Below are 72,089 nucleotides of genomic sequence, written 5' to 3' on the forward strand. Positions count from 1 at the left end.
GATTATAATATACATAATAATTTTGATAATAATTCCAGTATAATCCAACATTACCAACACACATTTATAGTAAGTATTATTATAATATTTTTTCCATATACGCTGCTGTATACTTATTATTAGTTAACGGAATCTTTTGAGATCATTTGTTTCGTCAATCTGTTAAGTCTGCCGCCAATAATATTGGCAATTTTTAAATATTGAGAAATTTTGCTTCTCACCGAGGATTTTCCAATGCGCTGTTTTCAAGTATTGATTCGAATTCCGTTTCTGCAGCATTAATTTCTCTCTTTTCCTCCCTTTCCTCTCTCTCTCTATCTCTTTTTCCCTCTCTCTTTTTCTCGAGTCTCGAGTTCTCTCCCGTTAAAAATCCATTCGGGAGATACAAGTGGCGTTCGCCGGCCAAATGAGCAGATTTGAAAAGCAACGACGTTCGTAAACAACGGAACGGAGACCCGCCGCGGAGGATTTTAGCGGCGCACTTGGGAACGCTCACCGAGACCCAATCCGGGTTTCGTGCGCTTGTTAAACGCGGATTAAATGCGATCGTCACGGTGCACGTGTAAGCCAGATTCGAAACTTGTTGCTCCAATTTTAACGTTAACGCAAAGTATACGGCTTCTGTTCTTCGGTCAGGAATACCGGTCGATGCGCCGGTTCAGAATAACTGAATTTACCGGTAACGAAGCGGTCTTTATCGTCGTGCAAAATTATACGGCTCGCAGTTTAATTTTAAACAGTGTGTGTGTGTTTCGTGTTTCGTCCGTGGCCATCTGCCCGGATTGAAGCTGGAACGAAACTCGCAACGCGGCAGGACGAATTTCATGCGCGGCTGCTATGTCGATCGTGCGTCCTTTGCCGGGAATTTTCTCCATTAACTCAGCGTGACATGTATTTCTTTTTTTTTTATCCTTTGACTGCGTACGATATATCCGTCGTAGAAAAGAACCTTTCTTTTGTGTACGCCGTTATATTTCCGTCGCTCTTCTTTTCTTTTCATTTGTGTACGACGACTACAGTGAACGCAAAGTCAACATAAATATTAAATATTATTTACTCCATTTATTTTATCACATCTTATGCACATAATATCCTATTCTGGATGAGCCGTCTTAGTGTTATACGATAGAATCTCTTGCTGCACATTGCGAGCGTTTTTCTGTTTAGCCCACCTTTGTCAAAAGGTTATCATCTATATTTAACTTTTCGAAAACGAACGACCACTACAACAGATATTCTGTTTCCTCCAACCGAAATTGGCACGTTAAATCAAGTAAGCTTTTTTATCCGTGTGACGGTCAACTCCGTCGTCGTAAAAATGTTAAGGATACCTTCGTAAATCGCGTTGGTAAATCGCGGTCACGCGCAATTTCAGGTTAAAGCGAGAAAGATGAATTTTCCGACGCCAGACGATCCGCAAAAATGCATCCGATACCGTTTATTCAGCGCGCGGCTGCTAAAAAGCGCGGCTGTAATCTCGTATGCGTTCCATTTATTACACGTAAACATACATCATCGCCACGCGCGCACCGGGCGCATCGCGGCAATTTCCTCGCGCATTCTACCGCTCTCCTTAGAAGTGAAAATGCATTTTCGTGCAGCTCGTCCCGACAGCTTTGTACGGCGCTTTCGAAGGGGTAGGCGAGGTCGTTCCCTTCCTATGCAGCCGTATCGCAGGTATCACTGAAAGAAGGAAAGAGAGAGAGAGAGAGAGAGGTATTAAGCGACGCGAGATTCTCCGTAGAAACGGCAACAGCAGCAACAGGGACATTGTTCGTGATGTTCTTTGTACGTTGCTTTAGGGAACATTAAAACCACCGGTATGGCGAAACTTCCGGTACGTGACGGAATTATTTGTTCCAACAATAAGAGCACGGGCACGCGTCTCTCTTCGAGCGAATCGTAGGCAGGCCGCTCGCCGCGCGTTATCCTCGCGTTTTCGTTGATTTATTAAAGAACTTGCACTCTCAACAGCTGCAAATGCGTGCGTTTGCAGATAAAACTTTGTGCATTAATAATCATGGATGTTCTAAGTTAAAAATGAGCTATTAATGTTATCACATCGGGCGTGATAACATTTGCGACTATAAGATACGCTTCGCATAGGTCTCGTCATATTTGATTCCGCATTGTGTTATTATTTATTATATGTTACGTTGTCTCCACTTGTCGCGCATTTTTAAAAGATGACTTAAAAAAGTCCCCTCGCTATCGTATCGGGAGTTCACCGCCGAGCGTTATCGCGTAGATGCAGTGTTAACCTGTTTTCCGCATGTGTTATTCATCACTGTGCTTCGCATATAGGGCGCATTCCGTACGAACTTCGCGCGTCTCTAATAATACGTCGCCGCTAACGCGGTAGTTTGCATCGGATCGGTTCATTTTCGTTATTGCACATCTCTCTAATGAACCTACACGCAAAGCTAAACTATTTCTATCAGATCGTGATTGTCGTTATTAATTTAACGGAATTAATTAACTTAACAGTTGTCGGCGAGAATACTTTAATAATTCGCATTTACAGCTTACAAGTGTAAATAAGTATCTCCAATTCTTAACCCGCAAATTTATATTTGTATACAGTATTAATATTCGCTCGAGTATTTCGCATGATTTGTAGACTCGCCAATTTTTATCTAAATCGAACAGAGATCGTTTGTGAGGTATTTCCTCTGAGAAAATTCACAATCAAGAAAATATTAATATTTTAATACGCACAAGGTGTCACAAAGTTGCGGACAAATGGATTGATCGCTCTAAGTTGCGGACAAATAGATTGTTCGCTCTAAGTTGGGTTTATGCTGAGAGAATGAACTGGGAACGAACTGCGAATGGAAACTTGTCGTTACAATATGTAAAATATGTACGTCATAACGAATCTGAGCAGAACGTTTCAGGCTGATCTATTCGTAAAATAGTTTAACAAATCAAGTTTGTGCACGTTTATATGATACACATTCGCTGTTCGCTCAATGTATAATCTACCTTTACATTGAGCTACGGCACTTGATTATCTCTCGACACAGTAGTAGCAAACGCTGCGTCGCACGCTGCGTATGCCCGAACGGAGCAACGACCGCGTGCTCGAACGAGCACGTGTTTGATCAGCTGACAGCGCGGAGTGAGTCCCGTTATTCGACGCGGACTTGCCCCCACTCCGCGCCTAACATCAGCTGACTTCTCTCACTCAGCGTGGCCGATCTGTTCACAGCGCCAATCTGCGTCGCGTGACTTGGCAGATGCTGCTGATCACTCCGATTATAGCTCGATGTAATCGTCGATATCTTCATTTCCAGACTTCATAGCAATTCGAAAGAAATTTTGTTGGGAGGCTCCCGCCTGTCCGTAGGTGGTCGAGCCTTTCTTCTTCGAAGTCAGGGTTAATTAACGAGAAATTAAACGATCGTGATAGAAGATATCGACTGTCTTCAAATTGAAGCGGAAACTAGTCCGGCGACGGGAAATTTCGGCTCAGTGAATTTGTGAGATATAATAATATGATATCGCGAGAGATATTGATGAAATTGAGGAAGAGTGTGAATGACATTGCAGACGCGGAAAAATTGTTATCCTTCCGTTCTTTTAATAGGTACGAATTATAATAAAAGTAGAAAAGAAAGGGAAATAACGACGAGAGTTCTTTTCCGAGTTTGATGTTCCCGGAAATTGATTTAATATTTGCTAAACAAAACAGAATGAAGAAAATGTCCGAGGATGGCGGATATGCATATATTGGACGGCGCGTAAATCGATCGCGATTCAGAGATGCCTCAAGATTTGCTTGATTTCCCCGATGTAAACTTACGCGGGTGGCTCGTAAAAGACTGCTCATCGCATGGTTCGCCAACGTTGAGCTCGCCAACGTCACACGACAAGAACCGCGTCGTGAATTAAATAGATGGAACTGTGGGACGCACGCGCTGCAACCGCCGTTACATCTGACTGCGTCTAACTGGGCGTCTCGTGATACCGCACTGTCTCTCGCAGATGCGTTTCACGTCGGCGCGGTTTGCACGAGATTTATTGCGTGTGCTCGTTGTAATGTCGCCCTCCGCGGAAAACGGTGACCTGCCGAACGTTCCTAAGTCTTTGACAGTTAAAGGAACGAAAACGTCGATTCGCGTCTTTAGGGAGATGAAACGCGACACGTCTATTAATCCTATGCTTCGTACCTTTCCATAAGAGATCATATTTTTAGAGCGATAATAATGATAATATTGATAATAATGATAATATTGCTTTATCGGGCGCTAAACAGGATGTCTGGCGATATTTAAGAATGAGAACACGGAAGGGGATCGAAATGCGAAGGATCGTTATAAACGCGACCGGCGAAAAATCACGATCCGGCTTTTCTTCATGCCGCTTCTTCTTCACGCCCGTCTCTCCGCCGATTCCACCTTCGTCTCGTCTGTTGGTACAAGCTGAATGTTAATTTCCCTCGGGGGGCGTCTAATTTATTACGCTTGTCACGAGCGAGCGCAGCCAGTTACGCCGGCGCTTGCTCACGTTCGCGTTCACGCTTAACCGAAGCACTAAGGGAAAAAATAGGAGAAGGGACGAGACAGGTGGAGGGACTCGTAGGGAGGGACGAGAGAAAGAAAATGCAGTTCCGGCGAAGTCAGTTGCCACAAGCGGCTGATTCAAAGCTCTATTATGCGCCACTTTGTAGTTCTCGTGTCTTGCACGTGCAAGAGATACGCGATATCGTTTTAATGATCTTCGGCGCAATCTTTGACGCAGCTTGTTAACGAAATTTAGCCTTCTCCTTCGAGCGTTGTCATTTTTACCGGAATAATTAGAACGTCGTTTCAAGCACGCTTTGAAGATTTCCCGTCTTGTTATGCTTACTTCGGAGAAAACGATAGACACAAAGGAATCGGCCCTTTGTGTCTGCCGCGATTGTTTCGAAAACAGGAACAAAACGACGGATTTTCAAAAGATCTCTCGCGCTGTAACTCGAAATGAGTAGGAAAACGGATTGCCGGGAACTGTGACTGTCGTGAGATCTGTAATGCGATAAAAAGCAGCGTTATAATTCAGATTTTCTTTCTCCTACTATTTCGGGCTCGCGAGAAATACACGAGACTGCACACATTGACGTCGTCATTAGTTAGAGAAGCGTTGGACAGACAGAAACAGAGCGAGTCGTCAATTATCATATAACCGAATTGAACTTTGAATTGATGGGATTTCAGTTAAACTGAATATGACTCGTGCCGATAATTCGTGGATGAATCAATTCCAACTTGAGGACAGACTGTATCTGCTCAATCAATCAGAACGGCCTTCGGGCAATAATTCAGTCTCTGCAATGCGATCGATTATGCTCGGATTAATAGTTTCAGCGACTCCGTTAGAGCTCCCGCGTTACTTTTTATCGTGAACGAAGAGAGGCGAGTACGGAATCTATAGAAATGAATTATAAAGCGTTATTAACGACCCCGCTCATAATTCCATCCTTTCATCCTTCACATTTGCTCCATCGTTGTAACGTGGCTTATCTCTTAATGACTCTCTCCTTCGCGATCTGCGCGTATAAGAGCGATAAATTTACTCGTTTTACAAGGGTGACAAATAAAAGGAAAACGCGAGTTTCTTATTACCTCTCGAAATTGATTTTCACGCGAATCGAAATTCGTCTCGAGGAGCGACATTTCTCCCGGTTGGAAACTCGTTGTGCATAATAAACAACCATATTCCGGCTGCGATAGAAACATTTCCTTTCCTCATAGACCGACCTCCCGCGCATTTGCATCGCATAGAGAAGTTTACCGGATACGGAACGGCCAGTTTATGTGCCTCCTCTCGTCTCGTGCGCTTCTGTCGTGAAGTTTTCCGTACAGGTACGCGAATCCTCGCGCTTTCGTGTGTACCCCGTCTCTTCGCGAGAATGTTCCGCTAAATTCTCCCGTGGCCATCGAAATTTTCGGCTTTGAACGCTCCTTTCCCATGTGTATCCGATAAGTTAGCGACCGTTCGCAGGAGCTCGCTTTTGAGCGTAAACTGTCCGTTGCACGGACGTCACCGTATGAAACGTTCGCTTGAGTCGAGCGGGGATCATGAATTGATTTGACGAGGTCCGAGAATCGCGATAATCACAGAGCGAAATCGCAGAGGGAGAAACTGCCGAGGATCATCCGAGAGACTTTTTATCGAAGCGCTCTTCTATCATGGAAATACACTGAACTACGTATACGGACAGATACGCGACGAGAAAGTTGAGCCAAACGAGGCGTTTACAAATGACCGACGTGACATTTAACGAGCGAACGTTCCCTCGCGCTATTAACCTCTTCGAGGACGAATTTATCAAAATCAGAAGAAACTGATTTAACTTTAAAATAACGTGTGACATCTGTCACTTGTGTGACGAGAGTTTTCGTTATAGCGGCAAATTTTCTGCTAAAACGTGATTTAAGCCTGAGAAGCCCGAGATGTTTCTTCAGCGTCAAGAAGAAAACTGGAACAGGTATCTGAACGTACATACACGTGTTGACATTCTTGAAAAGGTTGATGCCAAATTAGCGTGCTAGGTCGTACCGTCCTCGCAATGAACGGATGTCTATTTACAATGGCGTTTTACGCGAATTTGAGAATTAAAGCCGAGAGCTCACGGCGAAGACGAAGCGAAAGCGGAGCGAACAATAGTCCGCATTTTCCGGCGGCCGGGCGGAACGGCGAGTCGAGACGGCTGTCGCATGTCGTTTTAATTAAAAATTCGATTCCACTCGGAACTCCCCTCTCGTCGCGTTTATTCGTCCGTCGTCTCGTCGTCGTGGCGCGCAGCTCGCGGTTCCCTTGTACCGCACTGGAAATTTCACTGCCAGCCGCGAGCGCGGCTCTAAATTTCGTGGGCCACGCTGGCCAACACTTCACTTTCGACGCGCAATTTGCGGTGCCGTAACACACCGATCGGTGAGTCGGCCGGGCCTCCCCGTTACGAACATCGTGCATTAGCGCATTATATTTTCACGCAAACCGCTTTTGCAAACGCTGTCGTGCCGCGAGGCGAAGGGCTGGAGGAGCGTCGTGTCGCGTCGGGACGATGTTCGGGAGAACCACTGAGAGCGAAGAGAACACAGATTGTGCGTTCCAACGAAGCGTGCGAGATGTTAATTAATAAACCGCTAACGTGGTAATTGCCGAGGGCCTGTTCGTCGCTTTTGTTCCGCGCAGTCGCCGGCCAAAAGAGAAGGAGAGCCCGGGATATATTAATTTAGCCGGTTACAAGGGACGCTAATGTTGTATGTGTGTGCGACACACATAAGGAAAATGTCCAGCGGACATGCTTAGAGGAGACGACAGTCAGTTCTCATATATGTCGGAAACTAACAGCGGAACACGTGATACACGGCACAGAGAATGCGATGAGTTCTAATTGGAACACTTGCATTAGTTGTGTGTTTGCGTACCTTCTCCGTCGTATTGAAGCGTGCACGAAAAAAAGTACTACCGTTCAAATAATATTTACCTTGATTCCCAAGTAAAATGGTTACTTTAACACTCCTTGGCGAATATTTAGTAGAAGTAGAAATATAATTGACTATATCTGTATATACGCATACATATACAATAGATTTCCTTCCATTAGCGTCATTATGTAACGGCGGGCTACAAATGATTCGACAAGTAATCGCTAGAATTCGTCATCTATGTAGAACAGTGGAAATATTAAGGGGGGCCATAATATCTACCAAAGTTGTAACACCACCTTCTCCTCTACTGTCATACGCGTTACATCGCCGCACGATTCGGATTTATCGGACGAGCCGATGAAAGTAACCATTGTAACCAATTGCACGCAGACTTACCCGCGCTGCGCATTAATTAACACGCGATGGTAACGAGCAAACCTAGCGAAAATAATCCGACGGGGACGCTTAATTATATTACGCTCGATCTCGGTCGGACCTTCTGCCGCGATTGAATTAGCTAGTTATTACGGTTCCCTGCCGACTGGATGCACGACATGCCGTAATCAGAAGCTAGCAATAAGCTCGCGAATGCTCCGGGAAAAATAGAACTAATCAAATCTCGCGTGTGCACACGCGAGCGTGCGCGCGCGCATTCGAGTGAGAGACAAGTTAATTCGATGTCATTCCTGCGGGAAAAGCGTTTCCGCGGTCTTTTTGTGTACTTATTTCTCCGCAAAGTATTTTCGTGACGCAATTCGACGCAACGCACGTTGTTTCACAACTTTTTGTTCCTTTTACTCGCGGGCTCTCGGGCGTGATTCGATTGTGGAAGCGAAATGTGGAGGACCGGTGTATCAGGTGTATCGATCGAAATTCCTCGGGTGATTATTTAATACTATTTAATACCGTTTGCCGTTATCGTTTAATAACGGGCGCAAGATGTCCTCTGAAACAGCCGAGGTTATTCTGAAAAGAATTCATCGCGTTAAATGGAAATCGTTCGGCTGTTGCTGCGGTCCAGTTGTGATCATCGGCTATCATAGCGATTTATATCGAACTAGTCCACCTCGATGCGATAATTGAGCACGAATGAATATCGAATCGAATATCGATCAAAAGTTTTCACCGATTTATTGACGAAGATGCACTTCTCGCCAAATTGAAATGGAAATTACGATCTAGCCGATTACAACATTACGATAATACGATGCGCGACATTTACAAGCTTTTGGTTTTATCTTTGCCGTTCGACCGTTCAGCGACGATGAATTTTCCGGACAATACAGTATTATTAACCGTGTGTCCGGCACTGTTCGGGAACGCGCAATTAAATCGACGTGAGGTCGCGTTGAATAATTTTTTCGCTTTAATCCAACGAGAAAAGTGCTCGTCGCTCGGAGGTTACATTCAAAATTACGCCCCATGAAATTTACACAGCCGCGCCAGACTGCTGCGGACTCGCTTTATTAATGCGAACGATTACTTGATTAATAATATTGAACTCGGGACCTCTGTTTTTGCATTGGGACGTAACGCGATGGTGGACCACAATGTACCGCGTCTACGGGTTCTGTTACTTGCCGGCACTAGCTGTACGTCGTATTATAATGATGCGGCGAATAATGAAAGCAGTCAAAGTGGAACGTATATTATACGAATATTACAGCACACACCGTATACTGCATAATCAGAGACGACATTTCTCCTCTAAGAGCGGTTACGACGGGTTCCATCTCGATTCAAGTGGACTCTCTCTCTCTCTCTCTCTCTCTCTCTCTTTCTCTCTCGGGATTCCGGTTTCTCTTTTAATTATTAAAACATATTGCGGTTGAGTATGATTATATAATTAATAACTACGCTTTATTATATATACAGAGTGATGCAATATAACTATTACCATCTTAAAGTATCTTCGAGATATGAGAGAAGGGAAAAATTATCTAACAGAAATTGTATTAATACCAACGGTCAGCATTTCGAACACTTTTTGCAAATATAAACTTCTTTCATTCTTATTCTTAATGAAATCTCTTTCTTTTTCAAAGATTCAAGGTGATAATAGTTATATTGTCTCATTCTGTGTATATATATAGGATGTCACCTTAGAAAAATATACTTAAATATATAAAAAAACATCGTTTTTTGTTAGAGAAAATACTTCAAACAAAAATTATAAGGGTTGCAGAAAATACTTCAAACAAAAATTATAAGGGTTGCAGAAGGACAGAAGTTGATGACACACACTTTAACTTCGTTGTATAGTGAATAATTCAAAGTCAACCTCATTTTTTTAAATAGAATTCTATAGTTTCTTTTTAATACAAATCTATTTCTCGGTTCATTCTGTGCAAAAAGGTATTACAGTAAAATCATCGAAAAGTGAATACTTCTCGCAGTATTTTACTTTTTATTCTGATATTTTTCAGCATAAAATATATGAAGTATTTCATATAGTATTCATTTTTTATGAACGTCATCTCAACATTTTCCTACATAATAATACATGAGATTGATATTAATCATTGCACATTGGTGTATTAATGCATTAGCAAAATGTAATGCATTTTTCAATGTTTTTCTATGTTTGCTTACAGCGATCGATTTCACCTATCATGCTGCATGCAAAAGTGTTACGATACATTACAATACATTTTGTTGATCGCAAACGGTGTTACGGGCGATATATTTAGATGTAGTGTGCGGAATGTTAATTTAAAATTCTTTCTCAGACTCGACGTAAGACATTTTTATGATGGATCTGTTAGTCTTCCGAAAATATACAAAGCGACGCGGTTTAATCTCTCATCATCTCCCTTTTCTCACGAACGACGAAAACAACGAGGGAGCAAATACACATCTTAATACATCTTCCGCTTTATTTTGCCCCGCACGCCTGCACTTACTGTCAGGCGACGCGCGCCACCCAGCATACGTACGTGCCCGAGTCGGGTGCAGCATGCATACACAATTCAGGTCATAACGATGGTACTCGAAAGACAAAGCGGCTGTCTACGCGAAAAGTACATCCTGCCTTATCTCCTCGTCCTTGCGCGGGTGCAGCAAGTTTCGGCTGGAGTTCAGACATCGCGTCACCTTTTGCTCCTATCTGAGCGCGGTCGCGATTCTCTTCCCGCTAAGTAGCGATACTCAGCGATATCACCTTTTTTAGTTTCGGTCGAAATCGAAAACGAATAGTCATTCTTTTTCAATTTCGGCCGAAACCGAAACTAAACCGAAAACTTTATTTTTCGTCGAAAATATAGTCGTAACCGAAACCGAAATTTCGATCAGACAGTAACGATACCTTTAATTCACTCTCTGCTCCCCACTCTCTTTCTATCATTCTCACCTTTTCCTTCTACTCACCTCCATTTTCTTCTGTTTCCTTCCTTCGCTCTCTCCGTCCTTTTCTTTCTCAACCCCTCATTCCTCCGCTTTCCTCCTCTCGTCGTACGTTTGCACGTTCATGTACGTCTCCGTTGGGTAGCTTGGTGTACCTAAGGTATGTAAATACGTGTCTGCAGTCGGGCATGAATGTAATTTACGTTTGTCCGCGACAAAGCGGCAAAATCAATGAAGCCCCCGGTTTCTCTTTCCACCCTCGAGTATTACCCGCCGCGCCGTCCTTTCTTCTGGCTGGAATTAGTATTTCCAGGGGCGAATCGTTCCTAGAGACGATAGCGTCGCAACGCGAGGATTTGGTCGGGATGATTTAGAAAAATTCGATCCTCTATCCACCTATCGCATCATCTCTCATCCTGATTTTTGTTTCATTTTCTCTTCTTCCTCCACCGCTCTCTCTCACTTTCTCCCCCCCCCCCCCCNCTGATTTTATTTATTTCACCGTATATCCGCTTTCTGACGACCGATCGTGGGGTTGTGACCAACTTTCTCACAGCAGCTATCAGTTTACGTCCAAATTTTATTTCAATATCACTCGATGTTCAAGAGATAGCTTCTAATACGGCGTGAAAGGATGATTCGGTGATGAACGAGGTTTGTTTGTCAGAAGCCTCTGACAGATTGTGGACAAATAGACCAAGCGTTTGGACGTGCATGCGTTAGCGCGTTAGTAATCGTAATTCACTGACTAATCGATGAGCAGCGATAATCATATATCATGATGATTTAACGCATAGCAACGATGAGAGAACATATATTCTCGTCATATGCGATGAGGTAATATTCACACGGAGAATGGAAACGATGTTTGTGCGACGAGGGCGATTGCGAACAATATATTAGTTCTAATCGCTTATTCCCGTGGCGTCTTTTTCTAAAGTACCACCCCTACCTTTCTCCCTCCCTCTCTCTCTTTCTCTACCAAATATACGACGCTTTTATAAAGGTAAAGGGTGAACGTTGAAATAGTTTGCATTTCCGTTGTACATCGCGAATAAAAGTGGGGAAACATTAGAGTGCTATACCGAGTGGGACATTTAACTTTGCGACCTAGATTATCTCCGTTGTACGTGTACAGTTGTACGGAAATATTCTCAACGAAAGTTTCGTAGTTTCATCGTGGTGGAAATCTGATGCAGCAAAATAACCAATAAAGCGCCGTGATTTCCCTCATAATTGCTTTTTCGGAAGTTACCGTCGCTATATTTTTGCGTTCGACGATTGAAACGGCGAAAACGCGTAGTTTTTCCTCTCGATTCGTTTCTACTACATTTTTCATATCAGTGAGGAGATTGAATTTTGTTAAGGAGGAAATATGGAACTTGGCATCGATATGTTTCGCAGAAAGCACGCATTATTTTCACATCCGAGACCGCGAAAGCTTCGCACACGTCTTTTTCTTTTCCATCGGTCTTTCCTTTTGTCTCACTTTCGCGCACAAAAGTGTATCAGCGAGGTGCCGCGTGTTCTGAATTATTCGCTATTCCTTCCCGGGCGGTGCAGAAATAAAACTTACAATTATTGACATCTTCGTGCCTGTGGTCTTCGGTCACTTTTTCGTCGCGCTTTATTGCACCGTGAACATCACCGGGATGACGGCATCTCCTTTCATTCGTGGGACAACGAAGACGTCGACGATGACGAGCGGTACGAACAAAAACGCGACGGATGTGATGGAAAAGCGTTCCCCGAAGGGTCGGCCGACTTGTTTCCTCCTATCTCTCTTTCTTTCTCTTTCCCTCCCTTCCTCTTGCGAACGCCCAACCTGCTTTGTACGATCTCGACAATCCGCGAGGCGACAAGTACTTTCCGGTAAGATACGAGGACACCGAGCCAGGTGACAAACGGACGAACCAGCCTCGCCCATCTGGGCCACCTCCAGGGATCGGTGCGAAATTGAAACGAGACGCCACGACTGCGACGTCGTGGTTTGCGATACGGAGAGAATTTTCCCCAGATATCGTCTTTCGTAAAAGCGTTTCAGCGGATGACTCTCCGTTTCGGCTTTGGCATCGCGACATTTATCGAACTTCACCGAGCGAATATAACTGTGACGCTTGCTTATAATAATGCTTATAATAATAATGATTTGAAAGGTATTTCTTGTACGTATAGAGACGATTTGCTTTTTTTAATAAATTTCTAATAAATTCGTGCGGAGAAATTGCGTCACCACGAAAATCCAAGCGAATTTAATTCACAGATATCTCCGATATATAAAATAATGTTTAAGTTTGAGAACATATTTAAAGATGCAGTGAGTGTAATAAATAATACGATGATTAAAACATCTGAGACACGTTCAATGTGAAACCCGATGTGAACGTATTATTGAATAATTCATGGTTCTTTTATTCGACCCTTCAGAGACGACGGAGGAGAAAAACTCGATTGTGTCTCATGTAAGACGCACGTCATTAATTCGAAGGAAATTGTTCTGTCAGATCCTCGTGCTTCGATCTCACTTGAAATCCGGACACGGGTAAATGAGGCTTGTTTTAAGCCATCTCAGGAATATTTCTGCGGAATTCACTACGCGATAATCCAGCCAGACATCATATCGAAATCAAGCCTACCGAAGTGGCACTTTTACTTTCTCCAGCTGTTGTAGCTTTGAAGCGCGCATCAACGTATCATAACCGATAAGAACGGATCTTACAAGGAATTATGGCTCTTAGTCCTTTACTGTTCTTATTTGATGATGTCAGAAGCGAGAAAACGCATGCCAAAAATTCTTGCGTTCTACTTTCAAATAAACAGATATATCTACAAAATGACATTTGTAATCGATTCAGCACACTTGTAAAATTTCCCAAACACTTTCCTTTTATTCGAATCAATAAATCAATAAATAGTAGTAAAATTAATATTGACAAAATCATGAGAAAAGATGTTAAGAAGGAAGATTCCGTGTCAAGTTAATTATATAGCTATTTATTGATCGTTCGAGTAAAAGAAAAGTGTTCGGACAATTTTAAAAGTGTGTTGAAGTGATCACAAATGTCATTTTGCGGATATATTTTTTTAATTGAACGAATAATGCAAGAATTCTTTACATGCATTTTCTCGCTACTTTTGACGTCACCAAATAAAGAGGCAAAGAAATTGCAGCAATTTTGCTACGGGATTTGAAGCAGAACGGGAACGACTTGGTTAATTAGATCGCGGATGCGGAGATTTGACGAACAAACGCACGTATAGGTGGATCTTTGCGGTAGTAACATGAACCATTCTGACAGCTATGCTCAACTTTCGACAGCAAAGGATTAAAGGGAGAGATAGAGAGAGAGAGAGAGAGAGAGAGTTTAAACTAGCCTCTGATCTGGTCCTTCACGGCAACCCGCATCCTAAAACTGCGTTCGCTTTCGCAGCGCAAACTGCAGCAAATTCTGACGGATTTAGGATCAGGAATAATTTTTTTAGTTAGCTATAACGATAGCATGATAATGATTTCTAAGACCTAAGCGAGACAGAAATATAGAGGTTGCGATTGCGTTCCTTTTTAAAAATTAGAAAAAGTAACAGTATGTTGATTACCTCGCAATATTCAAATTTTTACTGAAAATTTGATTAAATCGAAAAATTAAACAATTCGCGCGTAATTTATTATCGATATCCAACTTGTCGATATCAGTTAGTCGCGATGGTACGTAATAATTATACCCAAAGAAACGAAATACTAAATGCTGGATTGTAAAAATCAATATCGGTTGAACTGCGAAAATCATTGTTGGACTGATTATAATAGTCAAAAAATGTCAACTTTTTATTTGTATCCGGAGTGAAAATAGATATTTCCGAGTGGTTTTCGCCTGCTGTACACACGAATTCGTTGTCCAAATTTGATTATTGGGTCACTATTCTGAGAAAAATGGTGTCAAATTGGCTAAAAACATCAATTTCGAAGGTTTCATGACGCTGTAGCACTGTCAATAATTTGTTTCCTACATTTCGATTATTATTAATGTCAAAACTATTAACTTTCAGCTTTAAAATACATTTCATATTATTTCAGTATTTCATTTTCAAGATACAGCTAAAATTAAAAACATTGGTCGCGCGCATTCAATAGCATTTTTACCAGTGTTTTGAATTTTAGCTGTACCTGGAAAATGAAAAATCGTACAGAAATGATGCGAAATATATTTTAAAGCTATTTAAAAGTTAATATTTATGTGCGGTATTAATGAGATGTAGGAAAAAAATTTGCTACCGGTGCTGCATCATGAAAATCCTCAAAATTGGCGTTTTTGGCCTTTACGGCATCGTTTTTCTCAAGATTCCCTAATAGCCAAATTTGGATAACAGATTCGTGTTCAGTAGACGAAAACACCATTCGAGAACACTTACTCTCATTCCGGATACAGAAACCTTGTTGGCCAATTTATTGTTAAAATCATAAGTAATTATAAAGTTACTAATAGATCGTTACATGCAAACCTTGTGGAAAAATCCACGCGATATCAGTGTGGACTCCGATGAACTCCGATCGCCTCACAATTAGACCTTTGCGATCTCAATTTCATTTTCGTACCAAAAATTTCGGTTCCAATTAAGCGCTTCAGGATGCTCCGTTAAATTATTACACGACAGTTTTGCGACGGCCACCATATAACGGTTAAATTGGAACGTTAGGAAGGATAATTGGAACGGCCGTCGAACGATCTCTCTCGTCCTTTCTCTCTCTCTCTTTCTCTTTCTTTCTTTTTCGTTCGAAGCTTACGAATAAAGCCTACCAATCTATATATCGTACGTCGATACCGTTACTGATCGCATTGAAGAACCGATTACTCAGCGCGGGAAGAATCGCCAGGAAAGGATACTACTTCCGCCGCAGACGGCGATTCAATAGGAGGTCCGTAATAACTTGGAGAATCCTACGGAAGGCTTAAAAGGTTCAGCAGAACAATGCGATCGCATTTACTGGACGCAGCGTTCGTTCGCGATCGGAAGCACCTTTCGCCGAGTCCGAGTTGCGCGTTCCAAATTAAAGGATGCGAGGACTATTGGATGTAGAAGGACGTAAAACGTCCTGCGGCGCGTGCGGAATCCGAGCAAAAAGAGACAAGCACGTTTGAATTTATTTTATAAATATCGCCGTAAAATAGCGCCATAAAAGCCTTCCATCAATACATTAGCCGTGTTTTGCAAAGGAACACCTCGGTGAATATAAAATATTGCTGGGCGTTGCAAAATAATACAAGCACGGTAAAAAGTGTTGTGTGCTAAAAACGCAGAAATTTTGTGTTACTTTATCACGTTGAATGTATTGAAAGGTACACAAATATAATGTCGATAAAGTGAGTGTGCATGGAAAATAATACTGTCGGTCGAATTTTCAACGGCACGTGTAATCTGGGCAAATCTTCTTAATTTAATAATTATATTATTGATATTGATGCTATGTAATATGTAACATATTAGTTTTAATGATATTTGCCATCGAATCAAGGATATTTATTCTAATTACGCTACTGTTGGAAATTTTACTGATTCAACAGCATTTTTTTTTCCTATGTCAATTTAACGTTATATTTGTTTTTTTTTTTAACAGCACTCCCCGTGTTGAAGTAACACAAAATTTCAGTGGGCCGTTTTTAATACAAATTGTTTTTACTGCGAGCGATTGAATGGTAATAATTTACGCAAAATTATCTGAACTCGTCGCCCTCGTTGAAATTACCGTGGCGATTATACGTTATGGTAAACGTTATGGTGTCGCTTATAATGGTTGGTCTCGACTGTTTCAAATGTATATTTAACTACCTATTCTACTCGGTTATTTAGATGCTAACGACACTTATCGCGAGACACCCTGTGTGTACTTGGGTTCCACGGTAAACGGAGTAACGTTTGAGTCTCGTCACTCTTGCTCGTGTTGTATATACCGTGCTATATTATATACCACGTGTTTATTTTGTTTATTAAAGGTATTTACATAACGCGACGATACGTAAACTGCTTTCGTATGTAAATTATGTCCCCGGTATGGTATTCCTATCCTTCTCATGCGAGAGTTGCGTTCCGCGAATATGACATGTTGCATTTTGATGCGGTAGAAATGCGAGCCGGTTGACCCGCGCTCGGCCGGGGAATGTGAGCGATTTAATTTTACTTGGAGAAGTCCGTCGCTAACTTAGCCGTGCTTTATCGAGAGGTTCGCTGGAATTCTTTCGACGAAATTCAAATCGCCCAGATTTCCCACGAGTCGTGCTCGGAGACAAAGTTTCACTTTGTCCCGACGTTGCGCAATTTTCATATTTCGCGTCGCTTGTTGACCTACATTTCACGCGTGTACATCTTTGATTTCATTAATAAAAAGCGAACGGAGATACATTACTCTCCACGTAGTCGCGTCGAATATACACTGAAAATTATAATAAACCGAGTATTAACAGTGCGTATCTCACTGAAATATTCCGATTTCCGTCATTCAAATCTGATAATCGAACGTGTATCAGCACAGATAACGCGGAAAAGGCCGCGGGTTATTGCCAGCATTAATCGAGGGACGGTTATCTACCGCCGTGGATCTGTACTTTGTCTGGTCGAGCGGATTGAGAACTAACATAAAGAGATAGCGTAAAGTTGGGCATCGGTAGCAGGAGGGATCGCGGCGGAGATGGAGGAAGATATAAGGATATAGTAGATTCTCTCTCTCTCTCTCTCTCTCTCTCTCTCAAAGAAGAGAAACGAGGTTGCTGGTAGCGACGGAGAGTGAGCAATACGTTGCGGAGATTACACGAAGGAAGGGCCGAACCGGCAACGCGCATGAGTCGCGCAAGGAAAGGACAGGTGAAGAAAGATGGATGAAATTGGCAAACAGCGATAGAAAGAAAGAGAGAGAGAGAGAGAGAGAAATAGAGGGAGAAGAAACGGGGGAGAGGGAGCAGAGGTTGTGATTCTTTGAAAAGAGAAAAATCTAAGACCAGAGGGTTTCGGGATGAGGTCGAAGACGGAGACGGCGCGCGAGAGGGAGAAAACTGGAGAAAGGCAGAGAGAGAGAGAGAGAGAAAGAGAGGGAGAGAGAGAGATGGACAGGCGGAGAGATGAAAACAGAGAGAAAAAGACAGAAGAGAGGGGATGGTAGAGGAAACGAAATGAATGCCGCGAACGGAACGAGCGAGAAGGATATGCCAATGGGGAGGCTACTAGATAGGCAGAGGCTGAAGGTGAGTGGGTGGGTGAAGGGGTGCTCCATCGATTCAGCCGGGGGACGTGCGTCCAGCATCCGTGTAGCTGCAACTACGAGCCGACCCGGCGTGCGCTCGAAATGTATATGCGTGTGTAAATGCATACGTACGCACGCGGGATTTCAACGCGCGTCACATGCATTATTCATCGTACGCGGCCGGTGTGTGCGTCTTAACGTACTTTGGATAAGTAACAGCTGCCGTGAGGCTGTAAACGGCGCGATAACGGACCGTCCGGGGATTCACACCGTTCCGCCGGCTTGCGCTCCCCTGCGAATTCGCGCCGGCCGACTCGGCGCGTTTGTTCCCGTGTTTCTCGTTCCGTTAACGGCAGATCGCTGCATTACTGTGCGGGAGTCAGTCTTAACATAGCTCGATCGGGAGAGTTTTAATTAAAAATTGCTGGTATTTTAAAATGTTCGCGACAGAGCGGAATATTGATCGATATCTACGATAATATTCCCAGTAAGCAAGGAACATTCAATCGATCTCTTGAAACAACGATTTTATGTGGATTTTGTGAACGTTTTGACATAATATTTTATAAATATTTTGGAACTGTTACTTAATAATATAACGTTTCTAAACGTTAAAATGACCGAAGTATTATTTTTGATATTTAAGTCGAATATTGTTGACAATAATGTTATATAACCTTAAGAGTTTATTGCGTATTTAAAAACGTTACGTGTTTAAAATTTTCATTGTGAATTACGTTGGGTAAGTGATTACTTGCTTACTGGGATGCTTCCCCACACTTTTTTATATGCTTCGCTTATATCTGTGCTATATTGCTATCATTTCCTTATATCATGAGTTTCCGATTCGCCTTTCAACGGAATCGTCGATTCGAGCGGACCTCCGAAAACGAACGGGATTAAAAATGATCGTGAAGTTAATACAGCGCGCATACCGTAACACGAGCAAAATATTAATTCGCGGAACGAGAGCCGCGAACGCGGCCTAAATAAATTTGCGGCCGTTTTGCGTGTATACGATATAAACGCTGCATCGTGTTTATCCTCGCACACACATATATGTGAAACGTTTTGGACTGCAACATGTTGTGTGTCACTATAAATATATAATATTAATGCCGACTTGTATAACAGAGCGAGATTCTAGCTATATAATTATCGCGGCGAGACACAAGCGATTATACGCAATGATCAAGTTGCTCTATAATATTAAATTAAGTTAATTATATTGCCCGGATTTTCAGCGACGATAATAAAGGATGAAATAGATTACGAATAAACACAATATATAAGTCCCTGTATAAATTTACTATTTACTGAAAAAAATACTTTCCTGTAACTTGATTCAACCACCTTAGTTATAAATGTTAATTTTTAAATTAAATTAAACAAGTCACACATTTACAAATAAAGCAAACTAATGAACCAAATAATTCGATTTGTTTAATACGTCATTCAAAACCATGCTCGACGTTTATCTCATGCAAAAAATTATTACCGCCAATAGCCCGTCTATTGCATTTGTCGTTTCCAGGAGAGCTATTTGCCGTTATTATGCGCGTGAAAATAAAAATGAAATGGAGAGATGTAGTGTATTTTCAAGGCGATATCTGAAACAAGTGGCGCCATATTATCACGAATGGACGCCAAATGGCGGAACAGTATCGGGAAACAATTGCGCTTTTGTACATTTTGTCAAGGAAACGGTCGACGCGATACACTTCATATTGGTGCGAGCCACTTGTTTGATCGTTCGCAAAAGTTACCTGTCGTTGCACACGAGTGTGCCCCGGCGTTGCAGCCTCGTTGGAAGTTTCCCGAGAAGATGAAGTGTACGTGAGAGCTAGACGTTCAAAGCCACACTATTAAATCGGTCATTTGCGAGACAGTTTATTTCATATCTTACTTCTTCATCGAGAATCATTTAGCGTATTCAATGCTTGGTCCGTCTATTGTGTCGCTCGGAGCATTTCTTGTGCACTGCGCGGGTGTATCGAATCTTACGACAAAATATCGATAACGTCGCCGCGCGACGTTGGTATATTTCTCCATATTTCCGATCTAAATGAGTAAATTAAATAACGAATATTTTAAAATAATCTTGTGCATTAATACACCTAATTATATTCTCTTCGATTCGATTACTCATACGTACTCGTGTACACACACTTTTCTCGTTACATCTGTTAAAGAGAAAAAAATCTCGACATCTATCCGAGATGATCCGAACGCGCTCGTCTTTTTCCCGATTTCCCGTAGGATCTTTACAAGTCTAAAAAAGGCAATTGTAACCAAATTACGTAATATATTGCGCCTGTTTTTGCATAACTGCATCATACAGTTTGACAGTCTGCAAAGCTCGATAACACGGTAAAAAAGAATTAATTCCCATAGCTAAAAACTAAGTCCCGCAGGTAAAAATTAACTAAAAACCCGTATGATACAACTCAAATTTAGCTAATTTATCTATTGTTTTCATCCATATATCTAAGCTTTAGCTGTGGCAGCTAAATTCTGGTAAAATCTGGTAACTAAATTTCAGTTGCATTATATGGATAGCTAACTCCTTTTTTCGTGAAAACGAAAACATCGTCCGTGAAACGATCTATTCCCTATGCATATATGCGGGATTGAATAAATCATTGAATCATATACTTGCAACCAATTTACTTCCCGAATATCAATCACGCAGCTTCATATACGCAGCTTCATATATGTTCGCGATGTCTTTCTTCCTTTCTCTCATCTTGAGTTGCGATTATATATGATTGTCGCACGAAATCATTAGAAAGGCTTGTTTCGAGCAATAAACCGGATTTCTCCATATTGAGAACAAACAGGTACTGCATTTGTTGCTGTTGACACTTCTTCAGAAAATCGATTCTGAGAAATGTCTTTTCGTTTTTCCTAGGTACGTGAAAATTGCAATCGCAGGAAGAAAGAGAAAGAAAGAAAGAGAATCGAGGAGGAAAGAGAGAGAGAGAGAGAGAGAAAGGTCTCTTTTAAATCCGGCGGTGATAAATTTTTATTATAGCAGGATTTTAACGGGGGGAGGTGCGCGGGAGTGCTATAGTGAATAATGTAGTAACTAATCCGTAATTTATACGTCGCGACGCGAACATATCTCAACGGGTTCGTTTTCACCTTGAATTCCGTCGGGACGAAGTAAACTGTAACGTCTCTTAAAATACGGTCTCAGGCGGCGGAGATTTCGGAAAGAGCGAGCGATACCTTTGACTCGAACTCGATGAATTCGAAATGCTAAAGACGTCGATTTAAAGTTTAAGATGACACGAAGAGACGAGTTTACAAGATTCTCGTCTATCTCATCGAGAAAGAACATTTGAACCGTTTACGGCCGAAAATAATGACTCAAGCGCGATATTTTCTGGGCGATGGAAACACATATATGTATATATATATACTGTTAAAAAAACAATATTAAATTTAAAATCTGATTATGTGAAGTTTTTCTATATAACTAAGTTATGAAAATTAATAATCAATTTGATATTACGTTTAATAACGTATAGTTATGAAAAGGCATATCCTGAATTCATTTTTCATAATGGTATTGTAATAACTTATAATCTAGATTAATATTTCTCACAGTGTTACTGAAATTTTATAATACCATTAATAATTTTATATTATATCGTTTTACTTTATATCGTTACAACACCATTATGGTAATATTATACTATGGTAGTATTATAGTATTATGGTAGTATTATAAAGTTTTATTACCAGAATAGTGGATTCAGAATATGTCATTTCATAACTATACGTTATTAAATGTAATATCATTGATTATGTAAAAATTATTATTAATTATTTCGAATATTATTTAATTAGTAAACTTATTATTGACTATTGATAATAGCGTTTAATTTATTTAATATGGCACTATAATAACTGTGCTTAGCTCTTCACAGCTTTATATATCGATTTAAAAATTATTAGTTTTCATAACTTAATTAGGTAAAAAAAAATTCACAACTAGATTATTAAATTTAATGTGGATTTTTTTAACGGTATCTTTTCTTAGTCGGAACATATAACGAGCGAAGATGTCCGACGTCTCCGAGGCGTCCGCAGAAGATCGCTGTCAAATTCCGTATTATTAAATATTAGAACAATTCTAATATATCATAACGTGTTGTGTCATAATTGAATATGAAAGCTAAGCAAAACAAATTATGTAATATAAAACGGAAAAATATTAAATTTTATATTTGTTCTTTGATTTTATAACGAATATGAAATATTACGACTATTTTATGACTATAAACACTACTGTTATGGAAATCTTCAAAGTTATAAAACTTAATATAAGGTTCTTAAATTTACTAGCAAAAACGCTATTACTTTTAAGGACATTTTTAATAGTGTTATCGGATCACATTTCGAGCCGCGGAAAGATCCAATCGTCTCTGTACAGCTGCAACTTCGAGGAAAACAGTTCAACGGCTTTCTGTAGCTGACAAAATTGTGACAAAATTATCAGAAAGCAAATACATTTATAATATGTGTCACGTTCGAAGTTCATTCGATAAAATATCGAAATAGCGACTATTCGCGAAAGGTTTATTCAGCTGTTTCTACACGTCAATTAATTGTCCGACTTTTGCATGTCTGAGAGATACGAGGTGACGTTTCACACCGAGTACATCTGCGCGGAGAAGAATCGAAATATTAATCAATATGATCATTCATCACACACCCGCGAGACAGACGGTAAATATTCTATTTTTACGATATATCTACATGATAAGACGACAATATCGAGTGTTGCATAACGCATTCTAATACGTATTATTAACTAAACTGTGTTCATAAGGATAAATTAATTAAATTTAATTAAATTAAACTAATTTGACGACATAAGAAGTACAGAGAGGATAAATTATTTTAACAAGATAAGAAGATTATTGTAATATACATGATGTTATTGATGCACAAATTAGCGAAGAGAAGAATATTTGCGTGTAAGGCCACACTTTTCGGCCGAGTTAAAGCTGAATTTTTCTTCCTCAAGGAAGTGTTATCACGTATATTATAGTTTTCATTATGATATTTTATTTCTAAAGAGATCATGATAATTAACATGTTCAATATGCTGATCACTGATGATCGATATTGTAATAATATTACGCGTTTTATTAAGTTACGTATAAAATATGATTAACAGCATAAAAAAGTTACGCTCAACACGACCGGTTGTAGACCAAAGTGTTTGCGAATCTTGCAGCGCCGATTCGATAGCATCTCGAGCAAGAATTGCGTTTTCGTTCGGATCTCGTTTTCGGTTTCGCCGACAACGGCGAGGCCTCGTAAAAGCACCTCCGCATACCTGAGGTATTCGCGACGGGAGCGTCTCGTGAGATTCGCACTTATGCTATTCCGAAGACAGTAAATTCGCTCGCGAGCTGTAACAGCGAGATAAGGCAGTTCAGGTATTATCAGTTTCCGCTTCGCCTTATCTTCGCGTCAGGATAAAAGCAGCCGCTTCTTCCACGCGTGGTTGTTTGCCGGGGCGACATAAGTCAACTTATTAAGGCGTTCGGTCCGTAGTCATTTCGCTGGGAATCATTCGACGGGTGTACAATGAGAGCAGGTATTATATTGCGAATGCTTTTCACACCGATAGCGGAAAATACGCATGGTGTTCGATATTACACGAGAGCAACCATACGTGCAAATGATCGCGACGGTACATCGACGATCGATCGATCGGTATCTCCTTTGTAACTTTCGGCAAGTGGCGCACGGTTTCGAACACATTCCACGTAGGAATTTCGCAAACTTTCCGACACGATTTAAATGAATGGTTGAATTACTAAATTATTACGAAACGACACGAAGGTAGTAATTAAACTTCTGTTGAACGTCTCTTTCTCTCGACAAATTTGAAAGATTCAATTTAAAAGTAATCGTCTGCGCTTTGCCGTCTAAGGTTTCATTTCGATGCGCCTGTATATTCATTTTTCCGCGATCTTGAACGCAACTATAACCGAACTGAGCAAAGTTCGCCAAGTAGATCTTCCGTATTGATCTCGACAAACTTCGCGCAAAGCTTTGATAACCAGGCACTTGTTATAACGGTAAAGTTAAATTGCTGTTCCAGTAAAAATAGTTTAGCTTAAATTCTAAGAGGATCTATGTACGTGCACGACGGTGTAATGGTGAAAATATTATTTCCTCCTAGTTAAAGTGGTAACATTCGGTCTACTGCTGTCTCTTTTGTCGTTGAGCGAAAGTCAGTCACAATGTAACTATTTGCAACACTTGGAACCTGGGAAAACGTACTATGTGTATAATCAGGAGTATCCTAATCGATACGTGGGCGAGAGGTATTGTGCATGGCAAGCAACGAGTTTTTCCGCCATAAAGGTGAACTGTACTATTGAAATACCTCCGGTAAGTTGCATTAAACGTGTTGTATAAATATTTTGCTTGTGAAAGTTACGCACCACAGAGAAATGGAGATAATTGGGTGCATTTGAATATAATTTAACCGTCTTAGATTCAGTGTTTACATGGACAAACATAGTCATTAGATTAGAGTTACAAATTTTTTGTTAAAAACCAGCCCACTGAAATTTTTATGTTATTTTTCATGTTTATTTGGGGAACACGTTAAGAAGTACATAAATATATGTTAATTTAACACGCTCACGTTATTAACATATTACTTTTTCACATATTTACCTTGTTAAAGTAACACAAAAATTTCAGTGAACCGTTATTAACACACAATTTTTTATTGCGAAGTAGAACAAGAAAGGAATAAGTGACTTATCGCGTTATTTTATAGAGCACAAACTGTGCTCGAGAGAGCCTTTCGATTCAATCTTCTGGACGAAATATAAATACATATTGCGGTTACAACAATTTTAATTACGAGGGAGTAAACGTGACTATACTTTTCCATTCGACGTATTATTCACGAGGGGGTCGATTTTTGTGCCAAATGCGAACAGAGCAACAGTCTGACAACAATTGCAAGTGCGGCTGGAAGAATGCGGTAAGTATGAATGTATTTCCACAATAAGGACATGGACCCTTGCTCGTCCCTTTTTTTCAAGACATTAACGTGGCTAAGAGTCGGACGTTCAAAGTTCACTCGAAGAGTCCGCTTTTACTTTTCGTTATGTGTTTAGCCCAAGTATAAACCTGCCATAGTTGGTGGCGAAGAAACCGGTGTAAACGAATATCCCATGATGGCTGGACTCGTCGATAGTGAGAAGAAAGAATTGTATTGCGGCGCGACTATAATAAATAAGCAGTTTGTAGTGACAGCGGCTCATTGTATAAAAGGGAGAAATCTTAGTAAATTCGGCGTTCTTATTGGCGACCATGATCTTAAAACAGGTAAAATAAAATTTTAATTTTAATATAAAATATAATTTAATATAATTTACATCGAGCTAATCATTTCTCAAGAACCAAAGCGAGTGTTTACGATTTCGGTATTCTGGAGTCAAGTCATGCAATTGTATCTTACGTCTGACGTGTTCAAAGTGATAATAGTTTTCACCCTGTATATTCTTAATTTTCCTCTAGAATACATAACGCATCGCAAAATATTTTTTATAAAAATAAAATATAAAAAGAGAAATACGCAATTACTCAATATAATGGGATTTTGCATAATTTTCTTAATAGGCCGCGACACTTCGGCAGCCAAGCTGTACCTTATACAAGGTTGTGTAATGCATCCTAACTACACATATGTTATAAACGACATAGCTGTGTGTAAAATTAAAGGCACGATACAATATAGTACCAAAGTCGGTCCAGTTTGCCTACCATTTCAGCATAAATATGACTCGTTTAACGGTGCTATCTTGACAGCGTTGGGTTAGTATTTACCGGTCATTTTCATCGTCATCGCACACGACTGTCCGCTTTAATCCTTTTTAACGATTAGGCTGGGGTCTGCTGGAAGATGGCGGTTTTAAGGCGTCAGTGCTGCATGGAGTGGACTTGAACGCAATTAGCCTTCAGGAGTGCAAAAGAACTTATCCTTATATAACAAACAATCATCTTTGTACTTATACTCCAAACAAGGATGCTTGTCAGGTAAAGAAACACAATTTTTTGCATCGAGGGATTGTCTGTGAGTTAACTTCGTGATGGTCACTGATGTATCCCATCAAGTATTAAGTATTGAGTTGTTCGATAAACTTTTAGAAATATATGCGAAGGCCGATACTTTTTCATACTTTGGCATAACTTTATTCAATAATATATTGACTGTTTTTTCAAGGGTAACAATTTATCGGAAGAAACGTAAAAAATAAAACTGTGACTATGATGGTGTCGAACTTGAGTTTTTCGTAAAAATCCCTCTACGAATTTATCAAACAACTCAATACAATTGATTGCATTGTTTAAAGAGAATTGTTTACATGGCCAATAGAGAAGCAATGAAACGAGTTGAAAGACACATGCGTCTCGAAATAATTACATTTATTTTATCGTATTTTTAACGCATCCAAACTCTCGTACAATCAGTACAAATCGACGCGATGGTCAATGTGTTGAATATAGCGCACGAGGCTCGTGTAATCACGGCATTTTCTAATTTCCGAATCTTTTGTAGATGGACAGCGGCGGACCACTCTTATGGCGAAATCCTAGAACGGGTAATCTCGTACTAACAGGCATTATATCTGCCGGTACGGGTTGCGCTTCGAATATACCCTCTGTCAATATACGTGTTGGGGCGTATGTAGATTGGATAGAGAAAGTAACTGGTAAGAATCAGCGAGAAAAAGAAGTCAATAAGAGCCAACGCAAAATCTCACTTGCGTGAAATCCACTCAATCGTGAGAATGAAATAAAATAAAGAGTAGACTACATTAAAGAGTGGAACTCACGGATAAGCAACGTTTGTAAGAGTCTATTGTTATTACATATTTTTATTTTATTTTCACGATTGTGAGTGGTCTTCGCAAGTGAAATTTTGTGTTGCTATTATTGACCTTTTTCTTGTTGACTGTGCAACAGAGAACCTGGCCGTTTAGTTGATTTAAGAATTTGATTCCTGGTAAGAAGTTCGGCAGGCGCGAGTTGGTTAGAAACGCGACGATTGATCACCGCAGCAAGATCGCCGGCGTATAGATGTATCTCTCACTTTATTTCTTACGTTTTCTTTTTCGGTAGGCGAGAAATTTTGCAAAGTGGAATGATCATCGCACATTTGTGGACGAATGAAACAGTGAGGAATCGTTATATGAAACCGCAGGAGATGGATCTGCTACGGACTGATGCCACCGTTCATACGCTCTCCACACTTTCGTATGCGAATTTTAAAGAACATGCGCGAAAAATATGTATAAAGTAATTATATATAAAAAAATTATGTGTGTGTATTCTAATTAAGAATAGAAATATTATGTTGTACAGAAAAATTTATTTCTTCATAAATAATTAAATTTTGGTGCATTTTGACAAATTTGAAGGAAATAAAATTAAATTTCACATAGAAAGGACTTAGCGTGTTTTTGTGACAACGAAATAGTTACCTACGGACTTGGGGAGAAAACTGTGTGTATCGCAGCTCGAATTAATTTTCATGACATATCCGCAAGATAAGACGACAACGTCGTTCGACAATGTCGGATCTTGCGTAACGACTAGTAATAACAACTTTACTAGTAATATTAATACTACTATACTATTAGTAATAATAACGTTAATTGTTAACTAAACAGTGCTCACAAGGATAAACTAATTTAGCAAGATAAGAAAATTATTGTAATCCATGTGGTATTATTGTTGTATAAATTAATAATAAAATTTAAATCTGAAATTAAATTTGTAATTCGAGAATTATAAATCTATTTCGAGATTAATTTTGCATGAGAATAATTATAAATCGAATTCGACCCAGATTTGTAATTTTTCGTATCATTAGTAATTCAATCGGTTCTATACGAAAGCTTTTGTACGATTAATATTAATCAATGATAAAATATAGTTTTGAAGTGAAGTAAAGCAAAGTTTGTCGAAGATCGGATGAAAAATGTAGTTTCGCATTTAGGAGTGTAATTTGCGTATTTCGAGTTGTTTTCGCTTACAAACCGATCGGAGAATTATGGCTTCTCAGTATTCTGATTAAGATGACACCTAAGCTCACACAAGATCGGAATAAGTGTCTGCGAATCTCGCGGCGCTGATCCGACGATATCTCGAGCAAGAATTGCGTCTTTGGTTTGGATCTCGTTCTCGGTTTCGCCGACGACGGTGTGGCTTCATAAAAGCACCTCTGCACACCTGAGATATTCACGATGTACGTGTCTCGTGAGACTCGCATTTATGCTATTTCGAAGACAGTAAATCCACTCGCAAGCTATAACCGCGAGATAAGGCAGTTCGCGAGGTATTATCAGTTTCGGCTCCGTTTTATCGTCGCGTTAGAATAAAAGCAGGCGCTTCTCCTACAGCGCGGTTGTTTGACGGAACAAGTTACCTTCTTAAGGCGTCCGGTTCGGAATAAGTCAGGAATCATTTCTTCGGGAATCATTCGACGGATGTACGATGCGAGCAGGTATTATGTTGCAAATGCTTCTCACACCGACAGCGAAAAATATAAGCGCGAGGTGCTTCGATATCGTGTAAGAGTGACGATACGGACAGATGATCGCGACGGCGTAACGACGATCGGTATTCCTCTTGCAACTTTCGGCAAGTGACACGATTTCGAACACATTCCACGAAGAAATTCTGCAAACTTCTTGACATTACTTGAATGAATCGTTGAAATGCTAAATTACTATGAAACGACATGAAAGTAACGATTAAACGTCTGTTGAACGTCTCTCGACAGATTTGAAAGTTCAATTTAAAAATAATCGTCGGTGTTTTACCATCTAAAGTTCCACTTCAGCAGGTCTGTATATTTATTTTGCCGCAATCTTGAATGTAAGTATAACCGAGTTGAGCAAAATTCGCCAAGTAGATCTTGGTTCCATATTAATCTCAACAAACTTCGTGCAAAGCTTTGATAACCAGACTCTCTTTACAACGGTAAAGTTAGATTGCTGTTTCAATAAAAATAGTTTAGTTCAAATTTTAAAATGATCTATACGTATATGTCGGTAATGATGAGAACATTATTTCGTCGTAGTTAAAGTGGTAACGTTCGGTGTACTTCTACCTCTTCTGACGCTGAGTGTAGCCCAATCACCATGCAAATATTTGCAACATTTGGAATCTGGGAAATCGTACTATGTGTATAATCAGGAGTATCCTAATCAATACATGCACGAAAATCATTGTACATGGCAAACAATAAGTCTTTCTGTCATAAAAATCAAATGTAATATTGAAATACCTGCGGTAAGTTGTGTTAAATATTTTGTAAAAATATTCCGCTTGTGTGAATTACGTAGACAGATTGTTTGAAGCCTGGATGTATCCCAGCGTAACTTATTCATCTAATTTAAGGGATTGCAAGATTGTTACGCGTCGGTTTTTAAACATTTCATCCCGAGAAATTGTACTTAAGAGTAATTTTCTAAACTAGTTCATGAAAACTTTCCTTTCAAGATCTTGTAACATTTTAAGACAAGTGTTTACGTCGATCATCAAGTCATCATTAGAAATAGATCACAAAGTGATTAAATGGTTCATAGCGTTATTTTATAGAGCCAAAATTGTGCTCAAGATAGCCTTTCGATCCGTTCTCCTGGACGAAACATAGATAAGTATTGCGGTTACAATAATTTCACGTACGAGGGAGAAAACGTGACTATATATTTCGATTCGTCGTATTATACGCAAGGAGGGCGATTTTTGTGTCAAATGCAAACGGAGAAACCGTTTGACGAGAACAATTGCCAATGCGGCTGGAAGAATCCGGTAAGTATAAATGTATTACGATAATAAAAACATCAGTCCATGTTCGTCGCTTTTTTTCCATTAATTATCTGAAACTTTTACTTTGTGATCTTTTGTACTCCACAAAATCATCTAAAGACATTAACGCGAATAGGAGTCGGACGTACGACATTCACTTGCCTGTTGTTACTTTTCGTTGTCGGTTTAGACCAGAATAGTTGGCGGCGAAGAAACCGGTATAAATGAATATCCCATGATGGCTGGTCTCGTCGATAGCGGGAAGAGAGAATTGTATTGCGGCGCGACTATAATAAGTGAAAATTATGTAGTGACAGCGGCTCATTGCGTAGAAGAGAAAAATCTTAGTAAAATTGGCGTTCTTGTCGGTGATCATGATGTTACTACAGGTAAAACAAAGTTTTAATTTACATCGAGATAATAATTCAAGGTAGTAATAGTTCCTGCCCCATTCTAGATATTTTTAATTTTTCTTTAAAATACATATTACATCCTAAAATATTTTATGTAAAAGTAAACTATAAAAGAAGAAATATGGAATGACTATAACGAGATTTCGCATTAATTTGCAAACAGGTGACGACACTTCGGCGGCCAAGCTGTATCTTATGCAAGGTTGTACAATACACCCCTATTATAAAGATATTTTGAACGACATAGCTGTTTGTCAGATTGTCGGCAAAATACAATATAGTGCTAGAGTCGGCCCAGTTTGCTTGCCATTTCAGCATCGATGTGACTCGTTTGGTGGTTCTATCGTGAAGGCGTTAGGTTAGTATTTGCCGAATATTTTTACTGTCATTGCACGTGACTCTGTACTTTAATCTTTCTTAATGATCAGGCTGGGGTCTATTAGAATTTGGCGGTACTAAGGCAACAACGTTGCAGGGAGTGAATTTGAACGTAATCAGCCTTCAGAAATGCAAGAATTATTATAACGTAACAAACTATCACATTTGTACTTTCACTCCGGAAAAGGACGCTTGTCAGGTAAAGGGATAAGATTTCGTTTGCATCGATTTTTCTGTAGGTTGAATTTCATGATGGTCGTCGACGTGCGGTAATCGACGCGGTGGACATAACGCACGAGGTATCACGCGATCATTCTAATTTTCGAATCTTTCGTAGATGGACAGCGGCGGGCCACTCTTGTGGAAAAATCCTACTACACATAATATCGTACTGACCGGCATTATATCGGCCGGTATGGGTTGCGGGTCGGGCATACCTTCTGTCAATACGCGTGCTGGGGCGTATGTAGATTGGATAGAGTCGGTAACTGGTAAGAATCAACAAGGAAAAGTCAATAAGAGCCAAATCTCATTTGCACGAAACCTACTGAATTGTGAAAATAAAATATAATAAAGAGTGGTACGGATGAGCAACGTTCTGCAGGGATCCGCGCGCGTTTCGTGTTACGTATTTTCTTTTATTTTCACGATTATATGGGTTTCGCAACTGAAATTTTGCGTTGGCTCTTATTGAGTTTTTTCCCTTGTTGATTGTATATTAAAGAGTCCTCGTTTAATTGATTTAAGAATTTGATTGCCGATAAGTAGTTCGGCAGGCAAGAATTGATTAGAAACGCGAGAATTTTATCACCGCGACAAGATCGCTCACGTATGTCTCACTTCCTTTCTTCTTCTTTTCTGGTAGGCGCGCAATTTTGCAAAGTGGAGTGATCGTCGCACGATTATGGAAAAGTGAGATGGTGAGGAATCGTTACACGGATCTACGGGAGATGGGCCTATTACAGGCTCGTGCCACGTTCGCACATGCACCACACTTTCGCGTGCGAATTTTAAGGAATACGCACAGAAAATATGTATGAATTTTCACTGTACACTGACGCTGAAAAGTAAATTCTAAAGAAGGAAAGGCCATGTACATACGCCTCTGACTCCCCGAAAAGAAATTTATTATTCTTAAGCAAAAACTCGAAAAAATCGTAAGGAAGAAATAAAGATAATAGTCTTATCAGATGTCTAATTTAACTTTTCAAAAAAATGTTACACAGAAGAAATGTTGAGCAAAAGTCGTTGCTTCAAGTGTTGTAAAAAATTGTTACCGACAGTCTGTTTCTTCTACAGTAGTAGTAAAATCAACAAATTGCGCCGAGTAGAAATGAGATAATATATTGTACATAAGTGTTATGTTGGACGCTTAAGGTTATGCGAAAAAAGGAAAATCAAGCTAGGGTACCAACTGCATTGTAAAATATTGTTCACTGTTAGAATTAAGCTTAGAAGCCTAGTTTAAAAAACTAATGTGCCTGAAAGTCAGGTGTCAATGTGTGCGAAATTACCGGTATTGCAGGCTGAAAAAAAGCATTATATAGTTTCGGTGGCTACCATCAACGGCGTTGCTGCGTGTGTTTGACTTCATGTTAATATATGTGTACACACATGAATGCATTGCTCATATGAACGTAATAACAAAAGGCCTAGTTAGATAAAGACCGACTATCAATTATTTTCGTTCTCTGTTTCTCCTGCAGAAGCATATATGTCATATGTCTAATAACATTGATAACGTCATAACATAATGTTACCAATGATTTTATTACCGACACTCCTATCGGAGTTCGTCAGCCACTTCGATGTTACGTATATTATGGATTTCCAGTATTTTTAATGAATATCAGAACACAAATTGTATTAATTTGAAACGCGCTTCGGGTTCATTCGCGGCGGTTGTTCGGGCGTTCTCTTCGTGTATGTTCGACGCGATAACGAGTATCGGTTTACTTGTCGTGTTCATCCGTATCTGTTCGGCGGGTTCCGCTTTACGCGAATTATCGGCACGAATTGCGATTATTCGGCGGTATTGCGCTGCCGCGGTAACTACGCGGCGAGCGCGCCGGCGGAACTTCGCGGTATAGGTTGTTAGATTTGCGCGGCCCGGAATGGTGCATAAAATATGCACCGTTACAAAGTTATGTATTATTTGGGAAAATTCGCTATAGTGATAAGCCGGACTCTGTATAAAGAGAAATTATTTCTGAAGATTTCTTAGCAACGATGAATACCAATCTAGGACACTTTGTATATTTACAGTTCCATATTTTAATGTTACGTTGATTACTTATTTGATACATTACATTATGTTTTTCTTATCAGATCCATTGAATTTGTAAACGTTCAATAATATATTATTACAACACATTATGGAAGTAAATTTCACCTACATCTTTACAGTTGTACTCTTAAAACGTATCGGAAAAGAAAAAATACTCCGTCGCAATAATGTTGATATTCCTTACTATACCACAACCATTACGATACACAATTACAGTTTCTTATCAACATACTACTCAATAATTATTTAGTATTTATGTATTTTATCTTGTCCAATTACATTATTTTTTCTTATCGGCAAGGTAGAGTACTTACAAGCTTATTTACTTCGCAGTAATTCCTTAAATTTTATTACGGCATGATAAATGAGACGTCGATTTGATCACTTCAATGTAATTTCAATTGTCCCGACGTCGATTTTAGATCGATTCGATGCTTCATTTTACAATCAAAGTTACTGGCGTTGGCAGCCTATCGATTTATTGCTTCTAGGAACGCTATTTGTCGTAACGTTAGTAACGTAGGAACGTTACGCAACGTAGGAACGTTATTGTGCACGTAAAGAAAAGAGCTATTCAAATAATTCCAAACAAAAAAGAAGCAGTGAGTGAAGTTTCTAGTGAGTTGGGAGGAAGCTGAATATGGCCTGCTGGACCATTCAGACCGACTTGGAAGATTGTTTTTTGCACGTTTACTTGCTGCTTTGCAATGCGTTCATCAATTAAAAGCTTCCCACAAGTTACCTGCACGTTATCATGACATGTAATGTTTACCTCGTGAACGCTTTCCCGAATCAAAATTTTAGTTCTAGCACCATAAGGACATATTTTATAGCATAAATCATTATAGCAGTTGAACTCACTGCTTGTCATTCGATGGTTTGGCAGCGGCGAGCGCCGTTCAAAAGTGGAGAGTGATCGTCAATCATGATCGTAATTACGGAAGGATCATTTTTTTTCTCTGTACATGCATAGTGATCGCTCACAGAGAATTGTGTCGGCCTTTTCCGAACGTTTCAAGCTAACTTCCAGCGAATTACGCGGCCGCTCATATCAGACTTAGAATATTCTTCTATACAGTTTATCGTACGATTGAACGCATGCTTGCCGAATGCTCGCCGAAAACCTTATTTTCGACTAGGATATGTATGAAGTTAGGTAATAAATGGGTATCTGAATACTCTGAAATAGAGATAATCCGGTATGTACTAAACAGCATTGATAAGAAGCCATTACCGGTATCGATAACTGTCCATCGATTTACCGTTTCTACGAACACTATTTATTATGCAATAGGAACGAAATTGAACTGCAGATATTTTTAAGATATCAGAAACAAGTGGCACGTTATCACGAAAACACACGAAATAGCGAAACAGTCGAGAAACAATTGCGCTTTTGTGCGGTTCGTCAAGGAAACGTTCAACACAATATATTTCATATTGCGAATCATTTGGTTGATCATTCGCAAAAGTTACTTGCTGTTGCAGGCGGGTGTGTCTCAACGTTGTACCAACGTTGGAAGTTTCCGAAAAGTCCCAAAAAGATGAAGTGCACGTGTAAGCCTCGACGTTCAAAGCCACATTATTAAATTGATCATTCGCGAAATAGTTTATTTCGTATCTTACGTTTTTATCGAAAATCATTTAATGTTTTCAATGTTTGATCCGTTTATCGTGCCAATCGGAGCACTCTTGTGCACTTTATGTGCGCATCGAATCTTGCGAAATATCGGATAACGAGCTGCGCGACATTAAAATATTATTCCATATTTCCAATTTAAATGCTTGAGTTAACGAATAATTTAAAATAATTTTGTGCATTAATACCATCTCATGTATATTCTGTCCGATCTCTTACTGGTGTACACGCACTTTTTCATAAAAATATTTCATATAAATATTTTTTAAAAATATTTAATATACTTCATTATAGGTTTGTGTATATATCGATAGAAAAACATTGAGATGCAATCGTAAATTATAAAATGAACACTTATTATAATACTTATTATGCCTTATCCAGATATATTTATATTGGATAATTAAAAATAATTATATAATGTTATTCTCAAACGTCTGTTGAACATCTCTCGACAGATTTGAAAGTTCAATTTAAAAATAATCGTCGATGTTTTATCATCTAAAGATTCGCTTCAGCAGGTCTATATATTTATTTTTCCGCAATCTTGAATATAAGTATAACCGAGCTGAGCAAAATTCGCCAAGTAGATCTTGGTTCCATATTAATCTCAACAAACTTCGTGCAAAGCTTTGATAACCAGACTCTCTTTACAACGGTAAAGTTAGATTGCTGTTTCAATAAAAATAGTTTAGTTCAAATTTTAAAATGATCTATACGTATATGTCGGTAATGATGAGAACATTATTTCGTCGTAGTTAAAGTGGTAACGTTCGGTGTACTTCTACCTCTTCTGACGCTGAGTGTAGCCCAATCACCATGCAAATATTTGCAATATTTGGAAGCTGGAAAATCGTACTATGTGTATAATCAAGAGTATCCTAATCAATACATGCATGAAAATCATTGTAAATGGCAAACAATAAGTGTTTCTATCACAAAAATCAAATGTAAGATTGAAATACCTGCGGTGAGTTGTGTTAGATATGTTGTAAACATATTCCGCTTGTGTGAATGACATACAGACTGATTGTCTGGAGTCTGCTAACTGGATGCATCTCAACGTAATTTAATCATCTAATTTAAGGGATTACAGGATCTTTACGCGTCGTTTTTTAAACATTTCATCCCGAGAAGTTGTACTTAAGAGCAATTTTTTTAACTAGTTAATGAAAACTTGCGTTTCAAGATCTTGTAACCTTTTAAGTCCAGTGTTTACGTCGATCATCAAATCATTAGAAATAGATCACAAAGGGAATAAATGGTTCATAGCATTATTTTATAGAGCCAAAATTGTGCTCAAGACAGCCTTTCGATCCGTTCTTCCGGAGAAGACATAAATAAGTATTGCGGTTACAATAATTTCACGTACGAGGGAGTAAATGTGACTATATATTTCGATTCGTCGTATTATACGCAAGGAGGACGATTTTTGTGTCAAATGCAAACGGAAAAACCTTTTGACGAGAACAATTGTCAATGCGGCTGGGAGAATCCGGCAAAAATAAAGGTATTACGATAATAAAAATCAGTCCATGTTCGTCGCTTTTTTTCCATTAATTATCTGAAACTTTTACTTTGTGATCTTTTGTACTCCACAAAATCATCTAAAGACATTAACGCGAATAGGAGCCGGACGTATGACATTCACTTGTCTGTTGTTACTTTTCGTTGTCGGTTTAGACCAGAATAGTTGGCGGCGAAGAAACCGGTGTAAACGAATATCCCATGATTGCTGGTCTCGTCGATAGCGGGAAGAGAGAATTGTTTTGCGGCGCGACTATAATAAGTGAAAATTATGTAGTGACAGCGGCTCATTGCGTAGAAGAGAAAAATCTTAGTAAAATTGGCGTTATTATCGGTGATCATGATATTACTACAGGTAAAACAAAGTTTTAATTTACATCGAGATAATAATTCAAGGTAGTAATAGTTCTTACCACATCCTATATATTCTTAAATTTTCTTTAAAATATGTATTACATCTTAAAATATTTTATATAAAAGTAAATTATAAAAGAAGATATACGGAATGACTATAACGAGATTGCGAATTAATTCGCAAATAGGTAACGATACTTCGGCGGCCAAGCTGTACCGTATACAAGATTGTACAATACATCCTAATTACAGCAATATTATGAACGACATAGCTGTGTGTAAAATTGAAGGCACGATAGAATATAGTATCAAAGTCGGTCCAGTTTGCCTGCCATTTCAACATCGATGTGACTCGTTTGGTGGTTCTATCGTGACGGTGTTGGGTTAGTATTTACCGATTATTTTTATTGTCATTGCACGTGAGCGTGTACTTTAATCTTTCTTAACAATCAGGCTGGGGTCTATTAGAATTTGGCGGTACTAAGGCAACAACGCTGCAGGAAGTGGATTTGAATGTAATCAACCTTCAGAAATGCAAGAATTATTATAATACAAATAACAAACTATATGTAACAAACTATCACATTTGTACTTTCACCCCAGGAAAAGACGCTTGTCAGGTAAAGGGATAAGATTCATTTTGCATTTGGGAAGGTTCTGTTGGTTACCACGTTGTGTTTTATGATGGTCATCGACGTATCCCATCAAGTATAAAATATTACGTTGTTCGATAAGTTTGTAGGGATTTTTGCGAAGGGTTCAAAGCCGATACTTGTTTATGGTTGGTTATAACTTTATTCAACGATGTATTGACTGTTTTCTGAGGGCATTCAAAAGAAACACAAAAATAAAACTGTGCCTCACTATGATGATATCGAATTTGAGTTTTCCGCAAAATCTCAACGAATTTATTAAAGAATTCAATATAATTGATAGCGTTTAAAAAGAATTGTTTGTACGACCAACGGTGAAGCAGTAAAACGATCTGAAGAAGACGTGTGTCTCGAAATAATTACATATATTTTGCCATATTCTTAACGATTCAAGCTCTCATACAATCAATGTAAATCAGCGCGGTAGTCGACGCGGAGGATATAGTGCACGAGGTATCACGCAATCATGGCATATTCTAATTTTTGAATCTTTTGTAGATGGACAGCGGCGGGCCACTTTTGTGGCGAAATCCTACTACGCATGATGTGATACTGATCGGCATTATATCGGCCGGTACGGGTTGCGCTTCGGACGCACCTTCTATCAATACGCGTGTTGGAGCATATCTAGATTGGATAGAGTCGGTAACTGGTAAGAATCAACGAGGAAAAAAGATAAGCTAATAAGAGTCAAATCTCATTTGCACGAAACCTACTGAATAGTGAAAATGAAATATGATAAAGAGTAGAACGGATGGGCAATGTTTGTAGGAATCTGCATGCGTTTGGTGTTACGTATTTTTACGATTAAGTGGGTTTTTCAATTGAAATTTTGCGTTAGCTGTTATTGAGTTTTTTCCTTATTGATTGTATATTAAAGAGCCCTCGTTTAATTGATTTAAGAATTTTATTGCCGATGAGAAGTTCGGCAAGCGCGAATTGATTAGAAATGCGAAAATTTTATCACCGCGACAAGATCGTTTGCGTATGTCTCACTTTCTTTCTTCTTCTTTTCCGGTAGGCGCGCAGTTTTGCAAAGTGGAGTGATCGTCGCACGATTATGGAGAAGTGAGATGGTGAGGAATCATTACACGGATTTATGGGAGATGGGCCTATTACAGGCTCGTGCCGTGTTCGTACGCCCGCCACACTTCTGCGTGCGAATTTTAAGAGACATGTGTGAAAAACATGTGTCATTTTTTTACTGTACACGGAGGATGGAGAAAATTATAAAGAAATAAAGACTCCAAGTACGCGCGTCCCCGTATCTCTAAAAAAGCTTATTCTTAAGTAACTAACTAGTTCTTAAGTAACTAACTAAGTTAACTAACAAATTATTACAAGGAAGTGAAGATAATTAGCTTAACAGATATATAATTTAATTTTCAAAAAATTTTATTTTATACAGAGAAATGGTCAACAGAAGTCGTTACTTCATATATTGTAGAAAAATGTTATTTAGGATGTTTCTGTTACAAAAGTAATGAAATTAACAAATTTCGTCAGTTGGTAGCGAGAAAAAATTTTGTATGTAAAATGACAAAAATGGTAAAACAAAGAAAAATAATTCGAAGTAAAAAGACAAAAATTATTCATGTTTTTCTCCAATAAAAGTGATACATAAAAGTTATGTTCTAATTAAAAATGAAAAAATTGTACAGAAAAATTTAGTTCTTCATAAAAATAATTGAATTTTTTATTACACATCAAAAAAATTGAAGAACATAAAATTAAGTCTTACACAAAAAGTGTGTTTTGCGCACACTTGTACAATACCATTATGAAAAGTTGGTTTAGAATATGATATCAAAATTTTACAATTCATCGTTTATCGTGTATCGTTTTACAATTCATTAAATTTCATTTATTTCATTCATTTTGTAGTTGGAATTTCTATGCCAGATTGTCGACCTGACTCGACTTTTTTTTCTATTTGACTCGATCGCAGTTTATGCAACAAAATTTGCGTATCCCTGAGATCTGGTTCCTTTTATCCGATTTTTTCAATGTATTTTAACAATTGAACTTTTCGTATTCCACGCGATCTGTCTGACATATTTTAGCGAATTCGCCGATTGCACCATAATTTCGAATTTCCATTCGCATTTTTAACATCGAGACGTAGCGCGAAGACGTATTGACAGTGATGATGTTACTTCGAATTCCATCGTCGGTCGCAAAGTCGCATCCGTAGAATGTCGAGGAATTCAATTCAAAGCCCTCCTTGCCTGCGCGTTTGCACAAAGTACACCGGTGTCGTATCGTTTAGTATTATGATGCGGCAATATTGAAGGATCTGAGCTGAAAATAAAACTTCGCTGGCTTCTATTCGGCGTTTTATTCGCAGCGGAGAAGCCGAAGTCAGACAAATGCCGTAAGACCGCCGTTTCTTTTGTGCGACCGGAATTCAATATGACCCGAGACGCTTTCAACGTGGTTCTCTGGGGTTGCGCGCGATATTAATTGTTCGCACATGTCTGGGATACTTCGTGCAAAGTCATTGTTCTTCAACGTGATTAACAATTGTTGCTTATAAAAACAAAAATTCCTCACGACGTATTATCTTCATCATTCTTCAACGTGACTAACAATTGTTGTGTTTGTGAAAACGAAATTTTTTCTCACGACGTATTACTGTCAGCGCCTGTGAACTTTATGAAAACATTCCTCCGTGCGGTACGAAGTACGAGCGAGCTCTCGAAAAAACTGGCGGAGGTTGCGGTTACGCCCCACTTGGTCGCACGAAGGTTAATAAAATCGTTACACTCGATATTTGACTTTCAAAGCGGTAACTTGCATTGCCCGTCGAAGATATATTAAATCCTCTGCGTCGCACAGGGAGCGCTTATTAAAATTGAACGTTCGTTTTTCGCGGGTCGTGAGGAGTGAATTATAAAATGTTGAATTTTATTTTCGGGGGTACGCGATCGCCCGGAATTAATACACGAAATGGATTTATTTTGCGTGATCTGACCGTGTTTATTACACGACGGAGCTTCGGTACGAATCGAACGAGCCAACTTCGAAGTCTTCGAACGTGACTGTAAAACGAGAGGTTTGCGAAGAGATAAGTTCGCGAATTATAATTGAATGATAATAATAGCGAGATTATGATACAGTTGCTCATATATAGGCCCTTGGCTAATTTTGTCGCGCGGCTTCTCGCCGGCGCCGAAACTATACCTGAGACGAGTTGCGGAAGGTAACAAAGATGGTAATGGGAAGTTTGATGGGTTGGTTAATGAACGAGAGAAGTTGTTTGACGGTGTTTTGGATACTCCACCGTTACCTAATTTAGCCGGGGACGATTATGACTCGTTAAAAATAGTCACGCGCGTATAACGCGTATAACGTGAGATCCTTAGGAAAACCTGCGGTAAACGAGGCTCGCGTTATACTTATGTCTCATTATTACAACGACTTTCATTATTATCGCCTTTAATATGATTCATAGACGGATCTTTTCTTCACAGTGCACATAACGTTTCAGTCGTCGGCGTTTATGCTCTGAAGGAAGACGATATATCAGCATTTTGGAAGCAACATAAGCATGACGAATGACAACGTTATAAATACTTTTTCCTGCCTCACCCTCCTACGACATCGCCCTTCGCTTTTGCGTTCGGTATAATTCATCCGGATGAGCGTACTTTTTTTCACAGTCTCTCTTTGGAAAGTTCTCTCTCTCTCTCTCTCTCTCTCTCTCTTGGACTACCACGGCGGGAGAGGGGNGGGCGATATCATAATAGCAAGCGCAAAACAAGGAGAATCCCTGCCGATTTCAGAGCTCTAACTAAATCTTCACTATATCGAGGAGTGGAAGAAACGTGATAACAATAAGATATTATCGTGGCCGCGGCAAAAACGAGGTCGCGATAAGGGGACAGCAATGCTCCCGACGAATTTAGGAGACGGCACGAGCGCCGGAGGATACCACGGATCTGTTACGTGACGCGCCGAATACGATTCGCGTGATCTTCGAGGGACGCGCTCGGCGTATCGACATATCGATCTGGATCGGACGATTCTTTCCTGCGGGAGAATTTTCGAGGGAGGGGGGGGGGAGCAGGGGCGAGGAACATTTCGGGCAACGTGAATGTAAACGCCGGATGCAAAACGGCCGTGACTTTGAGAGAAAGCTCATACTCGTATATTTTTATTCATACGAGCTTTCGTGAGCTTAGCCGGCTGCCATTTCCCTCCGCAGCTGCACTATTCACGTGGCGCAGGTGCCGCGATATCCGAGGACACTTGTCGTGAGTAAGTGTTTCGTCAACTTGACCCACCTGCGCACCCCAGCCTATAATTGAAACACGAGTCGCTGACGCCCACGGAAAATAATTAGATCGGCTTTGGCGGGCGCAAGAATCGTTCGCGCAGAAGTTCGCTTCCTTATTCGCGTGAGAGAGGCTCCCCAGAGCTCGAACCGCAGAGTCGAAATTTTAGTCCTATATTAAGTCCATTTAGTCCTACATTAAGTCCTCAAGTGGAGAAAACGGATGTAACTTCCCATTTATAGCATGAAAGAAGCATAATAGAAAGCTTAATGGAAATTTAACGTAGAACCAAGTGGACTTAAACATAGAACTAAAATTTTGACTCGGGGAAGACACTCTTATTATCGACATCGAACGAACGCATTTCATGTTTTTCCACTCATAGACTCGTCCCGCGAGTCGCGCCTCACGTTTTTCGCGAGGGAGTCCCGGCGAGTTATATTTCGTTTGTTGGCGTTCGCGGAATTGCGAATACCAATTTAACTCTTGGATTCCACGGTTTCGTCGGTCGAGAAAATCGCGGCGCAGTTGTCCGCGTTTGCAAGTCTTTCTGATAGCAGGAGCGATGTTTGCCCGACGGGACGCTTCACGGCCCCTTTTTGCGCGCTCGCGGGAAAATTGCTTCTCTATGAAACCATTAATAATCGCGAGTGCATCGAGCGTCGATGAAATGGGATTGCTAATAATGTTGCCGTTCACGTGCATCCGTATGCCCGGCAAATTCGTGAAAGGGCACCGTCGAAATGATGAGAAAAAAAGGACAACCGCTCTGAACATGCGCAACATAATAAATGAAGCGTTGCGTTTAAATGCTATTCGAATCCGCTTTCGATCATTCCCTTTCTGGCCGTTCGCGCGTAATTCCGATCGGACTCGCTCGCGTAATAATTTGCAAATTAGAGACGGTTGCGCTGCGCACCGCCCTGACGCCGTTTGGCAAACAAATCCAATTAATATAACGATGAGTGCAGGAGAAGAAGGGAAATAGATAGATAGAGAGAGAGAGAGAGAGAGCTTCTTGACTCTTCCACAATTACGATAAAATGCCAAATAATATTCGATCTCGCCGCTTTGCTCGTACTTCTCTCTAATCGATCGATCGGATTTCCGCCAATTTGTTCGACGGCTGTTCTAAAGCCCGCAGATTGGACGACAATCATATGAATTAACAATTAACGCGGCACAGAAGTAAATATATACAGCGTACATATTCTGTGCCAATTAACACCGATGTGACGTTCAACTTCTCTCTCTTTCTTTCCAAAAAAAAAAAATTATTTCAATACGTGCTCAAATATGCAACGTTATACATCGATACGTGCATGGATATTACGAAAACCGGGACGATTGTTTGTGCGTCAACAATCGTACATGCAGAGCTATTTTTAGAATCATAAGCAAAACATAGCAACATTATGTAAAGTTAAAAAAATTCACGCAATATTCAAGCTGCATATTTCGAACGCGAGGAACCCGGGAAAACGTTTGCAGCAACGAGAGAGAGAGAGAGAGGGCAGAGGAAGGAAGGAAAGAAAATAAGATAGCCTCGACAGCTTTATCGGCGTACTATGTATGAAATATTAAATAACCAACGGAATGTCGTTTTCGCCGCTCACTCGTTTCAATTTTACCGGTTTTCCAAAGTTTCTCAACGTCAAATAATTGCATTGCACGATCGAGCGAGCGAAATGCGTACAATTGCGAGCGGATCGTATTACCGCCTCGGGAAACAAGATGTAAACCAACGCGGTCGCCTACTCCGTCGGAAATTGCACCGCTGAACTTAACTCATCGCGGCTAATCTATACATCGGCGAACCAGCGGAACACGTCACACAAGTGCGTTCATGTCGGAATTCACGGATTTGGACCGATTAACTGTGAACATCGTTGCGAGATTTCGCAGAACGAGCAGGCGAGCGGCGGAAAACCGGAAACGCGGTCCTCGCGGGATCCTCGGGATCGAGATCGAGCTTCGTGGCGAGGCACGAACGATACGTTTCGGGGAACTTTCCAACTTATAGCCCGCGCTGATCGGATTAATTTCCGGAGCAAATTTAATCTGCGTTTGGCAACTAATTACGAGCCGCGCCCCCGAAGATAGCACGTAGGCAACTGGTCGTCTGGCAATTTAACTTCATTCGTGTTCGCGACTGCGACGGGTATTTCGTGAGAAATTATATAATTCGAACAGTTTTCATCCCCTCGGACTCTTCATCCATGTATCTCTTGCTGAGAATGAGCGTGGTAGATTTCTTTCTCGTCAAGTTGCCGAAAAATATATCGGGCGAAGTAATAATTATTTCTCGAATATCTTCGAAAATTAAATCGATGCTCAGCATGAGCGGGAAAATATGCTTAATTTCGATCCCGCATATTCATCCTTACGAGTTTGTAACACTGATTGTTGCGAGGAATACTGTCGAGGCCGCGGTGGCCGAATTGGTACGACGTCTCGCCCGATTATATTCGATTCTACCATATTGATTTAAATCTAATTAAACCAATCGCATCGAACGGTTCAGCTAATAGGCTAATGCGATTCCGTTTATCAATTTAGTTAATTGTCGATTAGATTTAAACTATGATGGGTGATTAAACTGTGATGGAAGCGGGCATCAGTGAAAGAGGTCCATGTTCAACTTATGGTTGAGGCAGTAATTTTTACAACATGATATTAGAATTAAAAAAAAATTGCCTACAACTGCAATCGGGTAAGGGTTTCCAAGAAATTGTAATTTATAACGATGTTACTTAAGCCTTGATTCAAAAGTCGGTTCATTCGTGGGAGGCTGTCGGCGCGTTCGTTCGTCCGGAAATTCGTGCTTTGGCTCCTCGTGTTGCCCACATATTCCTTCGTTAATAAAATATTTTTAAATCAAGCAAGAATATATAAAAAGTAAATTATTTTTACTTTTCGAAAATATTCAAGACGGCGATAGTTATTGCTTCATCTCGTATATACACACCGTAAAATTTATATCGCTTGAAAATTTATTACGCGATGAGATTTATTACGCGAGGAGATAACATTTTAAAAGTTCGAATCCGATACGTAATCGCCGTAAGTAACGCGAGTTTCGTGCCGGTCCGCAATTCACCGAAGATCGCGAAGGCATTTGAATTCTTCGCGCGGAAGTTCTTGAATCGCACCGGTGTCTATCGTCGATACGAGTGGTTCCCCGGGGCGCACTTGCGGAAATTTCCCGGCCGCTATTACTGTCCGGTATTTTAGGAAATACGGGAGCTAGATGGTCGATAAGGAAAGAAGCGATAATATTCAGCGTATGATACGCGTAACGTACGACCTCGTAAAGTTAACTTCGTCGTTCACCGCGAACCGGAGGATTCTTATTGCATTTATTTACGCGAGGATATCCCCGAGTCGAAATTACAGTTCCGCATTAAGTCTATTTACCCACGATCATTCTGTTACATGCCTTTATATTATGTTAGTATTGTGTCTTTATTTCAGTTTTTCATTGTTCATATTAACGAAACCCTCGTGAATTGAGTGGAGAAAAACGGAAATAACTTCCTACTTGTAGCATCAAAGAAGCATAATAAAAGACCTTTGAAGACTTGATTAACTGAAGTAGACTTAAAATAGGACTAAAATTTCGAGGATCTCGGCGATCTCGCAATATTGCGATAGCTACTGCTGCCGGTGCTGCTACACTGATGCGGAGAGAGGATTTAGAGTTGAAATTTTAATCGGACGTTCTTGATTCGCCACTTCGCGCGGAGATTACGATATCGACTTACGCTAAATTACACCACCGCGTGCGCAACACGATCTAAGTTTCCTCGAGGATCCTCCGGCAACTTTGATAGTAAAATTAATGACACACGAGAGCGGGTGTACGGGCGCGCGCTCTTTAATGCTCGACGGATGTTGCGGCAAGTTTTGAAAATGATGCTCCCCGTGAAATTCCCAGCGCGCGGAATAAATATGTGGGGTAACGTCTATAATTTGCATTTTTCGTCGGCCGCGTGAAAATGAAAAAGAAGAAAAACGAGAGAGGGACGAGCGAACGACAAATATGTGCTCGTTTCTTTCATCGGCCGTCGGTTTTAACTCTGGCTTTTAACTTTCGGGTTTTTAACTTTGAGTTTATAATGTTTGCCGAGGGGAATTATGAAACGAGCGAAAGCGTCGGACACGGTAATGCGCCGACGTCACTTTGGAATTCCAGAGATCGCAGCTGGGAGAGCGTGCTCGAAATAAATGTACTCGTGGTTGCAAATGTAAGTTTCACGGTAGTCCCCGGAAGAAATACGGCGAGGAAGATTAATGGGTGAGAGGGAGAGAGTGGGGGAGGGAGTTACATTTACGGAGGATCGTTTCGACACAACGCGGATGGTTTGAGAGACGCATTATAAAATTCGTTTGCCGTCTCGCCTCGCTGAGCTCTCTCGCTACCCGGCTTACGAACGCGTCTTTATCCCTATTTGTATTTTTCTTCCTCCTCTCTGCGCGGCTTCTCGTTTGTATTCTCAGACTCTCGTCGCGCGCGATAGGCGTCCTTATAAATCTTATGCACAGCTAGTGGAAGCTCCGGCACCGCAAGACGCATCGTAGTGATTTCTCTCGTCGCCCGAGCGTTTCTTTTTATTTTTATAACAGTTTCGCGAGACGTACATTGTTCGTGCTTGAGATAATAAATGACCGTGTAACCAGCGCGTATTTTTAACATCCTTACCTTTAACATCTCGCGATGTTTCCGCCGGGGAGAAGGAGTAAGTTCTCAACTCGAACTTCGCATTTCTTCTCCTTCGTAATATCGCAATACCGTTGTTCTACCGCGAGGTTCCCTTCCCCTTCGTTTCTTGATTATCTTTCAGAGATATGTAGATTCGCGTAGCTAAGGAGATTACGCGGAAACTTACATCGTCCGGCGTGACGTACACTGAAAAAAGATTTAGTAATAATTACCAAGTCTGGGTGATAGTTGCCAAATGATTCAGTGAAATGGTTTCAACTGAATGTATAGTAAGCATGACCGAATAATTTGGCGGACAAATAATTTTAGCAAGGCTTGTTATTTAATCATAGTTATTTAATAATAGTTACCAAATACTTGAGTAAAAACGTCGAACTATTTGATAATTACTATTAATTATGCGGTATTATTTACCCGATAATTTGATTAGTTCAACTTAATGAAAAATTGCGTGCTGTTATTTACTTTGTAATTATTACCAAATAGTCGGTAAATATTATGATTACTTGGTACTAATTACCAGATATTATACTGAAACGTTCAACCAAAATGCATTTGTCAACTATTACCAGAATTTCTTCGATGGAAGAAAGCCGGCACTACAGATGACCAATTTCTAAAACGCTTTAAATTCTTATATTTATAATAAGCTATATTTCTATATGTATCTACATGTATTTTTTAAACATATTTTATCGAAAAATGTATCACACTGGCCAGGCCGGTCACCGAGATTTGACTTTTTAATAATGCCATGGGGAACGCCGGTGACTCTCTCGGTGAAACAAATTCCCCACGCATGATGCGCAGCGGTGATATAATTTAATTTAATTTAGACGCATCGCACGAAATAACGACATTTTATCGTTATACGCTTGCGTTGGTGAAAATTTCAACAAATTAAAAATATTTCAACATACTTAAAAAATGTGGCGTAAAAAGTGGAACGTGCAAAACTCGGCCAACGTATTGATTGATGAATTCGAAATTCGGTATCGGTATAACGCGCCGACTTGATTTTTTCAATTAAACGCACGCGATTCGTGCGCGCCACGCTCCAATTAAACGTTGTAGCGACTTCACCGTCATATCGGAACGCGAAGTATGTTTCTAATATTCTGCTGTTCCGATGCTACGCTGAAATATTGGTGACCGCGAGATCAAAGCAATACAGTTCCGGTCCATCGAATTTCAACGCGCACCGATGAATACCGCCGGTTCGTACGACGAAAGGAAGAGCCTCTCACGCGAAAATTATGCGTCGAGTAATTTTTAAGTCTGTCATAAAGGGAAGCCGACGTATCCTTTGACCTCTCAAAAATGCGCTTTTGATCTGCGCGCCGGATAAGTACACCTGTATACATTGCTGCGAATGGAACGCCCTCGGGGCGAAAATATACACGAAAGAAAATCTAAGCAGGACTTTCTGTGCCGAGAGCGAACGCGGTCTCTTCCTCTCTTTGACTACCGCGCGCAACTTCGTATTACGGCCGATATCGCAGCATCGTTCAGAATAAATTGGCCATTCCCATCCTGAAACACCAACCCGATATTTTCCTTAACTGCCTCGTTTACAATGCGCGTGTCATCGTGCCATGTCGTACATACAAAGTAGCGCGTACATCAAGGTAACGCAATAGAAGACTTTTGAAGACTTAACTTTGGAACTAATTAAACTTAACGCAGAACGAAATTTTCCCGATACTCCGGGTATCTGTTGCTCGAGTCGAAATTTTACTTTTACATTAAGTCTACTTAGTCCTACGTTAAATCTTCAAGGTGGAGGAAACGGCAAGAAGTTCCCATTTGTGGCATCAAGGGAACACTTATTGTGCTCCTTTAATGCTGCGAACAGGAATTCAGCTCTTCGGAGTCGAAATTTCGTTACGTTAAGTACTCTTCAAGTGGAGAAAACCGGCACTGACTTTCCACTTCTTACATCGAAGGAGCACAATGGAAGACCTTTAAAGACGTAATGTTGAACCAACCGGACCTAATGTAGGACTGAAACTACGACTTAGGCCGAATCGCACGTGCCTCCGTTCGACTCGCAACGCTCCGGTCGCGTTCGACATCACGGCGGGCTCTTTAAATTACCCTTCGATCTCGGCCGCGACAGCCATCGCGGCCGTCCTGTTATTTTTGTCAACGGGCCGAATGGGCGAGATCTCGTCGCGCTGGTACATCTGTTAGCGATATTTCAGGCCGCAACAAAATACGACGGACGGATCTCCGCTTGCTGGCGCGGCGCCAACTGACGCCGCCGCGTCCGATATCGCGGATTGCGGAATGAGGTGATACGTTTTCCTCGCTGGATCGTCGTATTTTCGTTCGGCGACTTACAGCGAGATCGACGCATTTATCGAACGCGCTCGACAACGTGTCAACGTTCGCGACGTCGTCCCGCCGCTGCGAGGCCGGCCGTCCGATTAGTCGAATTCGAGCGACGGAGACACGGTGTTTCACGGTTGATTACTCTCTCGCTACTCACCGGCACGTGCTGCGAATCCGGTGCGTTGTTGCGCCGTCGCTCGCGTGGGACACGGCGTGCATTTATTTGCATGATTTACGAGGTCGTAATTTTCAGCTCGCGCAACGGCCCTTCCGACAGCTCTAGCGCGCTGCAGATTACGTCAAAACGCGAGATAAAACGGCCGAGTTGCCGGGGCAGGACGCGGAGAATGATCTAGAGGCTAGTAAATCATCGGCACCGGCCGGCCGTATCGGGCCGTCTTGTCCGAAGACATTCGTCTTGCGGCCGAGCGCTCGTTTCTCAATATCGACGAGGGCGGAGAGGCGGCTGTCGCCGCGTGATAGTCGTCTTCGCGTCCGCCCGGAGCTGTCTCTTTCCACTCATCGGCGTTCCTCGATGCCGAAGCTCCCTTGTATCTCGGCCAGACTGCGGCCGCGGGTGTCCTTCACGAGGAGGACGCAGAGGGCGCCGGCCAGCCAGCAGAAGCCGGCGAAGAGCCACATGGTCCTCGGCACGCCGAGGGCGTCCAGCATCTCGCCGAAGCTCATCGTCGCGATCAGAGACAGCAGCCAGTTGAAGGCGGCCGCGCAGGCCGCGCCGGTCGCCCTCACTTCCATCGGGAAGCTGTCGCCCAGCAACGACCACGAGATCGGCCCGACGCCGATGTTGTAAGCGGCGAAGAACAACGTCGTCCACGCCGGAGGCATCCAGTAGTAGATGTCGTCGTATTCCGGATCTTGCTCCCGCAAATCGTAGAACCAACCTGCGGGCACACGCTTCTGCGTGAGAGAGAGAGAGAGAGATGCGTGCGTCGTTATTGACTTTGCAATATTCGCGAGCGAGGGGAGGAAAGGACTCGGAGACTCGCGGAATTGGGGATGTTCTGCAGAGACAGTTCCGCGGGAGAGTCGAGACGCGGGTGAGAGAAAGAATATCTAAAAAGATGAAAGATGTTTACTCGGTGGGTGCAGTCGGGCGTCAGTCGAAATTTCAAAATCTACATTAAATCTTCAAGTGGAGAAAACGGAAATAAGTTCCCACTTGTAACATCAAAGGGGCACAATAAGCGGCCCATTAGTGCTACAAAAGGAATTTAGTCCTCCGGAGTTTCAATTTTAGTTCCGTGTTGAATCTTCAGGTGGAGAAAACGGCAATAACTTTCCCGTTTGTAGCACTGAAGGAGCACAGTCGAAGACTTTTGGACACTTAATGTAAAACTAAGTTAGACTCAAGGAGTAAGATTCAAGTTTCTGTTCAGGACATATGCATTGAGGAAACTGTACAATCATATCTGATCGGATAATCCAATTGAAAAGTAACAAACGGATATTATCCAGTCGAGTGCAGTGTCCGACCAGTTTGTCATTTCGCCCGGTCGATCAATGCCCTTATTCTTTGGGAAATTACAACGGATAAAGAAACAAGATACATCTTGTGTGTGTGCATAAATGTGAACGCGCGTTATATTAAGTACTAAGAACATAGCGCGGGCTGTAGCGAACGACTATCAATATAAACGCAGCAGCGAAAGTGTTATTCAAGGACCCTCACGGTCTATGATGTGTGCGCGAAAATCAATAAACCATCGAACACGAAACTCTGGCCGCTATAGAGACCAAGACCCGCTTGTGTTGTTCGCGTACGGGTCCCTCGGGTCTGGCCGGGTTCTATCTTGTTCTACTGGCTAGCTACATTTTCGCTCGCACCTGCTGCCTTCTTTCGATTCACCGAGTCACTCTGACAACGAGTGGCGGAACAATACGAATCGCGCGCGATTGTCCCCGTCCCGATTCGCTTGTTAACTCCTAGCCACGCGCATTTATTTTTGAGTCCTTAATTCACCACATTCCCGCCCGTGAAACTTGTCATTTTCGTTCTAATTGATATTTTTCAGCTTGCAACGTGGGAATCGGATGTACAGAGTCTAAATAAGATGTTTATTATAATATTAGATCGAGAAGGTGATTTGGGTTTAAATTGAATTTATTATAAAAAGGGTGTTTTCGGAAAAAATTCTCGAGCGGTTTTGCAAATGCGATTTGAAGGAAAGTAACGTTCGTTCGTTGTAGCGGACATCAGATATGTATTTTGAGATAAAAGTAGTATGACATGCGTAAAGTAAAAACGGAGAAACGTTCCACCAGATTGGAGTGTGCGGTGCCGGAAGAAAAGTTAAATGTATCTCGACAATAAACAAACCAAACGCGTTATAGTCGAGAGAAACAGAATTTCCGGTTACAAGAACCGGTCTTGATTCATAAGAACCAGAAATTCTGTTTCCTTCGGTCGAAACGCTTTTGGCTTGCTGGTTCGCTGCCTGGTAAATTCAACCAATTTTTTCCCCCGCGATATTTGCACACGTAACAGCGGCGAAACAAAGCGTGGCGAACTCAGCTTTGATTTATCCCGCGTATGAATTCGCGAAAGGAAAGGGAAGCTCCCTTTGCACTTACATAAGAAGGAACGCGAAGTAATGCGCGTTGTGCGGATTGTTTCTTAGTTGATAAATGACGCCTTCCGCAAAGTCACAACACGCCGTGAATTCTCGCAGATCAAGATGAATGTAACTTCCCGAGTGGGAGAGAGAAAGAGAGAGGTAGAGGATTTCTCTATTTTTTACGAGCCGCGAACGTGTGAATGGCCCCGACATGCATGTCTGTGTGTATGTGTGTATGTGTATGTGTGTGTCAGCGCAATGTGTGCGCAGTGTCGAAGCGGCGTGGAGTACTATTAAGCGGAAGTAGCGTGTTCCGTGTTGGAGCGTGGCCAAAGCTGTAGAAGCACGTTACAGATGTGACGGCGACTGGTTCTTTGAAAAATTGCACGTGTTCGAAACGCCGGCTGTGCGGTATGTATCGACACGATACGCGTACCGCTCTTCCTCTTACGAGCAAAATAATCGCGGGCGATTTTCGCGTCGTTGCGAGCGATCTGTAAATAGCAATGCGATTAAAACGGTCTTTACGAGTCTCTCTGTATCGCGCTCGCACCGCTCCTTTCTCGTTTCGTAAGATGCACCGAAAACAAATAGGAAAAAAGAAGAAAAACGAAACGGAACGAACGAAAAGCAAAAAACCAAAGCACGTTGGGGGAGTTAAGCTGCTTCCGCGGTACGTAAGGAAATTGCGAATTTTCCCAACACTTGTAAACACTTCCGGCTGTTTCGTCTCTCTCGGGATAAGTTACGGACTTCGAGGCGCGCTTTTTGGAGGAACGAGTAACCGATGGAGTCGAGAAAGCTGCATGTTTCATTCTCGGATCTTGTGAGAAAAAAACAGCGAGGAGATCGTCGAATTATAATTATATATAGTAGAGGGAAAAAGATAACCGATATGCCATTTTGTTTCTGCGCTGTAAAGCCCTGCGCTCGAAAGTATAGAATTTAAATTTATGTGCATGGATGCAAGCGACAATATTTCTCTACCAAAATACATTATAGTTTTTTGAAAATTATTACATATTATCTTGCAAGTAACTGCTTTTCAAGAAGTTGAAAGAAATTACGTTTAATAAACAACGAATTAATATAAAAAAATATTCAGTAATTACGGCTCCGTTTTAGTTTCACCAAAAGAGATGAAGTTATTTGTGGATCGGTAAGAACCTGAGCACGAATGTCCCAGTGCCATTTTGAATATTAATATTATTTGTGGGAAGATACGTATTTAATCGTGTATTAAACGTGTGTTCATTTCTTTCAATCGGTAATCGTACGCCTCAGGGGAGACAATTAGCCTTACATGCCTCAAATGCTGGCCATTTTAATTCCCAGAATAATCCCAGATTAATTAATATTCAATATCGCATCAGGACATACGGTGTTTAGGCACTTATTGGCCCATAAATAATTTCTTCTTCTTTAATAAAATCAATGCAATTTTACAAGTAATATTTCGTCATCAAGGCCGATTTTATCGAGGGGCAAGACGAGCGGAACATTCGCCTGTCCGAAACTCCGCTTCCGGGAGTGTTTCGTGGATATGCGTCCGCGCAATGGACGCGCCCACAAGCAAGTCCCGGTTGCGTTTGCCCGGCAGAGCGTGCGCATCACCCGGTGAGGTACGATCACCGGACGTCGCGGCAGGAAGTCGTTTACCTAACAGTATCAGGAACAATCCCATAAACGTCGAGGATGCGGCCAACAGTATCCTACGTCCGAGCACGTCTATCAGAGCGGTCGCTAGGAGACAGGACAATATTTGCACGGCGCCGAGGACGACGGTGAGCTCGCTCGCGGTCAAGTAACCCGAACCGCCGACGTTGAAGAGCGTCAACGAGTAGAAGAGCATGGTGGTGACGCCGCTGAATTGTTGGGTGAGGAACACGAACAAGCATGCGAGGAAGGACCGAACGACGCGCCAGTTCCGCAGGATGCTCGTGATCTGCGAAGGAAACGAGTCTCGTGGTCTCTCGGGGCTGTCACGAGCCGTTCGCGGGGGGAACGACTCCGATCCTCGGATATCTGATGATCCTTGGATGATCCCCCCGCGCGACGGAGCGTGTCTCGTCGTTTTTCTTATTCTTTGCGATTTTATAGACGCGCGGTAACATTTTTATGGATTCACCGGCGAACGTGTCGTGCTCAAACGTGCAGGGAGGATCTCCCGCCGGGGAGTCCTATTTGAAGGGGGAGCCGCGTAAAAGCGCACGTATAATCTCCGAGATAAGTCTTTCCCTCTTAACTCGCGTTACTTCATAGCGCTTACAATCCCGAAATGAGGTTTCTCCGGCTCGCGTTACTTTACAACGCTCGCAATCCGTATTTGTGAGCTCTTTATGGGCTCGTACGACGCGCTACGAGTAGTAAAGCCGAACGCGCGATGGAGCATTAATTCCGTATCCGTCGGAGACGTAAAGGTTTAATGGTTCGAGCCGCGGCACGTGTGCAGTTTCCGCGAATTTCGACAGTTCGCGTGTGTTACGCGAATGTCTCTCGAGGATCGCTAATTTCGCCGTGCTCACGCGTCCCCAGGAATTCCCGCCGATTAGCCGGCCGCCTTCGCAGGTTCCTCTGCGTTCTTTGCCGGCGAAGCGGGACTGTGTTCTGAACCCATGGTGAATACCGAGCAAGCCTCTCTGATTTTCAAGCCGAGCAATGTTACATCCGACTCTCATGTGAGATAACCGAAACTTGGAATTAGAAAGACATGTTCCGCGTGCAAAATGATACTCGATATTAGATTATATTGTTTACATAAAAAAAAAAAAAACCCCCAAGTCAAATAAACACGTATATCGAATTCCAAAAAAACCTTTTTTCTTATGCATATTCGTCTTAACCATCGTCACCAACTAACACGAGAAACCGAAAGATGCATTGAGAGAAAAGATAGTTACCAAATAAAAAAATATGTATTCAGGATACTAGTAACACATTTACTTAACCAATGTATATGTTTTATGCATATTTTTACAACGAGAAAAATTTTTTTCAATCGTTAAAATATACATTTTTTAAAAATTTGTACTGTTTTGCGCGAAAGCGGTTGTTTATTCTATTCAAGTGGAAGCATCTCGAGAGAGAAAGAAGAAGAGGAAGATTTAAGTAAATATGTTATCAGTACCCACTGAATATTTTAGATATTTTTTTTCACAGCGTAAATTTTACCTTTCCCGAGCGAACCGCAGAAGAGAGACGCTTTAGCCCCTCCATTTCGACGTCGTCCTTGTAAGCGTGGCCGCGAAACCATTTTAGAGAAATCTTCGCGTTAGCCTCGTCGTTCTTCCTGAGATAACTGAGCGGGCTCTCGGGCAGTAGATTTATCAGTGGGATCATGAGACACGTTATGGCGCACATAAGGCTGTACCTAATCATTCGATACATTATTAATAGCGCCATAAACTTCGGCGAGATTTACTTTCCGATTCGATTAACTCTCGCGATCGCGTACGATTTGTTAGCGCGCTCGAGTACACAGAGCACGATAACTCCGTTTTAATCAGCGTACAGCTCGAATTCCCGACCGGGAAAATTATTCGCCACGAACCACGTTCCCCACGAGTACCATTAATTACGCGCAAAAAACTTCTGCCGACTTGTCACTACTGATGTTCTACGTTCTTTGTTAACGAAGTAAAGGCCGTTCTACAATATCGTGAAGTACGCAGTAAGACGTAAGCGGTAAACTAATTGGCCAATTTTATTTTTACAGTTCGAGAATAATCGACCACGGTTGGTCAGTATTCGAGATAATAGCTTACTTCTTATGTCTTACTGCATATTTTATGCTATTGTGGAACAGGCTTAATGTTTTAGTGCTTTAGAAATAACTTGGACGTAACCGTGTTGCGTGATATTATTGCAAAGTTCAAAATATAGAAATCCCTTTTTAAATTATACACGATAATCGAGACGTCCTTTAGACGTCCTTATCGTCCAAAAGACGTCTTCGCGACATCTTAGTTTTAAGACGTTTTAATGTTATCTGAGTTGTAAAATTCGAATTTTTCCTATTACGGGGAGGTTCTTAAACGCGAATCACTTTAGTACTACCTCCATACGGAGTCCCGTTCATCCAACGCATGAGCGATCACGAAGGCGTACATGATGCCGCAGTCGATCAGCAGATGGAAATACATAAGAAGACGATCCCGCGAATTCCTGTCCGCGACTTCCGCGATATAAAACGGCGTCAAGATGCAGAACGTGCCACCGCTCGCGCCGCATACGAAGCGACCGATTATGAGCAGCGAAACCTACGAAAATATTCGGCAGAGAATTAAGTCGCGCTCGAAAATTTATCGCGCGGTTAATTGTCGTTCGCAATTCGTTACCACCGACTCTCTTCGAATCCTGTTCCTGCTCAAATATAATTTTTCTCAACGAGATCTTCACCGAGAGAAATTATAGTTCTTTTCGGACTTAACTATACACAATAATAATAACAATTGATATATTATTATTTCTATTTATTTACGAGGGAAATCCCTTAGGGACAGCAGATATAATCAATACTTCAATATAAGTGAACGTTCGGACGAGAAGCGCAACGAAATTCACGGACTCTTACGTACGAGATCCCGTCCGGCTATACAGGATGAGACAATAACTATTGCTATCTTGAATATTTTCGAAACTATGAGATCCTCGAAGCTACTCCACCTAGAAAAAAAAAAGCGTCACCACTATAAGAAGATCGCTTCTGTACCGTGTAATTTCTGTTACATAAATTTTCCTCCCATTCTCATAATTTCAAGGATACCCAAGGTGGTAACAGTTATTATCCCTCGTCTTGTATAAAGAACAAATTTACTCCGGTTCTAATCTCGCGCGGGCTATCGCATGTGAACGACATTTCGGCGTGACTCGGGGCTCAACGGTGCGGCACGTGAAAGCATACTTTCTGGTCGGCGAAGCAGATAAACGACCACCCGACGGTAAATCCTAGTGTGGTCAAGAGCAGGGCTGCGATGCGGCTGAGATACTTGGTAAGGAAAGGGGCGAGTATCACGCCGACGCAGGCGCCGGCGTTCAGGATGCCGCCGACCAGGCCGATTTCGGTGCCGCTCGCGTTCAGGACGTCTCGCAGGACCTCGCCGGCGCTGGAGTTCCAACCGAGCGTGACGCCGAGAGCGAATCCGCCGAGGGAGGCTGAATTTACGGAACAAAAGGCTCGTCAATTTAACATTCGTTCCGCGTAATTTATTACACACGTGCACCGCGGCCGATCGGACGCGTCTCTCGCTGGAATTGTTCGGGAATATTATGTATTAGCGCGCAATTTATTATTGTGCGCGCGATGTGTATCCATCTTTCAGTTATTCGACTTTGACAATGACAGTTGCACGCGGCACGAAGCAAGGCGCAGCGCACAGCCAATCTGCATCGCGGAAAAAAGATTTGATCCTATGTTTGGGATAAGAATGGAGTCCCCTATTGGTATTGCAGGGATAACCTATTTTGGGTTAACCAACTTCGAATTCTTATCTAATCGGAATCTACGCTGTGCATACGAGTATTTTGTATTCAACGCTAAAGTTGCGCTTTATCTTATGTATGTACGGTGCCTTTTATATTTGCAGGAAAATAATTGGCCTTTTTACGAAAGGAAAGAGCAAAAGAGAGAGTGAAAGAGAAAGGGAGGAGAATCATGACTGTGCATATATTTCGGGTTAAGGATGTTTTTAATATTTTGTAGCGTAATAGAAAAATATAGATCGATACTTCTTGCATATTCAAGACTGTGTTTGCATGCTCCACTTCATAAGTAACGAATATCAAGAGAAGTAGTGCATACCCTTTGAATATATAATAACCCGTAAGAATATTACTTTTTCTGAAGATCGTACGTTGAAATTCACGATAATATATCGCAAGTACTTAGTCGTGTCGATCAATATTCAAGTATTACTACACTGCAAAAAGGATTTGGTAATAAGTATTAAAATTTGGTGAATATTTAGCGACCAAATATTTGATTACTGCAATCAAATCATTTAATTCTGTATATTAAATATGCAATACACACACACCCATACACACACACACACACACACACACACACACAGTATGTACAGTATACGGAACTAAATTATTTGGTTGCATTAATCAAATATTTGGTCGGCAAATATTCATTAAATTTTAATATTTGTTACTATATCCTTCTTTCAATGCAGAATATCTATCAATACAGAATGGCTTCCTTTCGACTAGGAGAGCGTACATATAAAAAACCTGCACGGAGGAAATATTATAGTAAAAATTACCACAAAATTTTTTAATTGCTGGATCATACCAAAATTATAATTGGATCTGATGTTTGTTGTCATTTTTAGTGATGCGTTTCATTGCACACAGCACAAGATTACAACACACATAATAATTTCGATCATAATTCCGTATAGTTCAATATTACCAAATTTTATAGTAATTTTTACTAAGATATTTTCTTTCTTTGTACAGTAATATTGTGTGAAAATATATATTCGATGAAATGGGCAATTGTATTCTTCTTGATCGAATAAGATGAAAGTTCAAAAGTACGAATTTAAAAGTACAGCGCGATGTGCGCAGAGCGGCGATGGAAATCGTCATAGAAATGAAGAAGTTGTGCGCTCTTGCGTGCAAGCGTGTACATAGAAATGGAAATGTAAAATAAATCCTTTCTCGTACGAGAAACGAGGTTTTGTTTCCGAGAAAATTAATTTCGTTTCTTAAACGCCGAATAATTAATATATCTTTTTTTTTTATGGAAATCCGAATAAATTTGCGAGTCAACTTTCGCTACGTCGCGTCAGCGAACTTTCCGGATATAAAAACAAAGAAGGAGAAAAAAAGTGATACCGGAGTTCACGCGAAATATGATGAGACGGAAGCGAGACATTTAAAGCACGAGCGGGTTTCACCTGCCTGGCAATTTAATCATTTCTTCATCATCGCGCTCCGCTTCTCGATTGTGCGGGTGAGTTTGTGTAATTATTTCGTTCTCGCTCAACCACCTGCGCGCACGGGCGAGTGCATTTTCGCAGCGCCATTGTTTGCTGTGCGTTTTCCGAGCTGTCGCTGTTGCCCGCTGACATTTTCTTTATTTATCTTCCTTGGCGCCGATGCCGTCGCGCTAGCCAACTCGCTAATTGGTAACCGGCAGCCGAGGTCGTTAATTAATTTTACTTAAGCGCTCGAGAATAGCGCACTCTATTTACCGAAACTCAGAAATTTCTTCGTGGTCGTCGTCGTGGTTGTCCTCGTTGTCCTGAGGTTTCCCCGAAATAAAGCGGAGTGTTTGCACGGACAAGTTAAAATTGTATGACCGTAGGAGGAAGTAAAGCGCAATTATCTCTCGTATGCGACGTAAAATCTAAATCCCGACCAGAAATTTACTCCATAATCCAGGTCGGTTGATCTTAACTAATTGTCCATCTAAGATTATACTATTGAATCCTAAGATGTAACGTTGCGTGATAATCAGAGCCTTAATAAGGGTTCACTATAATGCCCTCATCAAGCTCTACTATTGAACCTGTGCCACGTTTTACCTCAGACAACGGAAAGGATTATGATTAGATAATTAATGATTAGATTATATAAAATATACATGAATTTATCACAAAACTTTGTTATAACTTGAAATTAAAAATAAATAACAAATATATTTAAGGAAAGAATGATAAAAATAAAGTTTATTGATCAAACCTATTATATATTAGGTCTACTACAAAAAGGTCCGTATTAGAAACTGATGCAAGTCACAATAGGTAAAATGGATAAAATCCAGAAAAAAGTGGATAAAAACCTGATCAATAAAACTTTATAAAGTAATACATTAGGACGATACACTAAGGTCATAATATATACATAATCATTATAATCATTATAACCTTACAAAGGTCTTCCTTATTCAATTTTTGTCAATACAGATTAGGTTCACCATATTAAGGATATTACCTTGTGCTCACCTAATTACCCGGTTAACAAGGGTGACGTCAAATGATGTCTTAATGACATTTTATCGACATTAGAGACGTCATTAAGATCTTATTAAGACGTTATTTAACGTTACCTCGTTAACTAGATAGAATCTTGTATAATATCAAATACAGCTGATGACAATTTCTAATCGAGATCGCCTTTCCTCGTAGATTCGCGAGAAAGGGAGAAAAACCGGTACGATAAATCGGATCGATCAGCGGGATTGAAAATTTCGCACCTCCGCACCATGTTTTCCACCAACGCTCGGAACGAGAGAGTTACAGAAAGATGCAAAAAGAGAAAGACAACTTGCATCGTGTCGTTTCGTCCGCTCGTCGACGTCACAGTGTCGTCTCGTGACTCGAAAAGCGGCAGGTAAGAGCGCCGTTCAATTTACCTACGAGCGCAGCGACATGCTGTTTCGACCGTCGGATCTTAACACCGTCGTCGTCTTCGGAAGCCAATGTCGACGTCATTTCCGCAACGGGCGTGATGAGCGACGCCGTCTAAGCTGTCACCGTTCCCCGGCTGTCAAGTGCCGATACACACCGCGAGTCGATCCGAGAGAATTCAGCCGTATGACTGATCGCACGGGCAACCCTCCCTCCTCGATAGCGAGCGTATCGACTTCACGTTTAGCGCGCGGCCGAATGTTTCGCCGAACTGCATTGTTTTGTCGGGCGCTTTGATTCGCGAGTTACTACAAACGCGCATGCATACACCGTGGCGTCGCAAATACGCCTCAACGTTCGCCGGATCGCCATTTGCGCGATGGATAAAAAAGAAAATTTAACGTAAATTCGCTCAAGCGAAGCTTTGTTCCCGGGACAATTAATGTTTTAGATATCGAATAATTAATGTTTTTTTCCGTTCGTTAAGCTCGAATGAATTCACAAATGAGCTTTTGTTAAGTCCGGCAGCCGGGATATACTTTCGCGGGATAAAACCCGAGGTTTTCGTTTCAGTTATTTATTCGGTACGGTTCACTTTTCAATCTGACAAATCGATCTCTCGAAACTATCTCTCGGTCACTGGAGGTCATCTCTCTTTTCGGTGTACCCACCCTTGACCCGATTTGAATCAATAATTATCTCCCACCCATCGGCATCCCCCTCTTTGCCACTTCGACGTGGAGCATTCGGCGAAATTAGGCTCGAGGACGTAACAAGTGGCGCAGCACGTACGACACGTTCAATTTATCGAAGGGCTCGCAGATCTTGCAATTCGGTACGTTCCGCTACGAGACGGGATAAATCCGATTACTTTGCCCGGCGAGAACGCATTGTTTGCAACGCACTGCAAACCGCTCCGGTTTGATACGCGAGACAAAGAGCATTCCGGTTAGAACTATTGATTGGCCCTTGGCGCGAACCCTTAATTATTCTCCATCCTCGATCTGGCTCTTCATCAGAAACCATCGAGGCCCGCTGAGGTGTGGTTTGGATCGCTGTACAATCAATCAGAGGACCATTGTACAGCCTCGCGCGATAATTCATCATGGATGCTCCTCCTCCCCGCACCCCCTCTCCCTACCGTCGATTGATGTTCTTCCGGATAACATCGATCGAGATAAAAGCTGCTTTTCAATCACGTTCATGAGGTCCTCGGGATTTGTATCTTCAAGTCCTCGGGATGTATCGCGGCGAATAAAACGCGGAAATACACTCTTCCCGGCGGAAATCCTCTCCGTGCTATCAGAGGCGCATTTATCAGCGCGCAACGAAAGGTTTGCGAAGCAACGCGACAATTCGAGGAAGCATCCCTTTTATTCCTCTATTACTCGGAATGATTGATTTTCGCTTCCGATTATGCACGACACAGCCATCTCTCGCAGTCGGTGAGACCGAATGATTCCTCCCGATTTGATTTTCGAAGCGACCGCGTCGCTCGCTCGCCCCCGCGTGTGTCTCGCGCGGCCGAGAATGTAGGACGAGCCGCGCGTTTTCAAAAACTGCCGTTGCAAAATAACCGCTCTTGTGTGTACATCGCGCGCAGTACAGTCGGTCACAGGACGGTTGGAAGAATTTCTTTTTTTTTTTTACGTGCTTCGGAACACACGAAAAAAATACGACGAAGCGAACCTATGATTTACGAACATGCGCAATAGATAGTCAGACGACTGTCAAAATTACACGTTTAATTTTGACATATACGTATGTAATTTTGACAGCTGTCTATTGCGCTTCGTGTTCATGAATCATAGGTTCGTCTCGTCGTATTTTTGATATGTTCTGAAGTACGTAAGATAAAAAAAAAACTGTTGCAACCGTCCTCTGTGACCGACTGTACGTAGTGCATGCAAAGCGACGTGTCATATCGACGTCGGTCTCTTTTTCCGCCGTTGCCGCCGCCGTGACAAAATAACCGCGCGGCGGATGAAAAGGCATGTTCGCGCATGTGTGCGCAGTCTAATCGTCGAAAATATTGCACGTTCGGAATTGATTCCCTTCCCTGTAAACATTTATTCGTCAATCGCGGGTGCGCAGAAAGTTCCCGCCGTTCCCTGCAATTCCGCGCGCAAAGTCGAGAAGACTGCCTGACGAGAAATTCGCTTGGTTAATTTTAACTGGTTGTCGGGTTCATCTGAGGTAATGCTACTGGATTTTAAGAAGTCACGTAACTCTGCGTGGTAATCAGAACATTAATCAGGATTATATATAATTTTCTTATCAGGTTATACTATTGAACAGAACACGTATGTGCCATTTTGCAAAATTCGTAATAATTACTTAATAATTGCAAATTGGTACATGACTTTTCTATTCAGTTTAATCCGTTTGGGATTTTTTCGCATACTTTGTATACAATAAGTTAAAAAAAGAAATGTACAGTCGATCAATGACAGTTTACTTAAATTTTATAAATTTTATAAAATATATGCGAATGTATTACAAAACTTTTTTTGTAATTTGAAATGAGAAAAATAGCAAGTATTTTTATGAAAAATTAGGAAAAAATGCTTTTATTAATTTACTCGATGATAAATTTTCTATAAAGGGTCCGTATTAAGAACTGAGAACGCAAATCGTGATAGGTAAAGTGAGAAAGATCCCGAAAAGTACCTGATCAATAAAATTTTATAAAATAATACATTAGGATAATATTAAGATCCTAATATGTATCTAATCCTTATAACCTCACAAAGGTCTTCCTTATTCAATTTTTATCAGTACATGATTCAGTTTAGTAAGGATTACCATAGTAAGGATTACCTTGCGTCCACCTAGTTAAGACCTTGTGCAATATCAGGCATATCTGATAACAATTTCTAGTCGGGTGCAAAATTGAACGCGTTCACGAAAGCCGACGCATCGTCCGATGCAAAGAAGAAAGGCGAAAGGGGTGAAATTTACGGCGTTTAATATCCGTCAGGTGAAATATCCTCGGTCTCGGTCGGAAATACGGCGGGGATGAACGATATTCGAGATGATGAGACGATGACGATGACGAAGATGATAGATGAGGTACCCCCGTATAATATGAAAATATTTTTGCTTCCTTTTAGGGAACTGGCGTCGCAGAAACGAAGCGGAATGTCGCGACGAGCCAGCCCTGCATGGTAAGTGCGGTCACACACATGTTTTTCTCTCGCGCACATTTTCATACAATCGCCAGTGTTTTCCTCCGCGGGAAAAATACGGTTTATATTATCATGTACGTCGCCACTTCAAAGATCGCCGCTGCTTTGACCAGCGTAGCATGAGGTTATCTCCGCAATTAACCGGTGCGTGTTTTACTTTATGCCTCTTCGTCACGGCTGGGGAAGGTGTTCGTCGCGCGCAGCGTGCGTATAGAAATCCAACGCTCGCGTAAAGCATCGCGTAAAATCTCGCGTTGAAATTCTCTCTACGCGAATAATCGTGAGTTGTGTCTCGCGGGATGACTGTCGTCGAGGATTTCATTAGTCGTCGCGGGCGTGCCGCGAAGCATGGAACAGCTATTGCAATTTTCCGCTTCGCGCGAAATCCGCGGCCGACGTTCACAGGAAGCACGATCGTAAAAAGAGATAAGACAGCGACCTAAAGGTTTCTCGTATTTTTCCCATTTTCTTAGCGATACAAAAATAATGATCAATTACATATCCAAAATACACTTTTTTATTATAAACTTCATATTATAACACTTAATATTATATCCCATTGTCGTGAACAGATTGAACACAAACTACGACAGATTATTTATTATTATTAAGAGCCTCTAATGAATTAGGCACCGACTTATTATTTGTTATTAATTTAGAAAAATTAGCAAATCATCCTTTTATGATCCCCCCTCTCTCTTTTGCCTATAATATCCCGGATATATAAAATTCCGTCGCGTTTTACACAGAAATTTCAAAGGTGAGGACTTCAACGCGCCCACCAACGTCTGACTTGCGGAGTAAATAACGACGCGAGAGCTTTTCGATGCATAACGATGGTGTGTGTACATGTGTGTGTGTGTGTATATGTGTCGTAAAAATGCACCGTAACGAGAGGGACCTTTCACGCTGTCCGAGCGAAGGGATATTGATGCGGTGCGGTCTTCGCTTTAATCTTGAGCGCGTTAGCACGGAATCTCTGAATCACCGCGCGGTGCCGACAGCTGCGACACTCTCGCGAAGAAACTGCGAATTTAAATCCCGAGGAAATCCGTCTTACCTCGGTCGATCGCGTGATTTGACGTGTTATCGGCCGATCGATCGATCAATCAATCGGGCTGGATTCCTCATTACGCGCAGGCAGTCTCTTCTCGCTCGAACGGCGATTCTGTTTTTACATTAGACAGACGAAAATCCAATGTGCGAACTTCCATCGCTCCACTTCCAATCGTTGCAGATCGTCGATCGCGTTTTTTTCTGCGTGCACGAAAACGCACTACCCGCGTGATCGGAAACAAAGGGATGTACTTTTAGCACGCTATTCTCAGTCGAGGAATTTCCACGGGAAATAATAACGTAACTGTGTTTACTTGTGGAATAATATTCTTGGGGAAGATTCACGCACTAGAACGGAGAGAAAGAGAGCGAGGAGACGTTACTGAAAATAGAAATGGTCGTGGAATCGCGACTTGATGGAAACGCGAGAGTGAATATATTTCACGGTATATATATATTAGAAGTATCGAATAAGATAACGTTTACACAGAAAACAAGGAAAATATATCTTTCCGGAGGCAGGCTTCAGTCAGACCGGAAAGATACAGGCGCACCGAGGATCACAGGAACGAGCAGAGATGAATGGTTAGGCGCAAAAAAGTTGCGGTATTTTTTTTCGTGATAAATTTCACGACGCATCCTGTGTCCAATAGGAGAATTTGTTTCTTAGTAATTCTAAGAAGATACATTTTCCCATCGGGAACAAGACTACGAAACTCAGGTAAACTTCGGAATAGGCAAAAATGTGTCTAAACCGTGTTTTGTAACCGAGTGTAAACAGAGAAAAAAAGTTTCTCTCGATTTAGTATTTCTATTAATTTCACTAAAATCTGTTTCATAGAAACAACATACATTTATACGAAATATTATTTGTTTGAGTAAAAATTTTACTGTATCATTCAAGAAAACTATTATTTAACAAGAAGAAACGCTGTTATTTGAAATAATAATATCTTTTAACCAAAGAAAATATTATTTGGTTGCAATAAATATGTAAAACGAAGCAAATAATTTCCTTGTAAGAAAATTATCTTTTGTTTCAAGGAAATTTTTTTATTTAAGATAAAGGTACATATTCGTCGGAAAGTCTAACATTCGTATTTATTAATCGAAACATTAATTTCTTCGGGGCACGCCGATGATGAAATTTCTTTGGATGCGATAAAATTTATTAAATTCGAAGAAATATTTTTCTCAGTGTACGCAATATCAAGTTCAGCATCATCCCCTTCGCGTTACTTCTCGCTCGCGTTTATTCGCTACAAAAAATTCGCGATATCGTAAAGTGCGCCGATGGGCGACCGTAACTCGACACGACGGCGTCGGCAAAGGCGACTACTACGTCGTCTCATAACGCTTGTGAAATTCTTCGCGAATTGCACAGAGATAATTTAGAGCGCGCTTCGTTTCTCGATCGCGCGCGAGCTTGTTTGATTAAAGCACAAAGCGACGAGCACGCGCGTGCACGGCGGGCGCGCGAATTATTAGAGATACCATAAAGCAGTTTATCGCTCATCGTTTCTCCGTACGCCTTATCCCACTGCGTTATCCTATTTCGAGGCTGCCGGGGCGCCATTGCAGCGTCTTCTTGAACGAAAATATCCGTTTCCCCTGGAATTCGCAAATTATACCGTACCGTTGCGCGACGGGGAATGCATTCATCTCATGTAATAGTTGCGCAAAGATTTCTCGGAAAATTCGCAGTAATTTTTCCATCCCCTCCCTCTCTCTCTCTCTCTCTCTCACACTCCCTCATTCGACCTCTGTGAAAACTTTCAAACAAGCCTTGAACTATTTATGCGAAGGAGCTCGTGAATAAAAATGTAAGCGCTACGAGGCGCAATAAATAATTATTACTCCATTCTGAATGTCTCTCATAAACATCGGCGCGTTAAAAAGTAATAATAACAAACGTTGCCGTGAATTATTATACACTGCGCGATTGTTACATATATCTTGCTACTTTAATTTATGCCGATGAAAACGCCATTATCGCCGCCGTTCGTGCGACAAAACTGTATTAGGCGACATAATGCTACAAGGTAATATTTATTTACCGCGAATAACGCGCGTTACCGCTCAATTTTTTAAAACGATCTCGCGCCATTACGTAAAATCGCATTGATTTGACGCGCTTGACGCGCGAGAGCGATGGAGCGGCGTTTCTGTGAGCGATCGGCGATATTTCATGTCGGGCGGAAATTACACGCTCAACGGATGGAATTATCATTCAAACTTTCTGTTGATGAAACACCTTCAAGCCGTGCGCGAGCCGCGCGAATACACCTTTCGTTTCGCATGCGTAAAGTATGCTAATCCCGGTATAGTCGCGCCGCAACGGGAGAGAGTAAGAGGAGATTTGCGACCTACCTCACGGCCGCTGTAACGCGCAAACTTTTCGCGGCAACGAAATTAGACCTGCGAGAGCGTGTGCTTAAAAAATCATACGCAGCGGCGAAGTCATAATGCATTTGTGCATAAATGGCTTAACGTGCGCGCGGTGTGCTCATACCCCGTCTGTTCCCCTGTCTTTGCCGGAGCTTTACTACACATTGTTTCATAGGGACAAAGGCACGTAACACACGAGCGTGCATGACATATTTATTCTGGGATGTACATGCAGAAGAATGTGTGTGTGTGTGTATCCGCAACGCGAAAACACCAATTTACGTAATCCTTACTTTGGAAAGCAGCGCAAAAGCCGTCGAGTGTTTCTATTTATTATTTTATCACTTTATTATGTTATTATCGTTTTCCCTTTAACCGAGAATCGATCTCTCGCTTCCTTCCTCATAGTAAAAAAATTGTGTATTAAATTTCACATATTTAACATGTCCCAGACGTCCATTCCAAATGTCCACTCAAATTTTCATGTTAATTTAACATAAGATGAATATGTTGGAAAGTAACACAAATATTATGTCAAAAATTAATGTCAAATCAATCGACGCTGAAATATAAAGTGTGTTATTTTAACATTTACATGTTGAATATCGACACAACAGAAAATTGAGGTAACGTAAGCACAATATGTAAAATTAACACACGGATGTTAAAAATTTAACACAAAAATGGTAACAACGACCGACTTTAACACAAGTACAGTTTGTTTTTTTTTTATTGTTCTCTGTCTTGAATTTATATATTAATATAATACTTATATGTAATATTTATACTTTATATATTGAGCGTATACAACATTCCTTACATATGACTGACAAACTTACGATTGACACGCGGATTATAAATTAGTTATATGTTAGTTGTACTGCCAAAAGACGCAGCATCAACTTTACAATTGTTATTAATGCTTTGTCTCCCCCTTTCTTCAAAGAAAATGAATAAAATAAAATTAAGTAATAAATATAATTAAATATAAAATTAAATAATTAAACTTAATTAAATTAAATTAAATAATAAATATAATAATAATACAAGATAATATAAGAACTATAAAATAATAAAATAGTATAGATATGCCCGGTTAGTGTAAAAAACATGAATTGTCTCAGTTAATTACTAGCATTCGACGTTTTATGTTTCAACGCAGCGAAATGAAACGCAAAAGCGTTATTAAAGCTGGAAGGCGGTAGTACGTTTCCTGGCAATTGTCAGTTGATGATTCATGAGGTCGTGAGGATCGCTGCTGAAAATCTCGTTTCCTGCGACAGTTTCCATCTGCTCGTTGTTACCGAGAAAGATACGTGCGTTACTGTAAGGGGAATTTACTTAGTGAGACCTGTAGCAACTCGCAATAGCAGTCTCGCTCTAAGAGGTGTTGCCGGGCCAAAAAAGGCTGGGGACCGTTGTTGTAAATTCACAGCTTTATGTATACGTACGTAATCGCGACATTCGCATATCTCGTGGGAAGTTAAGGGAGCCCGGAGTTGCTCGAAGCAAACGACAACGCCAGAACGTAAACTCGATCGTCGTTGCTCGCGCTTGATACATCAGAGAACAGCTGCGCTCTCGAAGAAATTTATGTTCGCAAGCTTGAAAGCAGGAACGCGGCGTCGTCGGTCGATCGTACGCCCGGAGTGAATCTCGCTCGCGGATAACGAGATAATTTAGCTAATTCAGATGAGTGACGCGAAATGAATTTCGAAGATATTAGAGCTGCGCTATTAAATTTGTGTTAATTTTTCACATAATATTTACATTACTTTTCAGCGTATTCACCTTGTGTTAAATTAACCCTTTGCACTCCAGCCTAGTAATGCATAGAGGCTATTAGTTCCAAGTACATACCTATGATGTAGAAGAAAAATAGAGTCGTTTCAATAAAACAAAATTTTTATTTCTTAGCTATTTTATAACAAAACATATTCTAACTTATATTATAAAAGAAAAACATAAATTTTAGGACTTAAAATTTCTTAAAGTGCCGAGGCAGCAAAACAACCATGTCGCCGCTACGGCGACAGCGGAGTGCAAAGGGTTAACACAAAATTTCTACCGCGTGTGAATTCACCGGAGACAATATAAACAACATATCCTCCGTGTGACGTTTTTTTTTTAAATAAGATACTCAACTTATATACACGTATTATATCTCATTTATTAAAAAATAAGAGCTTTATCTATGGGCTTTTGAGTGAATTTCATTTTGAAATATTTGATCACTCATGCATACTCCTAATATTTACCCGCGTGATATATGCCCTCATCGTTCATTCGCGAGCGGGCCGATAAAACTGGCTGGTTGAATCGCGGGGAAAATCAGCGAAGAGTGAAATCGCGAGACGACACGGTCTTGGTTTCGCTTGGCGCAATTACTCGGCGCATCGTAAGATCTCCCTTCTCTCATTACACAGTCGGAAATAAGTGGCGTCGCGAAGCAATTGAATTTCGCGTTGAGCACTTCGCTGTTGTTCGACGGAACGAGGGGGAGGAGGGCCGCACAATTTGTACCTTCACACGGGCCAACAGCTGCAACGGAAGCGTTGAAATTACACACAGTCCTTTCAGTCAGTAAATCTTGTTTTCCACACTGTTTTTCTCTCCCATTTTTTTTTCCCCAAGTCAGTTTACGCCACTCTACTTCTCTAATTGCTTCTCCATCACCCGCGGCTATTCGAACGAGTTACCGTCGTCGTTGTCGCTCGTGGACGTTAATTAACTGATTGCTTCCGTCAATAAGCGGATTTTCGTCTCGTAATTACTCGACGCATAATTACACGCACCCCCATTCGCCATATATAAATGCGATATAAATCGTATAAATCGTGCTGTCGTTGTCTCGCTTGGAAATCGTAATAGCGGTTGTAGCCGGCATGTTTGCCTATGCGACCGACGAGCACGGTGCAATTGCACGCGTAAATAACCATGTATTAAGCTTCCTCTCTCTCTCTCTCTCTCTCCTCCCCCGCTCTATCTCTTTTTTCCCTTCCGACCGTGGCCCCATTTATATTTTATCAAGGCGTAGCGACGCTCGCGCACGAAGCGTTGCGACCTCCTTGAAAAAACGACGATTTACCTTTTCCCAGGTCGGTTTCCACGGCAGTATTTTCGCCGCGCATGTCTTCGCAGCAGCAGCGGGCAGGCGACCGGGAAAGAGAAGCGGTAAAACGCCGGCAGAATTTCAATCCCGCACCGGGACTGCAGCTTCCACCTGTGCAACACGTACTTGTAAATATTATACGACGTGTCTCATTTATGTTGGATGCGCCAGCTCGAAGGGGAAGTTCCTTAAGACGATTTCGGCGGGACGCTGCCATGATAAAAAGACGGCCGAGCTGCGGAGATTTTCTTTTGCCCGCGCGAACGTTCCACGACGAGCGGGCCGCGGATCGTTCTTGCGAGTTTATTTCTATATACCGTCGGCACGCGCAATACGTTGAGATTCCATCAAAGTATTTCGCGATCGTTGCTCGTCGTTCACGTCGCGCGAGACGGACGAGACGCGCGCGGTTATCGTGCTGAAAGCACGTTCGAGCTCGAGCTTTAGCGTGCTATTAGAATCTCGCGAACAACAGCCCGCATAGAAAATTTCTCGGGATCTAATCGGAGTCCAGTATGATTTTCCAAAATCATCGCATCGAAATTATTATGATTCTGATTGAGGAATCCATGCAAGTTCCGGTGAAGAAATGTGATGTTTCAAACATACCATCCTAAAAGTGGAAAACACAAACGAACTTTGTTATCGTCAGCATTCTCTCAAAGATTCTTTCTTCCATTTCGCACTAAGGATTGAACGAAACGTGCGGGAGCAATTGTGCTGGAAATTGGAGATATCATGAATCCCAATCGCGCACAGAGAGCCCCGTTAGCGAAATTTGACATTTCTCGCGACGAACCTCTCGTTCGGACTCTTCGACCGTTGCGGCGATCGATTTTCCAAAACCGGCGATTCTCGTGTTGAAATTCGCAACACGCGAATAGATTCCGAGCGACGGCGAACTGTAGCCGCGGAGCGCCAAGAAACTAGAAATATCAAAGACGCGCGACACATCACGACGAGGACGAGACGCGCCAAGTTTTCCACATTGTCTGTCTTATATATAACGTCATTATTCGCGACGCCTGTGTCCGTGAAAATATGCCCGATGCGCCAGGGGATTTGTGCGGATTTACATCCGCGAGCGACTGTCACTCCGCGACTGCGGTTCTGTTCGGACATTAATTTTATGCACGCTTAATTCTTCTACGGAAATTAATGACACGATATGTCTGTCATATATATGTGCGTGTATGTGTACGTGTGTGTGTGTGTGCGTGTCATATGTGTGTATACACGACAATATCGACAATTACCGATACTGTAATAACAATGCCGGCTAACTCTCTTTTTCTCCCTCTAACGATCTGCCTGTTCCGGTCTCTTGACACTTTACAGTACGGAGAAACCATTAATTTTCACTATCGTCCCGCGTAATCTCGCGTAATAATTCTGTTTACGGCACTCGCATTAAATCCGAGGATTTTAAATTATAACATCGAACGGTCCGTCGTAGCCGTGATCTCCGTGACACGCTATTAATCACATCATTTGAGACGGCTAATCCGCGGCAGACGAAGTTACATTAATAAAATCGAACGTCGCGCGAGCCCACGGGTACAATGAAGGTTCCCCGTGACATTTACAGCCTCGGAAATGTGGATTGATAGCGCGTGTACTGGCTCGCACGTCGATTAAAGCCGGCACGAAACAACGATGTATTGACTCTTTGTAGTTTGGCTCACGTCGCGTATAATGATATACAGAGCCTTGATAATCGAATCAAGCAAGTTTTACGAGAGCCGGCTGCGTGTTCGAACTCGCTATTTGGGATTCTATCTGGGCGTATAGCGAGCGTACGCTTTTTTTATTCCAAGTTTCGTTTTCCTTACACGAACGTGCACATGTAGCGTTGTTTCATTAAGCTCCATAGTATACCGAAACAAGAATATCCCGTTCGTAAAGAAGGATGCATATATGCTGGGGATGTATCCTTATCTTTATCTAATATCATATAGTATGTCAATAGTATGCGTTACAAAGGACAGATGTCCCTCCGGTCGTTTATTTATTCTTTTCTCCGGCGGATCGCAGATTTCTTTAATACAAAGAAGCTCACTCCGCAGTATACTACAGAGCTTAATGCGTTGTTTCAGCTTAGAAATCAAGAAGGCGTATGTTTACCTGTTGATACACGTCCAAAATACGGGCCCTGACCTGACGCGTAAATATCGCGCGCGACCCTCGAGACGTGCGCAACGACGTATTCGACACGAGAGGCACCGAGGGAGTTCCGACGACGCGTGTCTTATACTCGGCACCGGATTAAACCGGTAATTAATCAGCATCCGGCGGATCTACGGACGGATAACGCGGGCGGTCGCGTCAAGAGCGTCTATTGGAGTTCATCGGTCTCGCGCGATCCTCGCGAGGCCGCCTGGCGACATTGACATTCGCGCGTCTACGTGCGAGCGCGTAATTACATCCAGACAGGATGCTCCATTTGGTAATAAAAGCACGCTTAATCTGCCGACGCGGCGCGACGAACGGGCGGCCGCAGAAGTGCGAACGCGCAGAAACGTGACGAATGCAACTAGCCGAGAAGCCGTTCCGAGCCGTTCGTTTTACCGTTTTCCCGAAGTTGCCGCGCATTCACGTCACGACGTTCTGTAATTGAAGCGCCGAGAATGATAACGAGTCGCCGACAATGAGAGCAAAACTGCGAACGAGCCGATAGTTAGTACCCATACGGTGCTTTCTAACTACCTCGCTGACACCAGCTTTGCAAACGGTATGACGTACGTATTTGATGCATATATACAGGGTGTCCCGCTCGTAAGTGGACATCCCCGTTTATCTATTATAAGAGGCCATAAGTGTACTGGAAAAGAAACAAGTGTTTAAATTGACGATAATACTACTTGATCTGAGGGTCTGATAAACGAGATTCCAGCACTTTTTTTGTCGTGTGTATATTACGTTAAATAATTTTAACTGAACTCTATTGTAAGTACAGCGGTTG

At 41.3% G+C, this 72,089-nt stretch overlaps 5 protein-coding genes across 5 annotated transcripts in view; 3 read left to right on the plus strand and 2 right to left on the minus strand.

Annotated features, from left to right (window-relative positions):
- Window positions 1-24,895: 24,895 nt before the first annotated feature.
- On the plus strand, window positions 24,896-26,858 carry LOC106745728 (venom serine protease 34-like). The gene is made up of 5 exons (XM_014621596.1): window positions 24,896-25,018; window positions 25,155-25,365; window positions 25,660-25,854; window positions 25,925-26,076; window positions 26,600-26,858. The coding sequence occupies exons 1-5, from the start codon at window positions 24,965-24,967 to the stop codon at window positions 26,810-26,812; spliced, it is 825 nt and encodes a 274-aa protein (XP_014477082.1). The 5' UTR covers window positions 24,896-24,964; the 3' UTR covers window positions 26,813-26,858.
- A 1,681-nt stretch (window positions 26,859-28,539) lies between these two features.
- Window positions 28,540-31,221, plus strand: LOC106745729 (venom serine protease-like). Its single transcript, XM_014621597.1, has 7 exons — window positions 28,540-28,549; window positions 29,129-29,340; window positions 29,650-29,862; window positions 30,050-30,248; window positions 30,436-30,630; window positions 30,701-30,849; window positions 30,988-31,221. The coding sequence occupies exons 1-7, from the start codon at window positions 28,540-28,542 to the stop codon at window positions 31,219-31,221; spliced, it is 1,212 nt and encodes a 403-aa protein (XP_014477083.1).
- A 3,113-nt stretch (window positions 31,222-34,334) lies between these two features.
- LOC106745758 (venom serine protease-like) lies at window positions 34,335-38,456 on the plus strand. The gene is made up of 8 exons (XM_014621650.1): window positions 34,335-34,494; window positions 35,335-35,546; window positions 35,862-36,086; window positions 36,260-36,458; window positions 36,646-36,840; window positions 36,911-37,077; window positions 37,609-37,762; window positions 38,132-38,456. Exons 1-8 carry the CDS (start codon window positions 34,482-34,484, stop codon window positions 38,155-38,157), a joined length of 1,191 nt encoding a protein of 396 aa, XP_014477136.1. The 5' UTR covers window positions 34,335-34,481; the 3' UTR covers window positions 38,158-38,456.
- Window positions 38,457-48,297: 9,841 nt separating this feature from the next.
- LOC106745759 (facilitated trehalose transporter Tret1-like) lies at window positions 48,298-55,181 on the minus strand. Its single transcript, XM_014621651.1, has 4 exons — window positions 55,077-55,181; window positions 54,192-54,390; window positions 52,680-52,965; window positions 48,298-49,346 (listed from the first exon to the last, which is right to left on the minus strand). Exons 1-4 carry the CDS (start codon window positions 55,160-55,162, stop codon window positions 48,964-48,966), a joined length of 954 nt encoding a protein of 317 aa, XP_014477137.1. The 5' UTR covers window positions 55,163-55,181; the 3' UTR covers window positions 48,298-48,963.
- A 715-nt stretch (window positions 55,182-55,896) lies between these two features.
- Window positions 55,897-72,089, minus strand: part of LOC106745730 — a 38,173-nt gene continuing 21,980 nt past the window's right edge. Inside the window, exon 3 of the mRNA XM_014621598.1 lies at window positions 55,897-56,174. Coding sequence (XP_014477084.1) covers window positions 55,897-56,174 — 278 coding nt within the window. The remainder of the gene's footprint in view (window positions 56,175-72,089) is intronic.

Source organism: Dinoponera quadriceps, unplaced genomic scaffold, assembly GCF_001313825.1.
Source record: "Dinoponera quadriceps isolate SergipeBrazil2010 unplaced genomic scaffold, ASM131382v1 scaffold1658, whole genome shotgun sequence".
Classification (NCBI taxonomy): domain Eukaryota; kingdom Metazoa; phylum Arthropoda; class Insecta; order Hymenoptera; family Formicidae; genus Dinoponera; species Dinoponera quadriceps.

Excerpts from the sequence above, each read along its gene's own strand:
- LOC106745758 (XM_014621650.1), top strand. Across the intron at positions 35,547-35,861 it reads GTAAGATTGAAATACCTGCG|AGCCAAAATTGTGCTCAAGA; the intron begins GTGAGTTGTGTT and ends ATTATTTTATAG. Across the intron at positions 36,087-36,259 it reads AGAATCCGGCAAAAATAAAG|ACCAGAATAGTTGGCGGCGA; the intron begins GTATTACGATAA and ends TTGTCGGTTTAG.
- LOC106745729 (XM_014621597.1), top strand. Across the intron at positions 29,341-29,649 it reads GTAATATTGAAATACCTGCG|AGCCAAAATTGTGCTCAAGA; the intron begins GTAAGTTGTGTT and ends GTTATTTTATAG. Across the intron at positions 30,249-30,435 it reads TGATCATGATGTTACTACAG|GTGACGACACTTCGGCGGCC; the intron begins GTAAAACAAAGT and ends ATTTGCAAACAG.
- LOC106745728 (XM_014621596.1), top strand. The coding sequence starts at position 24,965 with ATGCGAACAGAGCAACAGTCTGACAACAATTGCAAGTGCGGCTGGAAG. Across the intron at positions 25,019-25,154 it reads AGTGCGGCTGGAAGAATGCG|CCCAAGTATAAACCTGCCAT; the intron begins GTAAGTATGAAT and ends TTATGTGTTTAG. Across the intron at positions 26,077-26,599 it reads CAAACAAGGATGCTTGTCAG|ATGGACAGCGGCGGACCACT; the intron begins GTAAAGAAACAC and ends AATCTTTTGTAG.
- LOC106745759 (XM_014621651.1), bottom strand. The coding sequence starts at position 55,162 with ATGTATTTCCATCTGCTGATCGACTGCGGCATCATGTACGCCTTCGTG. Across the intron at positions 52,966-54,191 it reads CTGCGGTTCGCTCGGGAAAG|ATCACGAGCATCCTGCGGAA; the intron begins GTAAAATTTACG and ends TTTCCTTCGCAG. Across the intron at positions 49,347-52,679 it reads ATTGTTCCTGATACTGTTAG|GTTGGTTCTACGATTTGCGG; the intron begins GTAAACGACTTC and ends GTGTGCCCGCAG.